Here is a 64291-nt window from a genome sequence, read left to right on the forward strand (position 1 = left end):
AAGTTGAAAATGTTGAATGGTTTTATTTTGTCTAGATGTGGAGATTTGTTTGGGATATGGAGAGGTGTGCATCTCGAAACGGTTGATTCATATGTTTATTGTGTAGAAAATTAAAAGGCTAAATTGTAGGTGGTTTTATAGTTGATTGATATAAAGATTTAAGTAAAATTGAAGGTGCTACGATGGGGTTATTACAGGCCCGTCTCCGATAATGATGAAAAAAATTTAGGTCCAGTGCGAGATAAAATTCGGGCCTCCTTCTTAGGTTAATACCCGTCCCAATAGGGTATCGACGGGTTTGAGATTACCTTTGATTTTTTTCATGAATTTGAGATAGGTATGTGATTTGTAGTATCTGATTACGTGCCCCAATTACCCGATAAAATACCCAATTGTAACCTGCCATAATATTTTTTTAATATGTTTTATATATGTTAATATACATAAATTATAATATACACTATTATATTCAATATATACTATAAAGACTAAAAATGTTAAGATTCATTCAATTATATCTTGATTTAATATTTTAAATTTTGGTTATATCAGTTGGTTCCATCATCACATTATTAAATAATAATCAACTGCGTTTTTTATTTTACTAAATATTTTTTTAATTGATTTTTGTTTGTGTTGAAACTGAATTTAATATAATTTAAAATGTGTTGAAACTGAATTTCATTATCGATCTTCTTCTAAATTTGAGATTGGGCCTCAAATAGTATATGTTAAAAAAAAATCTGTTGGGCCCTTTTGACTTTTTGGGCCTCGTGCCCTTGCACATAGAGGTGCACAAATCGAGTTTTTTGTAATACCCAGGTTCGGGTATGGACCTGTTTCGGGTATGACCGGGTATTGGAAAATCGGGTATTGGGAGAAATCAGGTAGGGTTCGGGTAGGGTATTGGGGAGAAAAACTCAACCCTATGCACCCGGGTAGGGTATGATCGGGTTTGGGTATAACCGGGTATTGGAACCGGGTATGTGTCCGGGTACGACCGAGTATTAATACCCGGTTTTGAATTTGTAATTTTTTTTTATTCATTTTAAATTTGTTTAAAATTTAAATCTGCTTTGTAATTTATAAAAATAATTAAACTATATTACAAAAACCATAAATCCACTTAAGTACAAATATTACTTAATAATATGCATTTTCAAAAAACTTAAACATAAAAGTTATGAAGTAAATATATAAAATTACTATAAAAACTCATGTATTATTTCGGGTATTAGAAAATTGGTATCGGGTATCGGGTATAACCGGGTATGGGTACTGGGTATGACCGGTTCCGGGTATAAATCGGGTACGGTTCCGGGTACAGGTATTGAGCTCAAAAAGCATACCCTATCCATACCCTACGGGTAGGGTCGGTTCCGGTTTCGGGTATTGAATACCCGGGTATAAAAAGACCGGTTTCAGGTATTTTTTCGGGTCCGGATCTAAGTACGGGCTTTTTGTGCACCTCTACTTGCACATGTTGCACTGCCCCAAAGGTTATTAAATATTAAGGAGCCCGAGCCCACGTACTGTGAATAAAGAAAAGGGAGACAATAAATGGAAAATATCAATATACTTATTTATGTTAGTATTTTTTTGCTTTTATTTTAACAGTTATTTGGTTTATTGATGGGTGATTAGTTTACTCAATAAGTGTTGAGCGTTAGGCTGGCATGTCCCCTAAAGAAAGTTTGTGCATCTGTTTGTCCCACCAAATTCGACTTGGAGACCATCCTTAAGAAAATACTCATTACATGAAGAAAGCATAATGGTTCAACTTGAAACCCCTATATTCTATTTATTTTTCTTTATCACAAATGAGACTTTTTATCAATACTTGCTTTTAGATGAAAGTTTTTTGTTGTCTTCCCTGAGACTTAGTCACTTACATAATTGGTATTGTTATAAATACCCGGGTTCGGGTATAGAACCGGGTTCGGGTATGACCGGGTATTGGTAATAATCGGGTAGGGTATTGTCTCTAAAATCATACCCTATGCATCGGGTTCGGGTCGGGTATAGAACCGGGTATTCTAAAACCGGGTATTTGAATACCCTATTATCGGGTATTGAAAAAACTCTAGTTACGGGTTTTTTCGGGGTTTTTTCCGGTATTTTTTTTATATAGATTGGATTTTTTTAAAAGTTTACACTTTTTAGGGGTATTTTTAAGGTATTTTTCGGGTATACATCAGGTATTTATTTGAAATACCTGGTTTCGGGTATTGGAAAACCTCGGTTCCGGGTTCGGGTATAAATCGGGTTTTCGGGTATTACCTGGTACAAATCGGGTCCGGTTCGGGTTCGGGTTCGGGTTTTAGTGCCAAAATGCATACCTTATCCGTACCCTACGGGTAGGGTCGGGTTCGGGTTCAGGTATTAAAAACCCGGGTATTAGAAAAACCGGTTCCGGGTATTTATTTCGGGTCCGGTTCCGGGTTCGGGTTTTTTGTGCACCTCTACTTAAACTTGTATATTATTTACTATATTATTTACTAGCTTATATCCCGTGTGATACACGGGTTGGAAAAAATATTTTTTTAAACATATTAACAAATATGATCTTTGAATTTTTAAAATCAATATACACCTCTTCTATTTGTTGGTTTCTATATTGAACCGCTCAACATCAAAATCTAAAAAAAGTAAATGAAAACCAACATGAGCTTTCTTATATAAAGTTTGTTAAGAGATCAAAAATTATGATAGCAGTATTTACCACATATTGTAATATGGCTGCAAGTAGTTTTCAATTCCATTTTCATGAAAAACAGAAAATTACGGGTCGGGTTATAAACCGGTTTGATTCTCTAAAGTGCGAACCGGTATACGAACCAACGGGTTTGGGAGGTTTGGTAACCGCTTTGGCCCAAACTGGTTTTTGGGTCTTATTGCTGGATTCGAACAATTCGAAATTCAACTTGAATATGATTTTCAAGATTCCAATTTGGTTTTAAAAATTTGGATTTGATTCGATTCAAATTTGAGTTCAGTAATAGAATTTAAAGCAAATATGAAATTATGACATCAAATTCAAGTCAAATATGAATTCAAGTAAAAAAAAAACAACGTTCGAAAAAATCGACTCGATTAATTCTGAAATTCATTATTTGATTCGTTGAACACCCTGGTTATCGGGTCGGTTTGTAAATTGGGTTACTAACCTGACCTGTTTTTTAACACCTCTGTCTACAGGTGGTAAATGACTAAATAGCACCTAATCCAATTAGCTGTTCTATCAGTTAAATGTTTTCATTGCTTACTTAAAACAATGTACCAAATCCAAAAGATTTACCTATCACCTAAAACAATTATTAAACATCAACCAAAAGGGTCAAAGGGTCAATTAGAAAAGGGTTTAAGGAACTTACAACATCATTAATTGTCTTAAATAAAAAGTATTACACGAACAATTAAAAAACTCATGTATTCATCATCCGCTAAAACCTCCATCTTCACCTTGAACATCATCAACCTCTTCCATGAACCTAAATTGATACTTTTTCCAGCAAATCAATCTCAATTCTTCAACTTAGTCATGTGATCATATAAACTCAAAACACATAAACACAAAAACAACATAACATTTAGAGTTACAGATGTTATATTACTTATGACAAGTTGATTTGTTGCAAGGGTGGAGTTGAAAATTAGATTGTGGCTATTGGTCCTACAGTAAAGGACTTAAAATTGATCATTTGAAACTCAAGTAGTCAAGTGCATTTCCATCAGTACACTAAAGCATAATGACTTTTGTTTCTTAACCGGTTCATGTCACTTTGAATATCTTCTATTTTCAAAGAAAACTACAGCCACTATAAGGTAATAAGAATAGGAAAACATTAACACTGTCATTATAGAGGGATCTAACCAAAAGAGAAACTTAAAAAAAACCTGACCCATCCATTAATAATTAACATAAAATCTAAGAATTCAAAAATAATAAAATTGCCTTAAGTTAAAAAAATACTACAATTTAAAATAATTCGTTTAGACCCGAACTCATTTTTGATCATAACCCTTTTTTAATCAAATCAATTTGATACCCTTATAAAAAAAACTTGTTTCGACCCATACTCATTCTGCCCGTAACTTGTGTCTACCCGAACTCGCTAAATATATAGATAATAATAATGGATGATAAATATTTGCAAGCCAACCCAACTCACCCTGTCCCACAAAAATGAGATGTTTAAACCTAGAGGCGAAGGATAATGAGGGCCAGGGGTGGCCCCGGCCCCCCCTGTTTTTTCGCGTGTTAGTGTAGATTTATCCGCTTTTTCGGCCGAAATAGTTTATACGTTGTGTAAATTTACCCGTTTTCGACCAAAAATTTAAGCCCGGCCCCCTCCTCGTTTATAACTTTTTTTAAATACATTTTGAGTCGGGGTTCACGTCCAAGCTTCGCCACTGTTTAAACCCATTTCACTAACCAACGTAATAAGTAATAACAGATGCAAAACTTTTACCTTGTGGTGAGATACAGTTGAATGCAAACAGTGTGAGAATAGAATCTACCTAAAGTGGTCCTCGGTCAACAAAGTCCCCACTAAAAATATACGGATTTTCTTATGAGAAGATACCTTTGGGCTCAAAGATAACTAAAAGACCAAATACTGCATCCACACAATGATCGATTATTAAGAAAATATTAATGATTAGGCAAATAAGTTTATGCTTTGAATTACCTGAGTGCACATCACCACAAACAGTGAAGTGGTTTCTATTTCGAACGTTCATTTCAACCATAGACGGTAACACCGTTAAATTTTTCTCTCGGCTGTACTATGTAGAACAATTTAAAAGGTTTATCTACAACATAATCACAATATTAATAACATAATAATGGTAACAATAAGAATATAAAAGTGTGAGATTAATAAAAAGAAACACTCAATTGAAAGCAATCAAATACAGACCTGTGTTCTGCAATCGTTGGGTACTTGGGTTACATACGCTGGTTCTTCAATTGAAATCTTTAATACAAAATCAGATATATATATATAGACCTAAGTTGTTCGATTAGGATTCTAAAATCGATTCCATGGCTTCTTCAATTGTTGGGTTAATCTGATCCAAAGCACCATGAAACCCTAGTAGTTGAAAGAAGGGTGACGTTTGTGATGAAAGGAACGAAGTAAAACAGATTACATACCAATGATGATGATTATTTATGCCAGAGAACGAATCTTCGATAGTACTTTGATGTCGATTGATGAATTGCTGATATGATTTTGCAGTATGAATTAGGGTTAGAATTTGTTTTGATCTGAATCAGGTCCAGATGTAGGGCGCGTGGGATGAGAAAAAAAAGATTATTTAATAGAGTATGAGAAATTTAACCTTTGAACGTCACGTGGCCTATAGGTTTTTAAAATTCATTCTTTATATAGTACAACCTTAAAAAGTTCAATTTTATTAGTGGATTCTCACAAATTCTACTTATCCATGATTTAATATACCGGATTCGTTTTTTACTGATTACAAAACTTTTTGGATCCAATGATCTAATATCTAATACTTGTAGAGAAAATGAAGGTTCAGTGAATGTGCGAGACATTACCATATATGGTCGTTTTCATAAACACTAATCCTCGTCACACTTTCGTCCCCGGAACGATAAGGACTTTACCTTGTTATCATTTATCATAATCTATAAGAGAACGCACATAGATACATGTTAGTGACACGCACCATGTGATACACCATTTGAAGTTTATAAAGAATACACGAAAAGCACAATGTTATTCATTCTTTATTATGTATATTTACTTCTTTTTAATCTAAAATGTTCATGATTTGCATACCAAGGGCTTTATATTACCCACATATACCCTTTTATCGGTTGTAAGTGTGTGTTTATTTGTTTTCAATGTTATTTCATTTATTTCCATGTATCGCACGAATACAAGGGTCGGGCTAAACGTACTCCCCTCTCTTGCTATCCATACACCCTCCTGAACTTTCATTTTCCTTTAACATTTGTAATTGACATATTAGTCCCCCTTATTTTATTTTCTAATTTTCTCAAATTACTAAATAAAAACTATTAAGTTTTTATTTTTGTTTTACAGTATTTTTATATATTTTTGTTATTGATTTTATTATTTTATTTCTGTAAGATCTTATTAAAATTTTGTTTATTCTTTTACGTGTATTAAAAAGTTTTGTATGTTTTCTCTAGCTAGGTTTTTATTTTTTTTTTGTATTCAAAACAATTTGACTTTTTTTGTTAGGTTTGAATACATGACATTAATGTTACATGAGAAAAAAGTCAATTTTTTTTATCAAGTTGTATGTTCTTTTTATTTATTAAAAAATAATATGTTTTTTATAAAAGAATGTAAACTATCCGTTAATTTAAAAAAAAACGCTCTCTAAAAAGATTAAAAAAAGTATAGGAAAAAAACTTTTTTTTATAAAAAGAAAAACAAAGTTTTTTAGATAAGAAAAAAAAACATTTTTCTAAGTAAGAAAAAACATGTTTTTAGTAAAGGCTTTTAAATATACATAAAAAGATAAATAAAAAAATTGTTAAATAATAAAAAAAAGCTTTTATAAAAATAATAATGATAATAAAATATAACAAAATGACAAAAGAAACAACAAAAAGGTCTAAACTGTATTAATGTAAAATTTGAGGGATGGGGTGTGTTTAGTAAAAATGGATGAGAGGGGGGTATGTTTAGTAGCACCCGAATACAACTAAGAGATTTCACAACAAATCTCCAAATACCGTCACAAACTTTCGCATTAACTTCACATCAGTTTCGCCTTAGATTCCAAACTATCTTCAGAAACCCAAGTTCTATTATATGACAACAAACTTCCACGCATTGTTATATGATCACCTACTTTTATAACTAAGTTTATATTTAAAGTAATTACTTAATTAATTATACTTTTATACTTCATACATATATAAATTATATAATATAATTTAGAAATTAAATAGAAAATTAAAAAATAAAATCTTAAATTAAAAACTAGCGTATGTGTTTTGGGTTTGGTTGGTTGTTTTATAAAGTTTACAATTCAAAAAAAAAAAATCTAGCGTAAGAATGTACTTAAAAATCACTTTTAAATTTTACAAAAATCATTGAATATTTATAAACGTCTATTTTTTATATTGATCTTGTAGGAAAGCATTGAATATTCGTCACTATTTTGGATAGTTTAGTGGTGCTTCTAATTTTATCTTTGGATGCCTACACGTTGAGTAAAAGTACATAGCAAATGAACAAGAAGACCTAAAGTAAGAGACCCCATTGTATAATGACGTTTGTAATTGACACAGTTCGTGTACTACGATGGATGACATAAGAATTGAACTTTCTTAAAAAACTATGGGTGAAGTTTAGTGGGTGTTAAGTCGCTAACACATTTATCATTATATTTTTTAAATTTATTCGTATCGTATTGACTACTTAAGGTTAACGTTATCCTTTTGTACTTTAATAACTTGATGTGTTTATTTACGTCATTTTTTTGAACGGCTAACAAAGCTTTTAAATGGCCTATTGGTAAAAATCACCATATTAGGGTGCACTCGCTTCCAGACCAAGGAAAACCCTCACCTAAGGCCAACGCTCATGAACACTTGCATGAAAGTACGACAATGCGGTGATATAAAACTCGTTCAGTCTATGATGTAATTACATAATTACTCTACTTGTATATATAATTACTCTACTTGATTATCACGTTTAAAACACATAAATTTAACACATTAAATTTATTCGTATCGTATTGACTACTTAAGGTTAACGTTATCCTTTTGTACTTTAATAACTTGATGTGTTTATTTACGTCATTTTTTTGAACGGCTAACAAAGCTTTTAAATGGCCTATTGGTAAAAATCACCATATTAGGGTGCACTCGCTTCCAGACCAAGGAAAACCCTCACCTAAGGCCAACGCTCATGAACACTTGCATGAAAGTACGACAATGCGGTGATATAAAACTCGTTCAGTCTATGATGTAATTACATAATTACTCTACTTGTATATATAATTACTCTACTTGATTATCACGTTTAACACATTAATTTCATTTGTACGTTAACTTTCCCCTATATGTGTGTGTGTGTGACCCGACTGAAACGCCTGAACCGGGCCCAAAGAACATTATATACCGATTTGACCCGACACGAACGACTGAACCGAAAACGAAGGTATCCAAGCAAAAAAATTCCGACCCTTGTGAGACAATTTCCTGGATCCGCCACTGGAGTTGGATATATATATATATATATATATATACACACACGTTAATCACAAATGCAACATTCATTGTAGGATTGGGCATAGGGTGAGTGATGGCATGGGGTCTCATGAATCATGATTGTAAAGGTTTGTTTGGGTTTCGAGTACTACTGTTTGTTGAGCATGAATCATGAGATCCTTTAGGTAATGTAATGTACCTATTTTCTTTGTGTTTAAATAACTAATAAAAAGATAGCTAAATGTATCTGTCCTTAATTTGTATCATACCATCTTAAAAGATCAAAAATAAAAAATTCCTCTTTATGTTAGCGTTGAAAAAGTTGAAAAGAGAGAATTATTATATCTCATGCGCATGTCACATGCTTGGATTTAACTGGGTTTTTAGATAATTGTTAGTGTAAATGACTAAAAACGAGATAATTTGTCATTTAAAGGACAAAAGTTGAAAATTAATTTTTCTAAAGGATCCGATCTGTAAATTAACTATTTTAAATAACAAAATTTGTATTTCTAATTTTCTATCATGCAACAGATTTAAAAGTGCTACAAATAAAATTAGAGGGCGGTTTAGTGTGGGACAGGTATTCAAAACAGAAACTACCATAATTTTACTTTTAAGATTAAAACATATTCTAAGAAAGAAAATATAATTTTACAACAAATGAAAACTAAGATAGTCCTAATATTAGAAACTAGGTTATTGTCCCGTGGGCGCCACGGGTGGAAATATAAAAATCGTCTAATAAACACATATAATTTCAAACGACAATATTTCCCGTCCTCGAACGTAAGTTAATAGAACTTGTCTAAATTCGAAGGATAGACAAAGTCTATTAAATCAGATATTGGATATAATGAATTGTTAATTCATTTGAACCCCCCCCCCTAATATTCCCTTCACCTATATCCAATAGTCAATTCGCAAATTATTTAATCTCTTCAACATGTAAGGATTGACATCTAACTGTGAGCCTCGTGTTTTTTTTTTGATAGTTTAAGTACCTTGTGCTTTTACAAGGTGTAGGAAGAACTACTAAAAGTGTCATTTAAAATAAACATGAAGAAAATATACAATTTAACTATTTATTTAACAAAAGTATCATAAATTTAGTATCCACAACTCCCTAAATACTTCCTTGTATACGGTTTATACTTTAATTTGTAATTAATCAATTTAAAGGTCAAAATTAAATTAACTACGCAATTGATGAATATAAAGTAAGAAATTACATTGTATTTAAATTCCACTGTCAACTCCTGATATGTAATTATAATAAAAAATATAGTTTACAAAGCTTTCGATAAATAAAGTAAAAAACCTTATACAACAAACACCAAATAAATTGAGGTTTTTACCTAACACCCGATTAGAGATTGAGAATGAGATGATAGTTTATATAGCCTTTTGATATCTAATTTTCCATTAGTAAGATACTAATAATGTATTCATTTTTTAATACATACAAAAGGTGAATAAAATAATTTTTAGTGGTTCTTAAATATTTAGTAGTAATTGAAGCTTACTATTGTATAATAGTATTATTCCTCCTAATCATTCTACCTCCACATGGGATATCATCATAAAACTGCCTCAAAAAAGCTTTTAATAATTCTTAAAAAAGTCAATGATAAAAATTTAAGTAAACATAATAAATAAATTAAATATGAAAATGTGTTATTAAACTTGGTACCAAATGTTGTGAAACTGAATATCTTAATTTCTTAAAAATAAAAAAAGTCAACACATTTTCCCATTTATACAGAGAATAATTAAAGATTTTAATTACAATTAATTCATAAACTGATGATTTTACATAATTATGGTAAATTGAATGATATGTGGTTTTGGTAATTGAATGTGATTTTAATCCGCTTATTCAAACGATTTTGAATTTTGGGATATTTAATGATATTAGAAAAGTTAGTCTCACCATTTTTATTATAGAAAGTAATTAATTTTGATAAATGACTATCATAAAGTAAATTAAGAAAAATATTAAATGATTTATCATAAAGTAAAGTATCCCCTATTTAGTAAACATCATTTAAATAAAGAACTATAGTATATACATGGGTTTAATTAATTGTATCATATCCCATATAATAAACATTATTTGAAGTTAGTTTATACATTTATTTTTAATTAGTTGACTCAATTAAAATTTTCAATTTAATATCCCGTCTCTAGTAAAAATTATTTTAATATATAGGCTTAATTAGTATACATTATTTTTTTATAAAGCTAAACAAAGTTATATTATAGGCTTAATTATTTATGTTATTTTTAACTGAGTCTAATTTTAGATGTGTGAGAATTGACAATACATACCAGTTACCAAAATTCGTTTAATTGATATGATTAATTATATTAATGGTAATAAATATCAATTACTAACTTATTATTGTACATTACTAATTTTATGCTCTAGCATGAAATATGGTGTAGATTTAAGCATATCAATTTTAATTATATTGCAATTAATCGTGTTTAAAACATTATATCACCTAACCTAACTAAAACATGTATTATAAGAATCTTTATAAAAACATAAACACATTAATTAATTAACAATAATAATTTATTGGTTACCTTAATTAAAACACGGTAATTAAAAAATTATAATAAAGACATATTAAATTGGTCAAATGTATTAAAGATTCTATAATGTACGTGAGCACCGGATTATTAACTATATAACCTATTTTTGTAACTGGTCAAAAATTCAAATTTCAAAATGGTTCAAATAAATAATTTTTATTATTCACTTAAGGAATTTAGTTGAAATTGACATTAAATTCACATAACTTGAAATATTTAGAAGAAACTCAATGTTTTTATTTAATGCATGAACACTGAATAATTATGAAATGAGTTTATATTTATAGATGGTATTCAAAAAAATAAAAAGGGTTGAAAAAAATTAGTCAAATTAGGAATGAGAATTATGTTTAAATATAAAGGTTTAAATATGTAAATTTTATTTAAACATATTCAATATAAATGGTCAAATTGAGTCAAATCGTTAATTTATTCAAATTGTTCTTATTTAAACCTATTCAATGTAATCAAATATGTAAATGTTATTTAAACTTATTCAATATAATTGGACTTTGACCAACAACAATATAAGATTGATTATCTTACTATTGATAATTTAATGTATTATAGAATAATCAACTAAATTTGATTTCGGGATTATATAATAATCAATTAAATTACATAAATTATGAAAAATAAATAAATACATGAATGCTAACATAAATATAAATAAACATTAAACAAAAATAAAAAGTATCTTGTCAAACAATTCTCAATCCATAAAATTAGTTATACCAAGTTGAGGACAATAACCTGAAATAATAAAATTAAATATTAGTATTAATATCACATAATAAATATATTACAAATTATGGAAGATTTGAATCATGTGAAAAAATGTAAAATTGATGTTATAACTTACAACCGGAAAATTTGAATCGCGTTACCGGAAAAACGAAATAGTGAAGATCTCCATTGAATCTTCGATTTTGATAGATAACCTAAAAATATTATAAGAAAAAATCATATAAATATTAATATAAATATACAAACAAAAACGGAAAATTATCAGTTTAATATTGGATTTTGATATAGAATCTAAAGATATTATAACAAGGTAATATAAAAATTAAAATAAATATAAAACCTTACCGGAAAACGTTACCAGAAAACCGTAATAACTTCAGCATATTAATTCAATCTTGGATTTTGATTTACAACCTAAAGAAATTATAAAAAAAAATTATATAGCAATTAAAATAAATATAAAACATTACCGGAAATCTTACCGGAAACAATAGAACCTTACTGGAAAAACGTATAACAAAATTGGCCATTACCGGAATATAGGAGACGGTTGAGGAATAAGCCGAGAGAGAGAGAGAGAAAGAGAGAGAGAGATAGAGAGATTAAAATGGTTAGTGATTTGTTAGTGTAAGAATTATCGTATGAATGTTAGGTATTTATACACGAATTTTCTATAGTAATTAGAAACAAAAAATTAGGAAACTCAATTAACTTAAAATAAGGACGAAAATTAAGGAATTAAGATTAATTATTTTTTAAAATTTCAATTACTAACATGTAATGTTCATAAATTAAATCTATACTATATTTAAATCTAGACTATATTTAAATACGGAATTAAACTTATTAATGTAGAAATATAAATTACTAATTCAAAAATTGAGATCTTCTTTATAGAGGTGAAAAATTAAAAAAAAACAAAAAATTTATTTAGGAACAATAACACTTTTAAACCAAAAAAAGAATACAAAAATGGACGATATAAAAACAATACAAAATAAAAACCTTAGACATAGCTAATGGTGTTGGCTAAAGAGAGTTTGAAGGTGTAAGAATTATCGTATGAAACTTAACTATTTATAAGGACTGAATTATGGTTGACTAAATTATAGAATGAAGGTAAATAGGAAATTGATTAGAAACAAATAATTAGGGAATTTCAAAAAATTTAAAAAAACTTAAATTAAGAACGATAATTAAGGAATTAGAATTAATGGATTCTCAAATTTTGAAGTTACTAAAATGTAATGTTCCAAATTTAGATTATTATAAATATAATATTTTTTAATTTAAATATAAATGTCGACTATATTTAAACAAACGGAAATAAACTTATTCATGTAATATATAAATTAGTAATTTATTTATTTACAAAAATATAATTAATAATCAATTATAACACCGTATATGTAATTTATAAAATAACAATGTCTATAATATATTAAATTACACTAAAGTTAAATTCATATTCTCTCTATATTGAATCCTATTGATGAAATATATATTAATTATCTAAATTATATATTATATATTATCTAAAAACCGTTAAACCTGCTGAGAAGAAACAAAGAGTGTGAATAAAATCAATCATCAATTAAAAATAATAACATATTTATACTTATAGTATAGATAATAAATAAACCGTAATTAATTATTAATTATAATTATTAAGTAGACACATAATTAAAAAAGATTCAAAATTCAAATTCAAAATTAAACATTAATTAAATAAAAGATGAAAGAGAATACTTTAAGAGAATTGATTAATCTTATTTTAATTTATTATTGATTTATTTAATTAAGATGAAAAATGGAGAAACTATTGATATACATGGAAACTCTAGTGAACAACCAATAGGAATGAGGGATTTTGACATAAAGCTTATTGCTTTAATAGCATAGTTAGATGGTTAGCATGCAGTTTGTTGGTTGGTTGCCTTCCGATTTGATGTAAAAATAATATTCAACGACACAAAAAAATAATATAGAGACTTAGATTTTAAATAGCATGTGCTCACTGTTTATCAACTACACGAACCCTTTTAAGCCATACAACTCAACGAATCGCCACTATTTTCTTTTCTAACAAGTTCCTTGATGATTACTCTATTTTTTTAAACTTAGTAATTAGTTAGTGGTTTCAACTCTAGAAATCAATTTGTCTAGAGACTTTATTTAGTTGCAGTGCCAATTAAGCAAACTTAGAAGTGAAGTGATTAAAACCATAAGGGCAAGATTAAAAGACGTAATTAACTTTTTATTCAGCTATTGATGCCATAATGAGTGTACCTTGCAATGATGAGAGTCTCCACTCTCCACTTGGGTCTGGCTTCAGTGGCGGAACTTGAACAATTACATTGGAGGGGGGGGGGGTCAAAAATTTTAGATTAATCATAAATTCATACATATCAACCTTTCTTTTGAAAAAAGAATAAATTGTTTTCTTCTTTCCCATATTTTTTTTATATCTACAAGAAGAAAAAAGTTAAACATTCAAATCAATAAACCCTAATTTAATTTGTCAATTGGTTCAGTAATCAAACATAAAAATATATAATTATATAAATCATCAAAACTGAAAATTTCACAACATCAAACATAAACCAATCGAAATAATAGATGAATGGTTTGGTACAAACCTTTTAGTAGAGAAAAGATAAATGACAAGTGATGATGAATTGATTATTCTCTATTTTGCCAATCGCCGGCTCCTGCTGTTTTATAATTATAATCGACCATAGTTTTTAGTTTTAAAATTCCACCAAGAAATCAAACAGCATTATGGGAGCTTCCCTAGTCCACCGTATTGATGTTTTCATTAATTTTTTGGGCTTTCAAATATATGGGCTTTGGTTTTGAGGGGGGGGGGGGGGTCAAATGGATAGACATGGACATACTTGTATATGCTAGGTTACATAATATAGTTCTAGGCCCAAAATTAGGAGGGGCCATAACTCCTCCCAGCCCTTAATATGGTCCGCCTTTGTCTGGCTTAAAATGCCCGAAAGTGAAGAAGAAATGAGTTCTTTGTTTTTCTATTGATAAGACGTAAAATGTAACTAAACAGTAATGTTATTTTATTATTTGTTTCCTTTCATTAAAATGGTAATTGTTTTACAGGGGAAGGTTAACGTACAAATGAAATTAACGTGCTAAACGTGAGAATCAAGTAGTGTAATTATATATACAAGTAGAGTATTTATGTAATTACATCATAGAGTAATTATCATAGAGTAACATAATTACTCTACTTGTATATATAAATACTCTATTTGATTATCACGTTTAGCACGTTAATTTTATTTGTATTTGATCCAAACCCTTGTTTTATAAATGTACATTATTTTTTGTTGCGTCTAATATATGTAAATATAGACTGCTTTATGTCACGTCTAATGTTTATGAGCTATAGAGTTTACGCTAAAGATAGTTATTGCAAAAAAAGAAAGAACAAAATGCATATTTTTTTTAATTCTAACTTTTTAATATTAAAATACAGAAAAATGATTAAGATACACTATTTATTCATCTCTTTTAACATTATAAACCTATACATATGTAGGTTATGTGTATCATATGTAAAAGTGAAAATACAGATATGAACAAACTCGCTTAGTGATTTCAAGTTACACGTGAGAAGATGACTTTCTCAAAACAAATAAATAACGTATATATAATCTAGATAAAAGAATCCTAAACAAGCATTATCGGTGATTTGAAAAGCGAATCAATCTATAAACCATCGTCGTTTCTAAATGATGATATGATTAGAAAAGTTGTCGTTTTTGTTGATAGAAAATGCATGCAATATCAGTGAAAAGAACGAAAGTGAGAGAAGACCTTGAGATTATTGTGTGTTAGATAATTTGCTCGTCAGATATAATAAAATTATAAAAGCATATGCTTGTTAAAATTTATTTATATGCTTTATAGATTTTTTTCCCATTTATCTCAGTTTATACTTAATAAACGTTGAAAGGACGCAAAGGATAAATATAATCTTGAATACATCATCCACCCAAGTGACTATCCATGCGTCATTTTAATTCCTTGGCTTATTATATATTTGTTTATTTTCTAATATCTTCAATGTCCCTTTGGACACCTCTAAAGGTCGGGATGACTTCCAATGGGTCGAGTCGAAATAAACACGGTTGCTTTTTGGCCATTATATAATGAACTAGCTTAAAAAGATGTAATAAATAAGAGAACGCGAAAATAAAAAAACTAAATATTAATTTAAATAACACGTGCATGATGTATAAAGAAATATATGGATGGTGTGTTGACATGTTACATGTTAGTACGTCACCCTAGTTCATGCATTTAAACAACGTAGTATCTCACAAGAAATCAATAAGCTTACAAAAGTCAAACGCAAACACACTAGAAATAAGTTTTTGTAAACCAAATCAATAAGTTTTCAATTGTCTTCAGGTTTATTAAAATGGTTTTTTTTAATATTTAATAAGTCTTATTGTTACCACATGGACATGATTATTATATGTGTTCATGTATAATGGATGCATGAATGGCTTAATGGAATTAAGAACACTAATGTTGTGTTTGTTTTTTATTATAAGGTCTGAAAGGAGCCTATGTCTGCGAGCGCAGATATAAGCTCTTAAAGATTGTTTGCTTTTAAAAAAAAAAATTCTGAAAACAGTTTTTATGGTTTTAAAAAATAAGCTAATATCATAATCTTCACACTTCTTAACATCATACCAACACCCAATGTCCAACACCACCACCACCCAACGTCCACCACCACCACCCACCATCCGCCGCCGCCACCACTGTCCACCGCCACCACCGCCCACCGTCCGCCGCCACCACCACCGTCAACCACTCGCCACCACCACCACCGTCAACCACCCACCATCACCACCACCACCCCCGTCGGCCACCACCACCGTCCACCACCAACCACCGTCTATCGCCACCACCATCCACTACCACCCACCGTCCGCTGCCGCCACCACCATCCACAACCACAAATAGCTTCACAAAAAAATATATAATAAAATCGATGAAGGGTGTAAGTATGGATGAACACGAATCATGATAGTGATTTTAGTCGAGATGAAATCGTAAGTCAGATTTAGGGTTCATACTATCGATGAACACAAATCAATTTAGTGTTTATACTTAATATGAAATAGAAATCGAAGATTTGGGAGGACAAATAACTAACCTTATCAGATCGAGCACTCAAAAATGGCTAGATGGTGATTCGATTTGTTTATTGAAAGTATATCTATGATGATTTCCCTAATTAATCGATCTGATTATATGTAAAAGGAAAGAAATGCTAGGTTGATGAGATTGGTATAAGAATCAAATACGAATAATGAATTAGTCAATTTGGATCTTAACGAATAGGAACCCTAAAAACGGAACTGTGAAAAACCCTGGCTGGAGAATAAGAACGATATGATTGTGATTTTGTGAATAAACCTGAGAAAAATGTTTGGGTGTGAAATAAATATGTAGGTGATTGAGAAGGTGCCAGCTGTCTAATATTTGATTCCTTTATTAGAAACGTTAGATTAGATTAGATTAGTTGCTAATATTTTGGGCTTTTAAAGAGATCCATGCAGGCCGAATTAGGCCTCAAAATGTTTTAATATTGTGGACCAGACTAGAGGTGCACATCAAACTCAAACCCGAAACCGGACACGAAACAAAAACACGAAACCGGTTTTTTTAATACCCGAATCCGTACCCGACCCTACCCATAGAGAGTACGGATAGGGTATGGCTTTCAGTACTAAAACCCGAACCGGACCCGATTTGTACCAGGTAATACCCGGAAACCCGAACCGGTTCCATAGCCGGAACCGGGTTTTTCCAATATCTGAACAAGGGTCTTTTCAAATACCTGATGTATACCCGAAAAATACCTTAAAATACCCGAAAATACCCCTAAAAAGTGAAACCTTTAAAAAAAATCCAATATATACCCCAAAAATAGTCCGAAAAAACCCACAAATAGGGTTTTTTCAATACCCGAAAGGCCAAAAATAGGGTATTCAAATATCCGGTTTTAAAATGCCCGGTTCTATACCCGGCTTGAACCTGATGCATAGGGTATGGTTTTTAGAGGCAATACCCAGACCCAAACCCGACCCGGTTTTAACCAATACCCGATTTTTCAATACCCGGTCATATACCCGAACCTGGTTCCATACTCAAACCGGGGTATTTGAAAAACCCGGTTTGTGCACCTCGAGACAAGACGAAGCTTTGCTTATTGGGTTTTAGTGGATTCTACACTTCTCTTGGTTGACTAACTAATAAATATGCCCTTTTGCTAATTTTAGTTATTGTTACAAAAAAAAATTATTTAAATTTGGGTTATTAGGGCCAGGTTAAATTTGTTAATTGAATTCAGTTCGGTTCGAATTTTCGTGCTTTTCAATTTTGATTTGAATAATGAACACCCAAACAAAGTGTCAATTTTAGGATGTAAATTGTCTTGATTTGAATTGGTAATTAGATCTAATGGATTAATCCGTGTTCTCACATGTATAAATTGAAATTTGTGGTATTATATTTTTTTTATTGTTTTTGTTTAATTATAATCTTTTGTCATACATAGGTTATAACTCACGGGAGTCATACATGATTATTAATTTTTGGTCTTGAATGACATTCATAAGTAGATAAGACCTGCATTGCTACTCACATTAAATTAATATGCAAGTGTAAATGAAACATTGTTAAATACTAGCAAAAGTGCTCGCGCGTTGATGCGGTTTTGCAAAACTTATCCTCTCATATTGGTTTGTAGCGTTTGTTGTGGTGTGCAATAGGTTACCAGTGCGAGCGTTCTACCGCATGTGTATATGGTTTGTTGGATGTTTTTTGTGAGGTGGTGCTTACTAAAATATTGACGTATGCATATATATATTAGATACATCGTGTTTTGTGAAATATTTGTTAATAAAGTAGGTTCATGTGTTTTGTGATTTTTAATCAACATAAATGATTGCATGTGTGTTAATTGATGAGTAGTTATAGTTGAAATTTAATCAGGGGATGAAAGAGTTGCTCAAATTAAAGTCACACAGTTGTCAGTCAACGAATTATAAAAGGGCATACATAAAGTGATTGATACTTAACTTACGATAACAAAAAGTTTTTATTTGGGGTGTTAAAAACTAACAAGTAGGAATGTGAAAATCATACGACAATGATAGACTTAAATAGATGGTGAGACAAGTCTTAGTGAATAATGCCACATTTTCATTGGTAAACTAATTCATGTGGTAGGCACGTCCTAATGGTTCGGTGACGATCGCAACCTCGTATAGGTTTTTTATAAACTGAAATAGGTAACTGATTTTGGCTAATTGGTCTTGATGAGTTTTATTAATATTGGTGTGTCCAAGGTTGCAAAAGTCACTAGACGGACCCTAGGCCACCGACTGGGGAGTTGGGGTACTCGGGGAGTACTCAGACATGGTAAATATAAAGAAAATTAATATTTGGATATCATATATAGATGTCAAATATCATAAGTTTATTAATATCTATAACATAATAGTTGAATATCAATATAAATAAAAGAAATACATTTTTAAATATAAAATATTATAAAAATTACTAATCATTAATTAAAAAAATGATATTTTTTCTTTATTATTATTGAAATAACAATTATGTTTTACCTTTTTGAGTCAAAATCGGCCCAAGTTAACTGATAATGTGATTCTGGCTGAGGTTGACCACATTTGACCGATTCTTAGTAACTAGGCGGATTTACAGAAACTCGCCTCAGCGACATACCCTGTAGTGAGTACTCGGAGAGTACTCAGCCTTGTAATCCTACTTTTACAACATTTGTGTCATGTTGCAACAACAAGTTAGCATTACTCATGTGATCTGAGCTATCATGTTAAGAGATAATCGAGCACCAAATTTGTTCTTTAGATCCAGTAGTCAGTACTCAACTTTATATTTTTCTGCAATTATGCAAAATCTAAATTACAAAAAATATAAGAATACACTAAATAATGACGGTGTCCAGATTATTGAGTCATGTTGCAACAAGAAGTTAACATTAGTTATAATAATAATAATAATAATAATAATAATAATAATAATAATTATTATTATTGTGTCATGTTGCAACAATGTCATAGCCCCCGACCCCTATACCTTGTGAGGGAAGCCGTGAACATTGATTGGTGGTATCGGTGTTTATTAAATTATTTTGCAGCGGAATGTTTCATCAGAATCGTAGTTAGGAAAAATGATCAGAGTTACAAAAACACCATGATATTTATTATAATAAACTGGGAATTTAATCCATTTTGATGCAAATATAATTTTTATAGGGTTAAACCCTAATTTACAAAACACGTTTCTTTATTCTTGTGACAAGCCACTTATTTAAGCCGGAAGCCCGCATGCATCATTCATTTGTCTCTAACAGGTCTCCTGAAACATGTTTAAAATATTTGATCAGCAAGAAATACTGGTGAGTACATTCATTTAGTAAATTACACCTTTTACATTTACAGCATTAAGATGTTTTTACATATGTCTGCTTACAAATTACCGAAAGGTACTTGTCACTCGACCGTATCTATGACTGTGGTCATATTACTTATTGGCTAACACTTGTCCAATAAGTAACGTGTAATAGCCCAGTAGGCAAGCCTTGTATACAAAACCCCATAATACCAGTAGTAACCATCCCGTAAGTCTACAGAGACTTAATCAATGTAATGTATTTAAAATACTTTAAAAATATATTTGAAAACATTTAGACTATCTGCCATGAGGTTTATAGGTTTTAAAATTATCATGACAGTGTCGGAAAAATAGTTGTCTCACGCAAATGTGAGTGGTACAAAAAAACTCGAATGTCTCACATTGCAAGTTTATAATAAAGAAAACGCCTCTTGGTATTAAGCACCTAGGATAAACACAATGTAGTATATCTAGATTAGTATAAAACCAATAATTATAATGATAATCACGAGAGTAGAAACTTTACACGATGGCACAATGTCTTACCTTTATAGGCAGAGCTTTTGGATTCACGTATGTAAGTTTCTTTCAATCGGATAGGATATCGTTACGACACTCGGGTAAGTTTCTTTCAATCGGATAGGATATCGTTACGACACTCGGGTATTATACTATACTCTTTTATATGTGTGTGTGAAAATTCGAAAGAAAAGTGAGATTTTGGACGAAGATGAATGTCCCATTGCCAATCTATTTATAGCCAATTCTGGAGCCCATCGCGATACGCGATGGCCATAAATAAACACACCGCGTATCGCGAATAATCTTGTAGCTTGCCAATCTATTTACGTGTCTCGTCTGCGTAACCTCCACGTTCATCGCGTATCGCTACGCCGCAAAGTTTATGGATAATGTTACACGTCATCGCACTACGCGACGAGGCTAACCTAAACCCTCTAAACCCGTCGCGTATCACGATCGAAGGATTATTAGAAATCTTAATTTTCCACAAAAACACTACGGCAACCCTTAAGCGGCGATGCGAAGTGCAAAGTGCGCCATCAAAGCGCCACATTGCGACCATCGCACTTCGCCCGAGCCTGTGCCCGTGCAGGTGCTTCGCACCCTACGCTAGGACCATTAGGTGTCATTTGTCTTATAAGAATATTAACATATGAGTTTTCTTTCTTATAAAGATCTCACTAGTTTTACTATATAGCGATGTGGGACAAGTACTTACACTCCTATTTATACTACGGTTGAAGCATTTCATTTTCTTTCCTCCATCAATGTGGGATGGAATTTTCTTCTTTTATTTTTTTTTTAACTTTTCCTTTAATTTGTTTTCTGGTTTGTTATAAACAAGAAGTTAACATTATTAGTTATGTTATCCGAGTTGTTGTGCTAAGAGGTATTGGAGCACCAAAGTAACCAACACATGTGGAACAAATCTTGGGTCTTTCATTAAATGTAGTTATATGATCAAATGTAAAGGCATGAGATATGTGGAAAAAATTGTGGATGAATGAGGGTTAGGTTGGCCGACGTGCAAACTGAGAACATTTTGTAGTCCTTTTATTTATTAATTCTATTAATTAATAATGTTTTAAATGTGATTTTAACAAAACATGTTTCTAACGACACAACTTTGGATATTACGTTTATACAACACAACTTATATTATAGTATGAAAAATAATGAACTATTTTATGTTTTTGGAAGGGTGTTGATGTATAATTCAGAATATACTAATTCTTATAGTATTGAAAATTTTGTTTTACATTTTTGTAGCAATATAATGTCATACGACATACAACACAAAAGGTTTCACATAATAAAACATCCCTTTATGATAAAAGGGAACAAAATCTAACAATTAAACTTTAATGTAAGAATCCAAATCACCTATGCATGATCCATTTAGGGCGTCAAGCATTTAACCCCACCAGTGTGACCCTCCAAAATTGCCATATCATTATGATGGATCCATGTGGACTTATGTCGACACATTTACATAGTTTCTTGGTATTAAAATCGTAATTTCCCGATTGCTAAATGTTGGGAGTGTGGCTAACTGTGTTAGCTATCAAAACTTCAATATCTTATACATGTCCTTCGTTAACATAAATTAAGTGAACGAAGTAATATAAAAATCATGTGAGAGGAATAACCAGTGAGAATCAGGTTAGAATTTAAAATGTTAATCAAAGTTTTAAAGTCTCTAGCTTACAAAGATCAATAATTCTTTTAAACTATTAAGACCAACAATTTTGTTTTGTTTTCGTCAATAGTTCTTGAAAACCAGAGGCTTACCCGATCCTGTTCGACTTCCAAGTCCATGTACTTCCACATTGAATAGTTATTATCATTCCATGTCATTGTAAATGATCTCCATTTTATGCCTATAAGCTTTAATTGAGGCTCCATATTTTGTTATAAGATATGAACGTATACTCAACACAACATATGAAGGCTCCTTCATATTGTGACTTCACGATATCATTAGTCCCAAGACACAAATCCAAACACCCCTAAAACAACTCACATATGATGCATTGAAAAGCCTATTAACTCAACAAACAAACTTGTGTCCAACATGTATTACATAAAGGCCATAAGCAACAAGGTTGATCTTACCAAGTAAATATGATTCAAAGCAAATCCCACAAGGCAACTTCAAAATATCTGACGATAAGAGCCTAGTTATAAACATGAGACATAGAACTGTAACAAGAGAAGCTACTATCCATAACCAAACATAAGAAACTGACACTTACCAAGTATTCTTGGTGACTTTAAAGACCGTCTTGGTTTAATATATATATATTTTTTTATAGAAATAACAGTGGCTGTAAAAAAAAGAATAAGCATATAATCAAAAGGCGATGGAACAATTATCGAATTGACACACACATTTGGATTCACAAAGTCGCACTTGACACGTTTTATCTCCGGTCGCAATTGTATGCTCCTTTGATTGTATGAAATTAAAATAACAATGTCAGATTTTAGACCGAAATGAAAGGGAATAATATGTTCAAATCGAATAAAAACAAGCTATTAACTCAAATTGATAAAAATTACCTCACTGATAATGTAAGAATTCAGAAACACTCCTTGCTAACAATGCACATTATAGAAGCAGCCATTACATATGGAAAAACCCTAGAAACCTTACATGCATATTAACATTTATTGTAACAATTAACAAATATAATCATCGATATCCATGGCTTATTCCTCGGCTCAACAAAAACATATAAAAATAATCAATAGCCATAATGGTCGCAATAGGTTAATTGGAAAAAAAAGGTCAATATCATACAACAAATCCTTCATGGCTTCATAACGTGCAGGATCTTAAATAATATGTCTAGCTACAGCGATGATAATTAACTCAGATTCAATGGGAGTAATCTGACGAGACACTCATTTAATGTCACCGTTTAAGTTCACCTCCATCATCGAGTATCAATATCAATATAACCCAATAAACCAACTATTAAAGATGGAAGGAAGAATTTCGGTTAAATGTGATCATACATCTGCAATTAAGTTGTCCAAAAATCCAGTCTTTCATGGTAAGTGTAAGCACATTGTGGTCCGGTATTGAAGAGGTAGGTCCCAGCAGAGCCCAGTTGGTCCCGCAAGACTCACCTTGAACAGGGACGTCTGCGCAAAGGCCATCTGCTTCCGCAAGACCCACCATGCTCAGAGAACCTTACGCGCAGTACGCAAGCTGTACACGCAGGGAAAGCCTCCCAATGGTGAAGTACCCCGCCTGTTCCCGCAGTTGCGGATACAAGCCATCAGGGAAGGCTACCCGCAGACAGCAGGGCTACACGCACAAGACAATAGATACTTCAGTAGTCACATGAAGGAATGAGCAAGACGGGAACAATCCCGCCAAAATGAGCCAGTCCGTATGATTCTGAAAGATCTTCTGTACTATACCTACCAAGGTATGGATAGGACAGACAATCTGACCAGAACAGCCCATGAGCCAATCACAGGGTGACAGCTCACCGACAACAGTACGAGGAGGAGCACCCTCTAGTACTGTTTGTCACTATTAGCCGCTGCCTACTCACCAACCCTTACTGCAGGGCATGCGCAGCCTACAGTTGGTGAAATAGTGTTACTGTGGGCCGTAACCTATTCACCAACCAGCATGGCCTGCGTATAATCCACAGTAGGTAGGACGTGCATAATCTACAGTTGGAGGAATAGTGCAGCCGACATAGTTACTGTTGGCCGTAACCTATCCACCAACCAGTATGGCCTGTGCATAGTCCACTGTTGGTAGAACAGGAATACTATTCAGCCGGCTATACCTTCTAACCTACCTTCGGCTATAAATACTCCAACATCTTGGAATGGTAAGATCATCTGCTATCCAGTTATCTAGCAATCTCTTAATATACACTTATATTCAGAGCAATCTAGTCTGATTCTCACGCCGGAGGGTGGTCACAAGGAGGAACCCCCCCCTTCTCAGTGACGAGCTTACGGTGTTTGTTTTGCAGGTCTCCTGAAGAACAGCCTTCTCAGTTAGATCTCATCCGTGGGAAACATTACTTAACCCCCAGATTATCTATAATCTGTCCAGATTATCTATAATATGTCCAGGGTTCACTTAGTGTTTCTTCATTGGCGCCATCCGTGCATAAAAGCTAGAACTATTTTAGTTTTTTCACAATTTCTGAAGAAATGGTTAACGTTACTCCGGTCCAAAGGCCAGTAACCGACCAAGAAACCCCGGTAACAACCCCAGCAACTGGGGGGAACACCGGCGGTTATACAATCCTTACGAACACTACTCCGACCACCAAGGCCGGAGCAAGTGCAGTAAATATTCCACTGGGGTTCACCGACACCCAGTTGGAAAAACGAACAAGGGCCCCTCGCCAAACACTAGATCAAGTGAAGGCGTGGGCCGAAGCACGGCAAAGAGAATTCCAAGCCGAATTGGATGAACGCTTGCGTTCAGCTCAACAGGCTGACGAATTCGGCAGTACTCGCCAACACCTCAATATGAGCAGTGACTGCGAGTACTCAGACGAGTTGGAGTCCGATACCGACGCGAACCCTCGCCATAAGGCGAAAGGGAAGCGTAAGGAAACGGACGTCCAACCAAAAAGGAATTTTGGGGAAGCTTTTAAACCAATCGCGGAGAGAAACCCGCGTGACTTCTCCAAAACCTTTAGACCAATTGCTACAAATGCAGGAAAATCAAAATTCGCAAGGGACATTGCGGAAGCAATCGCCCCGAGAAGTGCCAAACAGATGTCCAACATTGGCACTTATGATGGTCTATCCGACCCAGACGACCATTTGAACAGGTTCATTGCGGGGGCTACCGTCAGCAACTGGACGGAACCCACGTGGTGCTACATGTTCCAGATGACTCTGGTCGGAGCGGCCAGGGCATGGTTCGATCGTTTACCGATCCACCACATATATGACTGGGCGGACTTTCAGAACAAGTTCAGCCAGCACTTTAGCCAACAGAGGAAGTACACTGAAGAGCAGTGGACGATCCTCAACTGCATGAGAGAGGAGGATGAATCTTTACTAGACTTCATCACCCGCTTCAACTCCAAAAAGCTAAGTCTCGGCAACATAAGTGAGGATCTGGTTCGCGCCGCCTTCATCCAAGGCGCCGAAACCCAGAACTTATCCGCACATTGACGGGTAAGGATGGCATGCCATCAACTTGGGATGCCATCATGACAGCGGCAAAGCGCTTTGCCGAGACGGAAAAGCAACTAGGAAGGGATCTTCCCCAGAGTACACACCTCTACACGCAGAGGACAAGGGAGAACAACGTTAGGACCGCCCGGCAGAACAAAAAGAGGCGGCTAGGTATTTGGCAGTCAAGGGTAAACGAGGCGGCTAGGTATTTGGCAGTCAAGGGTAAACTTTGACACCTCATCCAGCTCTCGCCCTCTTGTTGGTGGAAGGGACAACACACACCCTTCAAACCGAAAAAAACCGGTGGACGCCACTCACCAAGAGCGTCACGGAGATATTTGCCACGGAAAAATTGCCATGGCCAAAAGCGCCATTGATCCGGCAGAAACCTAATGCGGATCAAAGCAAGTCCTGTGATTTCCACGGGACAAAGGGTCATGGTACTGAAGAGTGCACATCCTTGAAAGACATTGTTGAAGCATTTGTCAAGGATGGAAGACTTGCACATCTCGTGGCATCAATCAGGAAGGGAGGAAGGAGTGACAACCGGTACAGAGGTAACGGACGAAAGCCCGTCGACATCAGCATCAACATGGTTCATGGCAAGGTCGGAGGAAGAAAAAGACGAGCGACAGAACCATGCGCGTGGAAGGAAGCTGAGGTGCGCTTCCCGCGAGTGCCAGGAGGCCCCAGCAAAGAAGGCCCCATCGTCATCAAAAGCCAGCTGGGGCATTATATCACTTCCCGCACTCTTGTTGACAACGGCGCTTCGTCGACGGTGATGTACAGGCAGTTCTTTGACAAGCTGGATGATGAAGACAAAGAACGCCTGGAAACGGTCTACGCTTCAATGGAAGGGTTTGACGGCAGTACAGAAACCCCCCTGGGTATCCTATCTTTCCCCGTCACTCTTACAGATGGAAAACACTCCCGCACAGAGGATGTGGACTTTGTCGTGATGAGGAAGCCACACCACACGTACGACATCCTCTTCGGGAGAGACGGGATGGCAAGATTCAACGCCGTGGTATCTTCAGTCCACGGCATGATGGGATGGCCAACAGCTGAGGGTGTGGCGATGATCACTGGCATTCCCCAGGTATGCATCGCATCTGTCTCATCTAAACCCCAATCAAAGATGGCTAAACCAACCATCACCGAACCGGAAAAATGGGCCTTCAATGGCAAATACCCCGACCAGGCCGTTACCATTGGACCAACAATCGTTGATCCCACCCGCACCTTACTCAAACGCCTACTGCAGAAAAACGCTGACATCTTTGCGTGGACACCAGCTGACATGACTGGTGTACCCCGAAGTAAGGCGGAGCATAAGCTCAAGTGCGATCCGGCTGTTACGCCAGTCGTACAAAAGCGCAGAGTAATGGGGCCTGAACAAACTAACGCGTGTAGAACCCAAGTCAAGGAACTCCTTGACGCAGGCATCATACGCGTTAGTAGATATCAAACATGGGTTGCAAATCCCGTAATGGTACCGAAGAATGACAAACAATGGCGCATGTGCATAGATTTCAAAGATTTGAACAAAGCATGCCCCAAAGATTGTTATCCGTTACCAGAAATTGATCTTAAAGTGGATTCGTTGGCACCATTTCGCCTTAAATGCTTCTTGGATGCGTATAAGGGGTACCATCAAATCCACATGGCCGTAGATGACCAGGACAAAACCGCGTTTCGGACGCCCGATGGTACGTTTTGTTATAAAATGATGCCCTTCGGACTTAAGAATGCAGGGTCCACGTACCAACGCCTGATGGACAAAGAGTTTCATGCCCAAATCGGGAGAAACTTGGAAGTCTATATGGATGATTTGGTCATCAAAAGCCCCGAGCCAGAAGCGATGTTGAAAGACATTGAAGAAACTTTCAACACGCTCAGAAAGATAAACATGAAGCTCAACCCGAGCAAGTGTTCATTTGGGATGGAAGAAGGGAAGTTCTTGGGAGTCATTGTTACTAAAGATGGCTTCAGAGCGAACCCTGAAAAGGTCGAAGCCATTGTTAAAATGGAATCACCTACCACCATCAAACAGGCTCAGACACTGAATGGACGACTAGTCGCACTTAATCGCTTTTTGGCAAACCATGCAGATAAGTCGTTTCCTTTCGTGTCAACATTAAGAAACTGCTTAAAGAAAACGCACTTCCGCTGGACACCAGAAGCGGAAGCAGCTTTTCAGGAGATTCGGTCACGCCTGATCGAACTCCCAACACTTACAGCACCACAAGCGGGAGAGGAGTTAATCCTATACCTTTCCGCAACAGATAGAGCAACCGGGGCAGTACTGCTAACAGAACGAAAAGGCATCCAGATGCCAATCTATTATGTTAGCCGTGTACTAACAGACGTAGAAACCCGGTACTCTACCCTCGAAAAATTAGTCTTAGCACTTATACACGCTTCACGCAGGTTAAGACGATATTTCCAGGGCCACCCAATCACCATTCTCACCAACTTCAAACTCTCAAACGTTCTAGGCAAACCCGAATTATCGGGACGTCTAGCCAAATGGGCAATTGAATTGGGAGAATATGCAATTAAGTACAAGCCAAGACCAGCCATAAAAGGCCAGGTCCTGGCCGATTTTATTGCAGAAGTCCCCGCTACGCGGGAGAAAGAGTGCCAGGAGGAGGCTCAACCCTCCCCAGCACAGGACATCAACGATATCTGGCGACTCTATACTGATGGAGCAGCCAACAACGAGGGTTCAGGCGCAGGGTTAAAATTAACCAACCCAGCGGGCCAAGAATATACTTACGCTATTCGGTTGGATTTCCCAAGTACGAATACGAAGCATTCTTGGCCGGATTGAGAATTGCGCGTAAAATGGGAGTGAAAAACTTGGAAGCCCACGTGGATTCCATGCTGGTGGCCAACCAAATAAATGGGACGTACACGGCTGTGAACGACATAATGGCCCTGTACCTCGCCCAGGCAAAAACCCTTATGCGTGATTTTAATGATTGTAAAGTCATACACGTTAAGCGCAGCGAAAACAAATTTGCGGATGCGTTAAGCAAGCTTGCATCACTGGCCTTCACCCACTTGGGAAAGGACATCCGCATTGAACTCCTCGAAGCACCATCAGTCCCGCACAAGGAAATTTGTGTCATCCAAACCGGTACAGAAACGTGGATGACACCAATAATAAATTACCTTGCAGCAGGAACACTACCAGAATCAAAAACACAGGCAAGAAAACTACGCTGTAAAGCACTAAATTATCAACTCGTCAATGACAACCTTTACAGACGTAACTTTCTTGGCCCACTTTTAAGATGCGTAGACAACCAAGATGCTGACTACCTCTTAAGGGAAGTACACGAGGGCATCTGTGGAGTTCACGCAGGTCCCCGCGCTGTTGTGGCTAAGCTGAACAATGCGGGATACTTTTGGCCTGGGATGCATATGGATGCACTGGCATACACTAGAAAATGCAGGTCTTGCCAGCTTTACGCACCCAACACGCATCGCCCGAAGAACGAACTTGTTCCAGTCACTTCTTCGTGGCCATTTCAGAAGTGGGCCATCGATGTGACAGGCCCATTTCCCACAGCAGCAGGAAATGTTCAGTTCCTAGTGGTAGCCATCGATTACTTCACCAAGTGGATAGAAGCAAAACCTTTAGCCCAAACAACCGCAAAACATATTAAAAAATTTATTTGGGAATTTATTATCTGTCGTTTTGGACTTCCACAGAATCTGGTGAGCGATAACGGCACCAACTTTGCTGACAAGAAGCTACAGCAGTGGCTGAAAGAACTTCAAATCACCCACACCTTTACCTCAGTGGCACACCCGCAAGATAATGGTGAGGTGGAAAGAGCAAACAAGAGCATCGTCGATGGCATAAAGAAAAGACTCTTGAAACACAGATCCGGCTGGGTGGACGAGCTCCCGCACGTCCTTTGGGCAAACAGAACGCTGAAAAAGGCCAGTACGGGGGAAACCCCGTTCAGTCTCACTTATGGCACTGAAGCCATGATCCCAGTCGAAATTGGTTTACCCTCACCAAGGGTCTTGATCCAGCCAGAAGACAATGATGCGGAAAGACGGTTAGACCTTATGCTAACCGAGGAACGCAGAGACTTAGCCGCAGTGCGTGAAGAAAATTACAAATGACAAATGCAAAAGTACTACAACACGCGGGTAAAACTCTGCAACTTCAATGAAGGAGACTACATACTGCGTAACAACGAGGCTTCAAACCAAGAGCGCCCAGGAAAGCTGGCCCCGGTCTGGGAAGGGCCATACATTATCAAAGAAGTCCTGGGAAAAGGCGCATACCGGCTTGAAAGGCTCGATGGCACTCCTATCCCAAGAACATGGAATGGAGCTCAATTACGCAAATGTTATATGTAGATCAATTCCAAACTTGTAAAGAAAAGGCCTAGAGCCACTTCTAATGGAAATGATTCTCCTTACACAATGTGTTGATAGCCTAACCTTTAACTTATGAACTTCCCATGTGCCGGTATTCACCGCACCAATGCGTGAAGAAGTAAGTAATTGCGTGTGGAAGGCGGCAAAACCCGCATAAACACAACGCTAAAAATGTTAAAAAGTTCTAAGGAAAACCTACACGCAGGTCAGATGTAAGTAAAGTTTAGCCATCCTTGTAAGTGCAAGTGACGGTCTTACCCGCACAATCACAAACAAGGAAGCAAAACTTCAACCTATCATCTACCACGTTCAAAGGTTAACTTATTCTGAACACTTAGAAAATTTCAAGGAAAAGATAAGGAAAACTTCCACACAGGATAAATGTAAGTTTAGCCATCCTATTAAGTGCAAGTGACGGTCCCACCCGCACAATCATGAAAGAGGAAGCAAAAATAAACTTATAATTTACCATGTCAAAAAGTTAACTTATCTAAGTACTAAAGAAATTGCTAAGTGTAAACATGCGTAAAAAAAAACAAAGAAAAGGACAAACACATTCTTTATTTCATCAACTTGAATATTACAAACATTGCTGGGTATATACCCGCATACAAAAGAAGTACAAGAGCAAATATCTACGCTAGTGGCGGAAAGGGATCTTTTGGATCATGCTTCAGGACCACTCCCACTTGGACCCGCACCATCAGCAGAGGGTGACGGTTCAAGGAAAGCTCTAAGGACAGCAAGCCCATCATCAGCAGCAGCAATTTCATTTACCTTCTCCACCACCGGATGCGGGAAGGCAGCATACTGGTTCACTGCTTGGTCATAAATAGTTTCGGTATCCGCGTTATACAAAGGGAAGTTGGAAGGCGGGACGCCTTTCTCAGCAAACCCTAGACCAAGCAGGAAGCCGGTCCGTTCCCCATCCTCATGAGAAGCGTTGAGGGCTGCGCTCATAGCATCGTCGTAAGATGTCTCTGAAAAGACCCGATGCACAACCTACAAAAAATGTACAAGTATAAGAACTTCTATTCTACAAAGGAAAGCGTGACGACATAAAGCTAAAATACCTGAGGCAACGCTTCTCGAAGAAGCCATTCCTTGGCAGCCAGAGCTTGGGTGCAGGCGCGTTCAGCTTCGTTCTTATTAAGATTGGCGAGAAGCACATCCTTTGCAGCGGCCTCTTCAACGCCCTTAAGCTTCCGTTCGGTGTGCGCAAGCACACCCCTCTGGTCCAGGATCTCTTGAAGCTTCTTCGCATCCTCCATAGCCAAGGCATCATGAGCCTGTTGAAGAGCCTCTAACTTAGCTTTAAGTTCTTCATTCTCCAGGCGGAGAGGCTCAGCAACAGCTTCAGCCTTGGTGGCCCTCTCGGTCGCGTTCCTCGCAGTCTCCTTAGCTAGCCGAAGCTGTTCGTTAACAGCTTGGGCAGCCTTGGAGCGGGCCTCGAGTCGCGCTTGAACCTCAACCTCGAGGGCCTTGAAGGCCTTCTCCTTCTCCGCAGATACTGCGGTCAGTTTTTGGTTCTCCTCCCGGAGAGCACGCGCCTGAGATACTTCTTTAACGCGAGCTGCTTTCAACTTGTCGTTTTCACGACAAAGCAGCTCGACGCGTGGCTGCATCCGGGCCAGGAGAACCCGAAGCTCGTTGGTTAGCCTACCCTCCTGGTAGCTAACCATGGCTTCCCCCAACGCACCATGGGGAGCAGCGTGGCGAGCCCAGTCCACGCACTCCACAGGTGTGCGAAGGGTTGTTCCTCGGCGTATGTTCCATCTTGGAACATACACTTCATTGGAATCCGACACTGCAAAAGAAACAAAGCAGTTAGGAAAAGATGATAAAAATTACATAAAGGACAAAAGAACCCTACGCACCTGTAGGGTCGATCACAGGCCGATAGCCACCGAACCCATCACCTGAACCTAAGGGAAATCCATCCAAAAGGTCAGGCAGATGGGAAGGTAACAAAGATCGGCGAGAAGCCCCGGGCGTACCTGAAGGTCCAGCCGTCGAGGCCGATGGCGGAGGCGGCATGGTTTCCGCCGCAGTCGATGGCGGAGGCATGGTGTCCGCCGCGGACGCCGCCGAAGAGTCAGCAGCAACAGTAACCGCCGGCTCGGTGAACGATGCTGTAAAAATTGCACTCACCGCCGGCGGTGACGTCATCTCGGCTGGAACAGTTGGCTCAAAGGATTGAGCAACTGGACCAGCGGAAGCAGGCGGAGGTGCCTGGGTCGACGCCTCAGGTAGGCTGACCGAGCCTACCGTCATTGGCGGAGAGGTACTCCCCTGCGCTCCACCCTGGAATGCGTCAACATCCACGCCTGCAGAAAGAAGACAAGTGTTAATAAATTTATGAAGTATGATAAATCTACAAAAAGAAGAATGTTTATACTTACGGGTTTTCTTGAGCCTGAACGTACGGACGGGCGGGGATGAACCCGATGGAGCCGGTCTCTTGATGCCGGTCACCGTCGTCGTCGGTTCTCCGGAGGTAACAGTCGTAGCCTCCGGAGCAGTGGTCTTCTCACCACCGGGGTTCCCCGCCACCTCTTCATTATCCGACTCGGTGTCAGATAGAAGCACCGGATCAGCTGTGGAGGCCACCTTCTCCTTCCCTTTCCCGCCGGCAGCCTTCCTCTTCCGCACTAGCGGAGGACCATCTGCGGATTCCTCAGAAGAAGACAGGATGTAAGGAATTCCAGCAGCGGGTACAGCATTGAGGGGTTGAGGATAGAATATCGCCTTACCTGGCCGCCGGTGGCTCAGGATCTCTTGGCCCGGCGGATAGACCTCCACAAACCGATCCGCCATTTGTTCCAGGATGGGCAACTCGTTCTCGTCTAGAGCACGAGTACCCATCCGCGCGGGACCGTCAGCTTCCCGCGGGTACAGGAGCGACTCCAAGTTGTTCCCCTCTGAAAGAAAATAAACAGTTAGAAGATAAACTCGTATAAGCAAGGAGAAACGGAGCATACCGTAAGGGATAGAGTTCGAACCGTATTCGAGGACGATTGGAACCTTTTGCGCGTCAGCCTCTTTCCACACTCGGCTCATCCCCAACATCACCATCCCGGACTCCGGAAACCGGAAAACCGGAGATTGGACCCGGGATATCTTTGCAAACCATTCCGCCTCCTGGTAGTTTGTGGCGTGGTGGCTCGGAATGGCTTGGCCATTTTTAAACTTCATGGCAATGGGGACGGCGCGAGCAGAAATGTAGAAGAACTCCCGCTTCCACGATCGGAGACTGCGCTCTGTCGCGCAAATCTTCAAACCCTTGATTCGGGTTGTCAGGGTGTACCACCCCTGGATGCACCTCCAAGTATAGAAGGTCATCAGGCGGTCCACGTAGGGCTCAACACCCAATATCCGGCACACCCACTCAAAGTGGCGAATCTTCGCGATCGCCATTGGGTGCAGCTCGGTCAGATGAACACCATGCCTTTCGAGGACACGGTAAACAAACTTTGTCAATGGGAACCTAAGGTTCCCATAAACAAAGAATGCAGCATATACCCCGATCTTGCCACTGGGGGCATCGTACACGGTCTGATGGGGTTCAGGAAACTCAGGCTCGAGAGGATCGAGCATGAACTTCCTAACAACATACCGGTACTGATCGCCGGGCAGAGCACACTGGCACTCACCAGCAGTACTCTTGTCATCGGCCGAAGACTCAAGATCACGAGAAGACATTGTGCAGAAAAAAGAAAGCGATTTTGGGAAAATGCTAGCCTGAAAAGGGGAGTATTTGCCGGAAATCGCTAAAGAAGAAGAAGAGAAGGGTGAAAGTGTGGATTGCAAACAGCCCTCTCCCCCTTTATATACTAATCGCAATTAATGCGATGAATTTAATGCGGAGGAGAGAGAAATCGAAGGTGCAATGAAACTATGACACGTGGCATAAAGCAGGCTGGCAACAGCTGTTGACAGGACGTGTGCCAGCAATTTCGCGGCCACGCGCCCGAAAAATCGCGCCCACGCGCCTGAAAAAGAGACTGGAATGACCATATAATGTCACGTCACCATAACTTCCTGCACGTCCTGACACAGTCAGAAGAAACCGTCGCACGACGTTTCAGACGTTTGGACTGTTCCTATCTTTCTACCAACTCTTCGAATTTTGAAATTCAAAATTCAAAAAAGATTCAAAAGTAAGCGGGAAAACACCCCTTACCTTGGCAAACAAGTAACCATAAGCCGGGTGCGGGTACAGTGTTAAGGCAAAACCCTTCACATACCTAGCACCCGCAGGGAATTGAAGCCAAGAATACCTTGGCAACCAAGTAACTATAAGACAGGTGCGGGTACAGTGTTAAGGCAAAACCCTTCACATACCTAGCACCCGCAGGGAATTGAAGCCAAGAATACCTTGGCAACCAAGTAACTATAAGACAGGTGCGGGTACAGTGTTAAGGCAAAACCCTTCACATACCTAGCACCCGCAGAGAATTGAAACCAAGAAGGATCTTCTAGGCAATGCTTGCGGATAGAGGAATAACATCCCCGCATAACGGGAACGTCGAGAATTATATTGTTTGAAACTCCGTAATGGAATTGGTGGTCTTAGCATAATTGATCAATATGTTGAAAACCACCAGAACCTCATGGAGACTATATACAAGTGAGACTCAACGCTCCTGCCTTGCGAGAAGGTTACATACCTACCCGCATCATACCCAAAGATCAAGCAAAAAAATCGGGAATTTTTGCAAGTGACACTAGGAAACCCGCGGGAAGAATCCCCACGGAGAACCTTAAAACTAAAAAGCCTTTTCAAAACCCCTTGCTCAAAGTCCAAAAGTTCACCTCACTTTATTAAACATTCATGAGAAGAACATTGGACTGGGGGGACTTGAAGAGGTAGGTCCCAGCAGAGCCCAGTTGGTCCCGCAAGACTCACCTTGAACAGGGACGTCTGCGCAAAGGCCATCTGCTTCCGCAGGACCCACCATGCTCAGAGAACCTTACGCGCAGTACGCAAGCTGTACACGCAGGGAAAGCCTCCCAATGGTGAAGTACCCCGCCTGTTCCCGCAGTTGCGGATACAAGCCATCAGGGAAGGCTACCCGCAGACAGCAGGGCTACACGCACAAGACAATAGATACTTCAGTAGTCACATGAAGGAATGAGCAAGACGGGAACAATCCCGCCAAAATGAGCCAGTCCGTATGATTCTGAAAGATCTTCTGTACTATACCTACCAAGGTATGGATAGGACAGACAATCTGACCAGAACAGCCCATGAGCCAATCACAGGGTGACAGCTCACCGACAACAGTACGAGGAGGAGCACCCTCTAGTACTGTTTGTCACTATTAGCCGCTGCCTACTCACCAACCCTTACTGCAGGGCATGCGCAGCCTACAGTTGGTGAAATAGTGTTACTGTGGGCCGTAACCTATTCACCAACCAGCATGGCCTGCGTATAATCCACAGTAGGTAGGACGTGCATAATCTACAGTTGGAGGAATAGTGCAGCCGACATAGTTACTGTTGGCCGTAACCTATCCACCAACCAGTATGGCCTGTGCATAGTCCACTGTTGGTAGAACAGGAATACTATTCAGCCGGCTATACCTTCTAACCTACCTTCGGCTATAAATACTCCAACATCTTGGAATGGTAAGATCATCTGCTATCCAGTTATCTAGCAATCTCTTAATATACACTTATATTCAGAGCAATCTAGTCTGATTCTCACGCCGGAGGGTGGTCACAAGGAGGAACCCCCCCCTTCTCAGTGACGAGCTTACGGTGTTTGTTTTGCAGGTCTCCTGAAGAACAGCCTTCTCAGTTAGATCTCATCCGTGGGAAACATTACTTAACCCCCAGATTATCTATAATCTGTCCAGATTATCTATAATCTGTCCAGGGTTCACTTAGTGTTTCTTCAGGTATCATTGAGTTTTGTGGAACATATGATCAGTTTTGTGGAGTATGTTCTCTCAAGGGCAAACAAGTCATTGCTGGAAATGCCCTTTGCCCTTTCGAAGCGGTTAAGGTTCGTGTCCAAACAAATCCCGGATTTGGCACAGGTATATCAGAGAGCATCCTACAGTTCATTAACGCTGAAGTCACTGCTGGGTAATTTCAGATCAGATGCATATTTATTAATTATTATAGTATTATTATATTGTTACATTTTTCTGAATAAAATTGCTTATCTTTATACAGGGGCTAGGACCTCTATGGGGGCGACAGATTTCATGTAAGTTAAGATTATACTGTGCCAAAAGTCTTTGTATCATTCTTACATGAGGTTATGCATGTTGTCATTTTCATTAATTGTTTATTATGATGTACATGTCTTCAGACACAATGATGAAGTTTGCATGTTTTGAGACAATAGTGGAGATGATATACAAGCACGCCATCCCCATACCAGAAAGTTTGCAGCTTGGAGTTAGCTTTGCTGGCGGGTGTACCATGTGCTATTGTTTCTCACCCGGCTGATAATTTAGTTTCTTCCTCAATAACTCACAAGGGGCTACCGTCAGCAATGTGAGTCACATTCAAGCCTTTTTTCTGTATTATTTTAACCTTAATTTTTATATTTATAGAGTTTATTATTTTTGGTGCAGGCTGTTCAGACACTCGGTTTGTTGGGTTTGTTCACTCGCGGTCTTCCTCTTCGTATTTTAATGATTGGAACACTTACTGGAGCACAATGGGGGATTTATGATGCTTTTAAAGTAGCTGTTGGGCAGTAAGTTTCTTTCACTCTTCATATATTATAAAACAATATTTGTTGTCTCGAAAGAGGATGCTTAACAGTAATTTTTTTGTAGGCCTACTAGTGGCGGTGGGGCGATGACTTCAAAAAGGAAAAGTGATGACAAAGTTAAGTGATTTTTAAGGGCATTGAGAAAGTTTCTTTTATTCTTTTATACGAGTAAATAACATTAGGTTAACAATAGGGGTTTGGTCTTGGGTTTTTGGTGTCCAAGACTGTTACGCGAAACATTTTGTACAGTAGGGTTCATCTCCCTTCATTTTGGGCAATGACAAAGCTTTCTTTAGTGTCAACTTATTTTGCTTTCGAAACAAAACACTAGTCTCGTTGTAAAGATGATAAATGAGAAAATTCAACTCCTTTGATTGTTGAATAGAACACTGACCTAACCGAATATTCAAATTTAGGGTGCGCAAAAATGGATTTTTTTTTTCTTGAGACCCGTTTAGACCCGAACCAATAACTCATCTCTTGCAGACCCGGATCTGGAACCGACTAAAAGAAAATATGGTTCGTGTCTTAAGTAAAGGTGCAAACGAGCCGAGCTAAGCCCGGGCTCGGCTCGTTTAACTTACAAAGAGCTCGAGCTCGGCCCATTGCGATCTCTATTTCTAAAACTCGAGCTCGGCTCGTGAGTGTTGTTTCAAGTTCGTGCGGGCTCGGCTCGTTTACTATTTCTAAACTATTTTTATATTTTATAATTATTGTTTTTACAAGTATATAATTTTATATACAAGATAATATTTATAATTTAGTTATTTTTTCATAATATTAAATAGATTGATTAATAATTAATAAATATGTATTATAAAAATTATTTTAATGGCGATTTAGGCTCGCGAGCCAGCTCGGGCTCGATCGAGCATTTTCACGGGCAGCCCGGCTTGTTTGAACCCCTAACGGGCCTGGTTCTATGGTTCCAGCAAATTGAGACAAAATCTGTAGCATTGACTATCATCTGGTCAAGCTACCATTGATGTTAATAGTTCATGATGTGTGTTTTGAGCAGAACTTTCATTAACTATTGATAAATATTTGTACTTAACTTATTTTTTATTTGAATTATAATCGGGTTTCACGGGTCTACAAACTCACTTCTAGAATTTGATTTGACCCTGGACCCGATTTTATCTATATGCTAGACCGGGAACTATTAATGATAAGACCCGATTAAATCTCTTTATGCTAGACCCGGGAACCAATTAATGATACACATGTATCACGGGTCTTACCCATTTCCTGCTCACCCCTAAATTTCAAATATGTAAGTACAAAAATTCCCGCTCATAAATTACCTCCCACCATGATAAACAAAAGTAAATATTAAGAAGTTTAAAATAGCGAAATATAATGAAAAGATAATAATATTGTTAGTATAATTTCACTGCAATACAACTTGGCAGGGTTTTGTATACAAGCAAAATAACAAAAATACAATTTTCCAAAAAGACTCCTTACATCATTCTTTAAACTTAACCAAGGTCTAAGGGAAATACGGTATCGAATACAATCCTAGCAAACACATGTCGCACTTCCTGTATGATTCCAATCACCAGCATCTCATAATTAATTTTCCCGCCTTGCTTTGGCACAAATCTGGCTTCCTTACCTTGATTCACACATTCAGATATCTTCACTGCCTTATAATACACGTGTAGAGAAATGAACACCTACACAAATAACGTTTATCATGTACTAGAAAGGCGACTATGCGATGCAGCAACACACAAGCTTGTATGAATACGGATACGTGTACTTGGGAAAAAAATTCTCATTCCTGGTCGCATGACCTTTTTCGTCTACGCCCAATATGACAACTTACGACCTGTATGATATGGCGAACGATATAATTTTACAACACGTTTTTCATGCGTACGTAAGTACCGGTAAGTGTGACCACTCCTGAACCTTGTAAATCAAACAGGCTTATTAACCACCGATTCAAACCAGTAAAAGCTACCATGCGTGGGCCGTTTGCGTGTCTGAAACAAGAACAATAAAATTGAATTAAACGAATGAACAGGCTTTGGCCTATCCATAACTTGTTGGAAGGGTCAACCCAAAAATCCAAACCCAATTTGGGGAAAAGATTGAACCAAAAAAATATGCCAAAAGTAAACAAAAAAAAACAGTACGCCATTATCACAATTTTTCATCATTGTTTCATCCATGTCATTGACTTGTATTATTTACTGATAAATCAATTTAAAGGAACTTTCATTATACAAAAAAAATAAATAAATCAATTTAAAGGAACTTTCATTATACAAAAAAAAAAAAAAAAAAATCTGTATCCTGTCTAGAGGTGCACAAATCGGGTTCACCTTGAAAACCCGAACCGGTTCGGAACCGGTTTTTTTCACACCGGTAGAAAATGAAACCGGTTCCAGTCAAGAACCGGTTCGCTTCCCGACCCGAACCGATGCCCAGAAATGCAAACTTTTAGGAACCGGGTAGGGTTGGAACCGGACCGGTTATTACGTAAAAACCGGTTCCACCGGTTTTTTTTGAAATTCAAACAATATAGCCGTTAGAAACCGGTTCCAACGGCTATATAGCCGTTTTTGACCGTTGGAACCGGTTTTATTACTATATTTAGCCATTTTTCATTCTATAAATACCAATGTATGAGTGTGTACTTGTTAAATCACTTCCAAAACTATAAAACACACTCCAAAACACAATTAAGCTTAAACCGACAACAAATGGCAACTAATGACGACGTTGTTATGGTGATCGAAACAACAAGATGCCCCGATGTTTGGGTTCATTACGATTTGTGTCTAATGACCGACTCACATGAGATGGCACGTTGCAAATATTGCTCGAAGTTTCTTAAAGCAGCGTCCAACTCGACATTACGAAAACATACGAATAAGTATTGTCGAGAGAAAAGAAGTTTGGATACTAAAAAAGCGGAAGTGGGTGAATCGCCTGGCTCTACAACCCAAAAATAAGTATTCCCGAATTAAAACGACGGACTTTGTTTTTTAAGTTTTAGTTGTTATGTTTAGTATCGTTTATGTTTTAATAATGTTTGTAATAGTTATTGTTTAAATAAATAAAATGTTCGTCGTTATTAAAAAAGTACAAAAAATTAATCATGAGTAACAAAAGTAATTATAATTAAACAAATCAAAACTAAATATTGTTGTTTCGATCACCATAACAACGACGGAGTAGTATTTTAGTTTGTTTTTGAGTTTGGTGGTGAAACAAGTGGTGGAAAACAAGTTATATATAGGTTTCGGGCATCAAAAACCGGTTCCAACGGCTATATTACCGTTGGAACCGGTTACAACGGCTCTATTCTCTCTCAAAAACCGGTTCCAACGGCTATATTACCGTTGGAACCGGTTCCAACGACTATTTTGTGTCTCAAAAACCGGTTCCAACGGCTATATTACCGTTGGAACCGGTTCCAACGGCTAATTTGACCAATGTTTGACTAATAAAAAAAAACCCGCCGGAACCGGTTTTTTCGGGTAGGAACCGAACCGGTTACAATTAAGAACCGGGTAGGAACCGGGTTGGAACCGATGGGGACATACAAATAGGAGAACCGGGTACGATTTTCGGGTACAAAAATACCCAAACCGGGTATTGGGCCAACCGGGTAGGAACTGGAACCGGTTCCGGTTCGGTTCCACCAGTTAGGTTCCAAAACCGGTTTTTTTGTGCATCTCTAATCCTGTCCGTGTCCTTTAATTTTTTAAAGTTAATAAATTTAGGAAAATTGGTTTTAAATAATTCAAACTATGTCCTACTGGTAAATATCAGTCCAAACTTTACACTTGCCTGCTGGCAGTATCAACTATTTGTGTATTTGTTTTTAACGGGCCGCGACTAACGGATGTTAACTCCGTTAGTATTTGTCTGACGTGGCCATCCCAGCTGTCAAAAATCATCCTACGTGAAACAATACGTGGCGTCTGACTGTGTATTTAAGGTTTATGTATAAAATTAAATATAAATATTCTTTTCTCTCTCTCTCTCCATCACAACCGGTCACCACCAACACCACCCACCCTCACCATCGACTCATCACCATTCACAACACACAAAACACACTGCTGTCATACACCGCCGGCAACCGCCACCGTTACCACCGCCGGCGACGTCACAATGTCACTGAAACAACTCACTCATCTCTTATTCTTCTTCTTCTGTTTTACATGTTTAGTTGCAGCCGAAGATTCGAGAAGTTTAACCGAAGAGGTTAACGTAGTGATGTGACGGTTACATGATCGATTGTGATGTTTTAGTTTCTGCTAGGTTTAATTGATTAATTTTCACCCACCAAATCCATCCAATTTCACTCCAATTTCAATCAGTTCATCTTCAAATTCATCAAAATTAACACTCACCCAGAACCAATTCAAACCCCCTGATTCCAAAAACCCCAAAACCCCCAATTTTCACCCACCAAATCGATCCAGTTTATCCGATTTCAATGTATCAACAACCCGGAAACTGGAATCGATACGAAGACAAGCTGTTCGAAGAGGCGTTGGTGATGTACCTGGACGACGTCATCGGGTGGTGGCAGAAGTTCGCCGGAGCAGTTCCCGAAAAGACGCCGGAGCAAGTCAGAGCTCATTACGAGGTTTTTGTGCATGATTTGGTCCAGATTGATTCGGGTCAGGTTGAGTTACCAAGTTATGTCGATGTTGATGGGGATGTTGATGGGGATGGGGATGGTGATGAGTCGATGGTGAGGGGGGGTGGTGTTGGTGGTGGCCGGTTGTGATGGAGAGAGAGATAAAAGAATATTTATATTTAATTTTATACGTAAATCTTAAATACACAGTCAGCCGCCACGTATTGTTCCACGTAGGATGATTTTTGACAGCTGGGATGGCCACGTCAGACAAAGACTAACGGAGTTAACATCCGTTAGTCGCGGCCCGTTAAAAACAAATACACAAATAGTTGATACCGTCAGCAGGCAAGTGTAAAGTTGGGACTGATATTTACCAATAGGACATAGTTTGGATTATTTAAAACCAATTTTCCATAAATTTATGGAATGTATGAGAATTTTTTGAAACGAGACCATGTAAGTAAAATGAATATTTATAACTATATAACATGATTGCAATTGCAATTTTTTTGCCATTTCATTTTCTTTCTTTGTTATGTGCAATAGAGTGGTAAAATGTGGAGGTTTAAGCATCACACTTCACACACGTTTTGTTTCATATTAATTGTTCTGTTAAATGCAATAATATGCAAGGGCGGATCCAGTATACAAATGGGTGGTTCCCCGGAACCACCCGAGTTTCGAAATAATAGTGTATTGATATATAGAAATTATTATAGTGAACAAACTTATAAATTAGAAAGGAACCATCCAAAATACAAAAACGTGCGCTGGCTTTGTTGGTAAGTTCTAATCTTTGTAAATTGGAGGTTGCAGGTTCGATTTCGTGCACCTTACTAATTTTAGAACTTTTTGTTTTTTCTAATTCAGCCCTGTCTAGTGTTTTGCAATTATACCATTTCATTTAAGTAACAATACAGAAATCATTTAATGTTTTACAATTATACCCTTTCATTTAATTTTAATTTTAAATGAATGGCTTAGACTTTAGATTAATTATTGCAGTATTTGTGGTTCTCACGGGCTTTATTGTAGACCTACTCGGTTGTTGTCTTCCTATATGGTATGCTATTTGACATCATGAAAATAATCAATGACTGAAGCCTGTTAGCATGATAATCATGGAACCAAAAGACTCATGAAACTTCCCATTTAGTCTTTTCTAAGGTCTAAGGATCCCAATCAAACTGCATAGATATCAACGCATTCTATACTTGATTGTAGGCTTATGCAAATTTGGAGTTATTATTATCCTCTTATACATTTTTAACTCACACGAATTCTTCCTTAAAACAAAAAAGTTCTAAATATAACTTACAGGAAGAAGCAAAAAATAAATAAATAAACTAAAGAAGAAAACACCAACATAATGGACCTAAGACTTCATACTGTTAGCAGAAACCTTAATCAAACTGTTAATATTTACTGCAAACTTTCTAATCATAATCTTGATCTTTTTTATCTGGTTATTGTTCCATAAACACTAGACAATGGCAGTTTGCTTCTTTCTAATTTTTATATCAATTTTAGGGTTTTAGATTCATTTGTTAAATGTTAATTGTTTTTGATGTTGTTAATTGTTAAAATTTAGTTTTAATTTGTTAGATAGTTAGTTTTAATTTGTTAGATTGCTAGTTTTATCGCATTTTTATTATCTAATGAGCTTTGCTTGAACTATCGAATTGACCCAAATCTCGAACCGACCCGGAATTTTTTACATCCGAGTCTAAAAGTAGTGCACCACCTAAAAAAAATTTCTGGATCCGCCACTGATAATATGTGGTAAAGTATATTACTTAGTATTATTTTTATTCTATTGGACCATGCTAGAAATTAATAAAAGCCTGAAACCATTTTTTAAACTTTAGTAATCGAATATGTACCTAATTCTAAAATCAAAGTTGCATATATATCTTTTGTTACAATACATACATACGCACATACATATTTTAGCCCGCGTATCACGCAGGTTTATTAGGTTTTTATTTTTAATCATTTTACAGTTATATTTTTGTAATTAATTGTTTTAATTTAATTTATGTGGCATACTTTTCTACACAGGTAAAATATTAAAATATACTGTTTAATAAATATAAATAATACAATTTGACAATCAACTTATTATACAGCGCAAAGTGTTCATAAAGTATAAGTTAGGACAATTTTAAAATATAGAATTAGTTATACCATAATAAATCTGTTTTAATGCACTTTGGTAGTCAAACTTATAACATTTTGAATCTATATTTCACTATATATAAGATTGCATCATGAACGGTAGTTACTTTAGTCTTCACAAATTAATGCAGCCCTTGCATTCAAATGACCAAATTGCACATGGGTTTTAAAAAATGACCAAAATGAGTCGGCCTTTTTAAATCTGCACATACAAATTACAAATAGATATGCACAAAAGTTAAGTTCAGTTGCCTATTGTTGCATAAAAGTTCAAATTTTAATTGCCAAACGCATGTGTCAAAATGCATCTTAGAGTTCTATCCCTATTAAATAAAATTTGCAAATGAAAGCTGAGCAACAATACAATTGCCACATTGTCTTAACGGGTCAAACACCTTTCTAGTGTGTCATGCCTTTTCACGGGTAATTTAGTAAGTTACCAGAGCCGAATCACTATTATTATATACAGCTCATGTCTAAAATGGCTTATTTATTTTTGTTGCTACATGTTTAAAAATTTGGTCAACACTTGGCTTAATATTTGGGTGTATAACAGCAACAATCAGTTGCATCCAAATCCACTCACATTATTTATTTGATCAACATTGATTTAGTTTGAAACACTATTATATTTTGACCTTGACTAAACTTGTCAAACAAATTACTTTCAACTTTTTTTAAGAAGACTAAATTATATTTTGAATCTATATATTCGAGTTTGACATTTAAAGTAAAGAAAAAAGACCATTAATGTTACAAAATATACACACTTTAAACAACTTCGATGAAAAGTATATTTGTCAGTTTAGAGAAGGATAACATGCAGCATAACTATATCTTATAAATTTACCTGAATGTTGGCTCCTCTAAGATTGCACCTTTCTCTCGGATATCAACCACCTGAACGAATCAGAGCTCAGTTGTTATATATGTACATGACAAATAAACTCATTTTAACATGAACGAAAAATTGGAATACCAATTTCATGTACAAAGATGGAAAAAAGGAAAAACTGGGCAAAAAAATATAACTTTCTGAGTTTCTGTAATTAGTATAGTAAACTCACAAGTCACAGTATAAACTACAAAGTGAAACGTAGCGAATTTCGTTTCGGTTCATCACGAACCAATTCGCAATTTGCGGGTGTTCCGACGAATTCGGTAACTATGGACTCACAATGCATGCACTTATGAAGAAATTTGCAGCTGCCCTACTATTATCTAAATCAAATCCACTGTGACAAAGTTTTTAAGGAAGAAAAAAGAGTTGCAAGAGAGCAAGAAGAAATGTCCTTACAGAAAATGAAATTTGGGTTCTAGACTTATATTACTAAGGATCAATTTATCTTTGTGTTTGACTTCTTATTAAATCCTAACAGAACAAATTACCAATGAATGTTTGTTTGCAAACTCCTCTGTGTCCATATATGCATAGCGTAGGTATTGAACTGTAACCAAATGTATAGATAGCTAAATATATATATATGTATAATTTACTAAATATACATGTAAGTATAATTTGTAGTAGGTCGTGTTATTAGAATTAAAAAAAAGGAAAACACATTTACACGAAAAATAAAAGATTGACTATAATTAAACTTGTAAAAAAATAATTTTGGTCGAGGAAATGAAAAAAAACACCAAGAAAGAAAAGAAGTAAAAGATAACCGTCTAAAATGGGAGTCGAGTTTCAATGTATAGCACTATTGAAACTGATTTATTTCTTTTATAGATTCACTAGTTGGCAAATGTATAATTTGCCAAATTTACAAACATGTAGAATCAACATTATATACATATGATAGTTTTTATCCCCCAATATTACGACGCTGTTTTACATTATTCGTTTTTAATATTTATATACTTTTTTGGAGTCTAAATTTATTTATTGTAAGGAAATTTATAATATACTTAGAGTTTGATGATAAAATGGTTTCACAAATAACTAAGATATAACCCGCTTTAAAAGTTATCTGGGTTTGGTGAGACCCAAAAACAGCTTATTTTTTTCCTATAAAATTGTTTTTAAATTATAAATAATATTTTTTTTAAAAAAAAGTCATATAATAATTTTTAGTATATCCTAATTTATAGGATTTTCACATCAATAATTTGGTGAAAAAATTTTTTAATTCAATTAGATGTTATAACCAGTTTACGGAATATCTGGGTTTGGTAAGACCCATACATGTGAATTCGGGTCAAATGCATAAGAAGCCTCCATTTAAAAATCAAGCAAATCTGGTGACTCTTAAAAAATGGGGAGCAACCACATCGCAACACGAAGATTTTTATGCTTTCGTTTATATATATTATAGATATAGATGTATAATATGTATAACATACACAAATGTATAATTTGTATATACGTACCATAATATTCAAATCATAAACTAATAGTCATATTCAAAACAAATACTTAAAAACAAAAACAATTACAAACCAACTGTAATATTTAAGTTGAACATCATTGTAAAATATTAATTAACAAAGCAGTATAAACTAAAAAAACCATATTCTAAATAAAGCCCTTCACATATTCTTCAATATTGCCATATGTGTTTTCCCCTATTTGTTCATTTGTCCGTGACTCTCTTCCACGTATGTTTTGTCCTCATATGTAGTTTCTCATTTTCTTTCTCGAGTTCTTGGTGAGAAATATGTATTTCATCCACTTCCTTTCTCGAGATACAATATAACTCAAAAGCAGTTTATACTGTCAACATTGGTGTAGTAATGATACAAATATGTGCTTTTATGTCTTTGTACTTAACTAGTGGTTGACCCAGTGCATTGCGCCACACTTGGTTGTCTGGAGCTACTCTTGCGTCTATGATTTATAGATGATAAAGTACCATAATTTACATGAGTTAAAGTACCATTAAACAAACAACAAAGTATTAATGGCACGTTACATATATATATTCGCAACTTAACGGTCAGCTTGTAATGATTTTTGGTTAAAAAAGGTTCTATATTTTTGTATAATTTATCAAACGGGCTCGCTTATTATCAGTAATGAGCAAAGGCGAGGCATAAAGGTCAAATGGGCATGGTCATAAGTCAGCCTCTACAATTTGTCCTTTTACGTTTGGTTTAATACACGACTCGTATCATGTGTTACTGTAGCAGGAATTCTGAATAAGGGCCTGAGAGGAATATTTTGCTCATATCCACGCGGAAAGGTCTAACGGGCCCGCTTGGTTTAGTATATGTCATGTATCATGTGTTAACCTTACAAATATATATGTAAATTAGAGTTCTTTAGAAAACCGAAAACTGAATTTACTCAAATATGTTACGTACCTGTTAGGAGATCTTTGTTGTTGTGGGTACGCAGTAGTTCGTGTGGGAGGAAGTTAAAGTGATATGCAGGCATGAGGCATTTTGTCTTCTAATATTGAAGCTTGGTGTCACATAGCTATCCCTTTGGCTCATGATCAGGGCTTGCTGGTTTCGTCCTGCCTTGGACTCATCAGACGTGTGGAAACAGCTCGCAACCAGCGATGCGTTCGTCGTGCAAGCACGACTAGGCATGTACGCCTTCTTTTCCGCTAAGGGCTTGCCCGATGAAGTCCGGGACGAGCCAACAAACCCAAGCGTTACAACACAAATTAAGCATCTCGATCTTCAAATAATTGGTCCGTGACACTCTCCCACCACCATAACCATGCACGTCCTCGTGCGTGCACTTGTCGTCCCATACCGACGTGCAAGACTTAGACGTTGGTCTTCCCCTATGCCATGCATGTCTGAAGGGCAAGTTCGTCGTCCCATACCAGCTCACAAGCCGAAGCCATGCGTTTTTGAGAATGATTCACTCTGATAAATGGGACACCCGGTAGTTCAGCCAAAATGTGAGTTAGTCGTGTCGGTTAATTATGCCGTCGGATTATGTGACGCCGACGTTCGCCAAATTAGCAGACTTCAACCCAGATTACGGCTCTGCCACACCGTAAAACTTTTAACACGAGCACGGTGGCCTTCACTTCACTGGACTAGGGCGGAGCTCGCGACCCCATAATCGCGGCTTACAAAGACCATTCGATCTTCTCCCACCACCATTGCATAACTCATCCTCGACATTTTTAAGCTCTTTTTGGTTGAGTGTGCACGTTTCAACGTATTCGAGGTTCAACCTGATACCACTTGTCACGGAGCTATCCCTTTGACTCCGTGTGGCGCCCGAAGGCCAGCCAATCGGTCCGCTCATGATCAGGGCTTGTTGGTTTCGTCCTGCCTTGGACTCATCAGGCGAGCGGCAACAGCTCACAATCAGCGATGCGTTCGTCGTGCAAGCACGACTAAGCATGTACGCCTTCTTTTCCGCTGAGGCTGTGCCCGATGAAGTCCAGGACGAGCCAACAAACCCAAACGTTACAACACAAATTAAGCATCTCGATCTTCAAATATTTGGTCCATGACATTGGTGTATCTTGTTAGTATTATGGAAGCTTGGAGATCGACTGTTCACATCGTATATCACTTAGAAGTGCAGGCCCCACCTGACCCAAGACACAAAAAGTTCCATTATTCAAAAACAAAATCCTTTGCCCAAACAGAGAATCGAAGCAAACCAAAGCATAGAACTAGAACAACAATACGCGCCCCCACATTAACCATCCGACCAGAAAGAAAGTTTATATTCGAATTGGAAAACATCTAATAACACAACATATATATACAACATAAATTTCCAAAAGAAAATCTTGGTGCGCCAAACTCCTCTTCTATACTAATTAGATAATTACAATTTCTAAGTTGTATTAGTGCATATATTACATTAAAATATACGTATATCTACAAAATCTTATTATACGTATGCGAATAATTAGTGTTTAACCATACATATATACAAAAAAAAATTAATATACATATATGTACAATATTATTATACATCAGAATTCAATATCCTTTCTTGGGAAGCACGTGACCCTTCGGCCAATATAAAGAGGACAGCTAGCTAGGTTGTTACAACCATGCAAATGGTTAGGTTTATCTCGTCCTATCACAGAGGGACACGTGTCCAGGTTGTTACAACCATGCATATGGCCAGGTTTATCCCGTCCTATCACAGAGGGACACGTGTCCAGGTTGTTACAACCATGCACATGGGCCTTATAGCTCAACCTATCACATTAGGACACGTGTCTAGGCGGTTACGAGAGCAACTTCTAGAAAGGGACAGCTGAGCCAATTACATTCCCACATCCTTCGGCTATAAATACCCTTCACAGTCTTCATGAGGTATTCATTCACTCCCAATTATCTACTCGAAATACTTAAGTACTTTCTCTCTTTGCCAGAACTGTACTTATTCTCACGCCGGAGGGTGGTTACGGGAAGACCCCCCTCTTGTCCTTTCCGTAACGAGCTCATGGTGTTCGTTTTGCAGGTTTCTGTCATTGGACTTGGGAGTTTGGCTTATATCGTTAATTGTTAAGTAATCGTACTATACCCAGTGGACTCACTGGATCTAAGACCTGTAAAGGGATTAGGTTCGTGTTTCTTCAAATTTGAACATATACGATTGTTTTTCTGTATCTTATGGTTCTCTTCGAACTTTCAATTGTTGTCCCAATTGTGGGTAAATAATGCATGAACAGATTAAGCATCGTGATCCCCAAACACTTGAAGACAAAATTCCTTTTTTACCCTATAAATAAAGTTTTAAATCCCACATCTTGATAAAAAAATTAGTGGCTAAATAATGGTTCCTAAAGTTCTTAATTTTCAAAATGGTTCTCACATGATCTCAATCCTATATATATATAGAGAGAGAGAGAGCAATGTTATATTAAGAAGTAGATTTTTCCTAAAAAATGTAGAAAATGTGTTTTCATTATTAAATCTAATAAAACACATCGCACAATAAATACACCGCAACTAAAATTAAACACATCACACACAAAACACACTTTTCATATCCACCGTCAGATCAATATATATATATATATATATATATATATATATATATATATATATAGATCCTAATAGAACCATCTGAAAATTGAGAACTTTGAAAACCATTTTGAGCCACTAAAAAACATCTAAAAAATATTTGAAAAAATAATAAATAAAAAAAACAAATTTTTTAAAAAAGTGAAAAAACCAACACTAGTTAGATTTTGCTAAATAACCACAAACATGTCATTATACTTAAAATGACCAAAACACAAAACATGACATGAAACCCAACCAAAAGGTTACCTACAAGATCAAAGACGAGTAGAAAAACACTAAATGATTTCAAGATCAATCGACTTTCATACTTGGCACCAAACCGAGCACACTCAAAACTGTTTTAAAGTAAGGTTTAAACAACCCGGTCTAAGCTTGCCTTTTGTAATAAGGCGGGGGAGCTGAAGTCATTATACTTAAAATGACCAAAACACAAAACATGACATGAAACCCAACCAAAAGGTTACCTACAAGATCAAAGACGAGTTGAAAAACACTAAATGATTTCAAGATCAATCGACTTTCATACTTGGCACCAAACCGAGCACACTCAAAACTGTTTTAAAGTAAGGTTTAAACAACCCGGTCTAAGCTTGCCTTTTGTAATAAGGCGGGGGAGCTGAAGTCGGGAAGATTGTCCACACCCCATGAAAAATAAGCCTAGACCTGCCACCAAATATCAAAATATCACATGATTCCAACAATACGTTTTGTAACTTATCTTCATCTCAACTATGACCAAATAAGTACTCTGAAGCGTCACCGATGGAGAGCGAAACCACATGCAATCCTCTTCTGATACTGTATGGACTCTCATCGCGATCCTACAATACTAAAAAAAACACAAAAAACAATTTATGTTTTTAAATTTAACGTGCCAACAAGTTTACCTCAAACGACTAATTAACCTGGTGAAGACCGAGTCGACCAGTGACAGTGTACAAGTTGACGAAAGCAGTATCCGGGTACATTAAAGGAAGTTCATCGGGTGAGTTTAGATGGGATCGAGCATCTTGATATGAAGTTACAATCAATGAAACAAGTTCAGGTGGGACCAGTGGCGGTATAGAATAGTCACGATTGTAACGTTCTCTATACTTTGTTTCCATGTCCCAGTTTCTTCCAAAACACATCCTATGCAGTTGAAGTTTATGTCCAATGCTGTAACCAGGTCGTTGAAACCCACCAGGACCCACACCCAACTTATGACATATTCTTACTCTTTCAGCATATAAAGTTAGATCCAAGTCAATAAATTTTAGTTATATCAGTGTAAATGTAACTTAAAATTGGGGAAATGAGAAAATCCCTAAGTGTCCATTTTATCACTAGAAGTCAAAGAGTGTCCATTTGAAAAAAAAAAATAAAAAAATAAAAAAATCATTGAACGGGTCCATAAACAAAATTTGTCAAACATGACTGTTTAAAAATGGTTAATGGTTTTTATTTGTTTTTGTGCTATAAACTTTGTTTAGCCTTTATTTGATTTGAACATTTGATAATTATGTTGAGCTTATTTTTGTATGAGCTGCTTCTGTTTGATGTCTCTCCTTCAAATGAAAAAAAAAGAAGAAAAAAAGCTATTGGTTTTTATTTACTTTGGGCTATCAATTTTGTTTGGTCTTTATTTGATTTGAACTTTAAAATTGGTTGGACTTTAAACAAAAAGGGTAACGTAATATTTTTTTCAGGGGTAACGAAATATAGAAGCGACCCAAAATGAAAAAAAAATTTACACTATCGACGAAAAGTTGAGGGGTAACGAATGCTACCCCTAGTTATACTATACATCCGCCACTAACTTTAGATACAGCATGTAGATGAATGAATAGTACGCTATAAAGATTTGACAACTTTTTAAGCGAGCTTTTCGTAATAGCAAATTCATGTCTTGCAAGGTTTATTCATGCATACGCCTCTTGATTTTAAGATGCTTTTTGAAATATTTTTGTTTATCAGGCTTAATAAATGCCTATCTTTGTTACCTTGTTTCATCAAAACCCAACCTTGATTAAAATGTTAGATTTTTTTTTTATTTAGTTATATTAATTTATCGACATAGTCTGAGATAAGTCTAGATTTATTTTATAAGTGTTATGAGATAATTGTAATTGTTTGAGAATTATTATGAATTACAATTAGAGTAGGAAACATGTTTGTTTTAGTATAAAAAGATTGATAGGGTATAGTCATTTCTTGGTTCAAGTTTTTATTTGTGTAAACAATATTAAAAGAGTCATGAAGTACCACACAACCATTATGTTCGTTGTTACTCTAATTTCGTTAATTCCAACAAAATGAACTCTATAATGGTTCATTTAATCCACATTAATGTTGCTAGTAATTAGATCAATACTTACTTTGGGTTATCAAAATGTTAAATATTACTTTGTTTTTTTTCAAATAATAGTTCAAGTCTCGTCATTGGGGATTTGGGGATATTGATAAAACGCTTGAGATCTTATGGTCTCATGTTCAAAACATGACTCAAGAGGGTTTTCTCACAATGATGGTTTCCTCCTTGACTGTCTCTTCCTTGGTGAGTCAAGCATAGAGCGCAAAAGCAGTGTAGATGGTTGACATACTGTCTCTGAAAAATCAGCCGGGTATTGGGAGTAGTTCTAAACGCTGAAAAAATTGGTTCAAGTCTTGCGCTTGTCAAAAATGTGTGATATAGGAATATAGTGTGTGTGTGTGTGAATCACTAGCGAAAATATATATAACTCACGAAATTACATGTACGTGTGTGTGTGCGCGCGCGAAAAGAAGGTTAAATTAAAACAACTAATTTATTTTAAAGTTCATGAAAAATAGTTTTAAATAATATTTTTTTAATCTTTAATTTTTTATTTTTGTTATAAAGTATTAAATCTTTATAAAAAGTATAATATTAAAAGAATATAAATAGTTCATCTTAGATCATGCTTAGTCAACAGTTATTCCCACAAGCATTTTATTGTCATGTAACTTTTCAATTTTGTTGTAAAAATGGGGTGTAGTGGGAGAAAATGGTAACAAAAAGCCTCTCTCTTCTCCTTCCCTCTCTCACAAAACGCATACCCATGAAAATTGTGTACAAAAAGCCATGCCCAAAACTTTGGCCTAAAACACCGGGAGGGAAGGGGTGTGCCCCCTACGTTTTAACCCAAAACGCCTCCAAATATATACCACTACGGATGTTCTTACATACATGTACATCTTCTTGTATGAGATAAGAGTATGTATTTTAAATCAATAATTGGACCACAGTTTAGATCTAATTATTATATTTTAGTGAATAATTGTGTATCACACTCACTGCCCGAGTTTGGTAGCTAGTCCTAACGGATAATTAGCAAATAGAAAAAAAAAGGCTGAAGGCTTAAGTGGATTTCAACTGTGAGAATATTGCACCTATCAAATGGTCCAAGCCTTTCTTCACTTTATATGATTACATCACGCTTCCTATTTTCATCAATGTTTTATAAACTCAACGTAATAATATCGATTTGGAGGTGAATTCTTTTAGTCTAGGAAGTAGGAACCAATAAACGAACACACGATTAAAGAGTAAACTCACATTTTATTATATCAAGGAAAAATAACTCACAACTTTAATACAATAATAATTTGTGGATTTAGAAAATTCGTTACATAGCACACTCACCAGTAAACCAATAATCAATGAGATAACCTTGTTACAGCTCGTGGATACGTAAAATTCTTGTGTCGTATTTATCGTTTATATTTTCGTTTCCACGTGTATAATCGTGTGCACACGTTAATTTGTGTGTTGTTCCGTTGCACCGCTTTGTTTCTACTTTCTAACACAAACAACTTTTAGTGAATGTCCGGGACATACACAAACGTAAGACAGATGTTTGTGTTACGTTAAAAAAATTTACAAACTCTAATAATGTCTTGTATATTCATTACATAATTAAAAATCTGAATATTTAGGATGTTTGGGCCTTTATGGGGACATGATTGATTGTTTTCGCACAAAAGTAGTAAGATTTATTCTCAGGAAAAAAAATTATCGAAAGGTCATAAATTTTGGAACATAACATTTCACATGGAAGGGCCCATCATTAATCACTATTCACGAGTGGCGGTTTCACGTCAGGTTCAAAGATGGTAGGGTTGCAAATGAACCGAATGAATATGTACAAAGCTCTGTTCATGTTCGTTTGTTAAAGAAATAATGTGTTCAGAATACTTACCGAATGAGATTTTATGTTCGAGTTCGTTCATTAAGGAAATGAATATGTTCATGAACGGTTCACAGACACAAGTAAAATCAACAAAGCCTAGAGGTTGAGATCAATGAATTCATCAATGTGAATAACGGGAAAGGAAATATGAACAATGCAAACACAACGTGAGAATATAGTTTCCTATTTTATGTCAGAGATAACAAATAAAATAATATAAAATGTTTGAACAAATGTACAAAAAACTTTCATGAAGACATATGCAAACGAACATGAACGAACGTTCATGAACACATTAACGAACACAATTGAACGAACATGGGCTTTGTTTATGTTCGTTTGTTTTACTAATCGAACGAAATTTCTTGTATATGTTCGTTTATTTATTAAACAAACGAACATAAATGAACTTCCCGCCGAACTGTTTGCTAAATGTTTGATTCGTTTACAATCCTAAAAGCTGGTGTCATAAGAAAAAAAAAACATGTGAGTTTTAGGCATCCATAATGGGTTTATTTCAAACTGAAAAGTGTCTCGATACATTGTTGTCAGATCGACAATGAGCTTTCACTAATCAGAACCATTAAAGCATATAACGGTTTCACATAAAATATTTGTTATTAGTCGTAAACTTCTAATGTTTGTTAAAATTAATCAAATAAGTTTTACGTGTCTTTATGAAATATTAGCAAATTATTAGTGACAAGCATTTTTAGAACCTTATAAAAGATTTATTTGTATGCAAAAAACTCGAGCATCACGGGGTGTTTGGTTACATGTGAAATCAATTTAAGTAAATGAATTATCTAGAACATGTTTCCCTACATGACAAAATTAATTGACTGGCCATAAATTTTGAGTAGAAATAGATGAAAATTTGTGTAGCCACAAAAGCTAAACTAGTTCTCTATGATATAAACATTTCATACAAGGGTATCAATTTGTTATTTTGTTCCTAAGTGTTTAAAAATTATCGTTTGGCATTGTTGTTACTCACTTGTCAGTGTTGGCTTATAGTAGAGATGCATTTTAAAGTATAAGTTAATATTGAATTTAATTTTACTGTATTATTTTTATTTAAAAAAACAAATATAACTTCCATCCACAGCCATTTGCTAGTCAATATATATATATATATATATATATGATTGATTTCTTTTGAAAACCACTTTGACTTTTAAAAACATGAAAAACTCAACGTAACAATTTTTTTTTACATATTTTTTTACACATATGTAATATGTAAGTGTAAGTAACGTAAAAAAATTACAGTATTTTTATACACACCGAAATTGACTTATTACACATTTGTAACTAATATTTAAACTTGTGTAATCATCATAAGTATTTATTCACTTTCCAGATTTATTTCAAGCCACATATTCAATACCCATTTAATAGATTATGTGGTTTATACTGAGTTCTTAAAGTTCTTACAGCTAATCAAGTTCTCAAAAGATCATTATAGCGAGAAGTAACTTCTCGCAATAAGAAACACTTCTGAAATGAAATGAATCAAATCCTATATATATATATATACAGGGGTGAGTTATTGTACAATAATGACTTATCATACATTACGTACGCGACACTGCTGGTCATCGATTTCAATTTCACGCGGTGGCAGTTTGGTAAATAACCCAAACAATAGTTCGCGATCAAATTCATCGATTTAAAATCGATTCCGATCCAAATTAGAACTCTTTAATCTATCTCACAATTTCTAAACTCCAATCACAACTTACAGTATGAAATCTCAAAAGTCAAAACCCAAAATTGAAAAGAACGTCACTGAACATTAAAAATCTTCAAATTGATCAAAAATTGATGATTTAATCAATCGAATTGATGTGTAAGAGGCTTTAGAATCATCAATCGATTATGAAAATACAGATTAACACACTAATTGAGCTCTTATTAGGGTTCATGTTTAAACATTTTGCTCAAAAGTTTAAACGTTTTGACCAAAATAAACACCAAAATGAGGATTTAATCAATCGAATTGATGTGTAGAAGCATTTAGATTCATCAATCAATTATGGAATTGCAGAAATAACGCACTCAATCGAGCTCTGATTAGGGTTCAAAATATTATGTTTAAACGTTCTGAAACAAAACTGAATACCTTTAAACGTTCTGACCAAAAAAGAACATCTTTAAACGTTCTAATACATTCAAAGAAGCACTGGGTGTTAAAAAAAATGAACATCTTTAAACGTTCTAATACGTTCTAAGAAGTTCAGGTTGTTTAATAAAGTTTAGAAGTTCTGATAAAAGTTTAGAAGTTCTGGGTGTTCAAAAAAGTTTAAAAGTTATGATAAAAAGTTTGAAGTTTTAAGAAGTTCTGGCTCTTCAGAACTTCTAAAACTAACAAAAAAAAATTAAACACATGTAAACATGAAATTGAACACTGAAATCACTTCATATAATCTCATAATCATTAAACAATCATCAATCGACTGTTAATTTGATCATTGATTCGACCATATGAACAAAATATGGAACGTCTGCAACTGGTTTCTGCAAAACTCAAAATTGATTAATTGAAACTTCAAATTGATGATTAATTGGACCAATTTCAAAGTTTAATTGATCAATTAGTTCAACAATTTCAATTTCAATTGGGCAATTTTACCAACTGACATGTGAGCAACGATCGATGGTTGTGTCGGAAGAAGATGGTGGTCGCGAAGGTGGATGGTAGACGGAATCGTTGAACGGCGATGGCGAAGGTGGTCGGAATCGACGACGGAGGCCGGCTCGCGCATTTGTGATTTTAGGTTAGGATGGTATTTGAAGATGGACGTTTCAGAATGTCGCGTACCATTGTACGATAAAGGATTTTCGTATTCCATCATTTACCTCTATATATATATATATAGGATTGATTTCTTTTGAGAACCACCATGAGTTTTAAGAACTCGAAAGAACTCAATGTAACAAAAAAAAATTTTGAATTTTTTTTACATATGTGTAATACGTAAGTGTAAGTGATGTACAAAAAATTACGATATTTTTTTACACACCGAATCGACTTTTTACACATGTGTAACTAACGTTTAAACTTGTGTAATTATCAAAAATACTTATTCTCTCTCCTGCTTCATTTTTTAATTAAATTTAATCTCAGCCACATATTTCATATCATTTAATTAAATGTATGGTTAAAAATTGAGTTCTTAGAGTTCTTAAAACTCACCATGGTTCTTAAAATAACTTTCCCCTGTATCTACCATTATAATATATAAAAATGTAATTGTGCCACGTGGCACTTGATTGGACCCTTAAGGTGACAAATGGCACCCCTAATTAAAAAAATAACGCTGCCGGCCTCTCTTCCATATTACTGAAGCTGACATTAATGACCCATAACACACTTGCAATGTGTCGACTCCAAAGGGGCAGGGGTATGTCTTTAGCAGGTTAGGGTTTGCAATTCAGAAAGGGGTGGCGGCGCAGCTTGTTGCCCGCCTACATGCTATATTGATGTAATATCTATGTTTCATCAGTTGAAATAAAGACAATTGATTTATCATAAATTTTACTTTATAAAGAATACCGTAGATTGATTTTCTTTCTTTTTTTTTCGCTCTTAATCAACATGTACAATCAATTCCTGTTTTTGGATCGTCAAGACAAGTGTATGTGAGTGACTCTTTTGTACGGTGATGAATTCATGTTATGATATCAGAAAGTCAATTCGGGTGCTGCTCTTTTCAATTTTTCTCTTATTTCCCAGAGAAAAAAAAACCCTTCTAATTTCTTAGATTTCAAATTCACTAGGTATGTTATGATCATCTTTGTTATCAGTATTAGGGATTCAATTTTCATTTGATTATTTATGTTATCAATTATTTATTTCAATGGTAATCTGAAAAATTAGGCCATCTGTTTTTTTGTGTTTACCTTGGTTATTGCTATTATTTGATTCTTTGTTGATTATTCCTATTTATTTATTTTTTTGTGGTTGTTCATTGGTGATTATTAGCTCAGTTGAATGGTTTTTATGCTTATCTAATAAGTATATCTGAAGATTTGAATATCTATTTTCTAATTTCTTTTACATTCAATGTCTTTATTAAAGGAAACAACGTGGCAAATGATTTTTGATAGTGTCAATATTTGAATGGGAAGTATATATAAAGTGTAAAATTGTGTAGAAAATTTTTTTAAAAAAATGTGGTTTTGATGGATGTAAACAGTTTAGGCTCTTTTAGTGTGAAAAATCTGTAATGGTGCTCGGTTGGGGTTTACAAATTGTTACCCATTTGTTCTTTAGGAACAAAATAAGACGCAAAATTTTGGTTCAACATTTTGCGGGATTGGGCTTAATATATGAGTGGGTATAAAAGAAACTGAAGTTGGAAAAAGACTATTTGTCAAGGAGATGTTATACAAGGGCAATCTTGAAAGTTTTGGAAAGAGTAAAAATTGCTGACTATAAACAGTGCGTGATTTGAAGTGAATATCATAATTTGCTGGTCATTCTTTTAATTTTATTTTTTTGTCAAAGTGCAGCATGAATTGATAAGTTTTACAACTTAACAAGTTATAGAGCAGATTTAGCATATTTTGGAATTATTAATAGTTTGATTTTGAGACAAATTGAAAGTCGTGACATATTCTAACAAGTTGCAGGCTACATATTTAGATTGCAAGTTTATAAAAGTAAAGCTAAGGGTAATTTTGGTACATTCTAATTACTACTGCAGCTTGCAGCAGCTGCATGTATAGGTGTCAAGCATTGTAATTTGTAAACTGAGATTTAGTAAATTTATGATGTCAACAAATGGTTCAACAAACAAATAAATTTGTTTGTCAACAAACAAATTTGTAATTTGGTTTATTGATATTATGGGTCAAATAATAGTCAACAAACAAATTTGTTTGCATTAGATATTAGGTATTAGGGTGATATAATTTGTAAAGTACAAATAATATTTAATTGTTTTCTATTAGTATGCAAACAAACATAAAGAAACGTTCACGAACATAAATGGACGAATGAAACTTGTGTTCATGTTCGTATGTTAAATTAAATATAGAAAAATATTTGTTCATGTTTCTTCGTTTATTAAATAAACGAACTTCCTACCGAACGATTCACAAACAATTCACTGAATGTTCGGTTCATTAACTGGCCTAAAGTTTACCATGTTTTGTTTTTGTTGTCTTTGATTTTGCATCTAACGTTTTGTTGTCTCTTATTTTATATGTGATGATTATATGTGGTATTATTATTTTTTTGTGTGCCAATATTGTTTTCAATTTACAAATGTCTAATAGTTTGGCCAATTTTCTTTTATTTTCTGATTGATTAGATGGATCAATAGCAGAAGGTTGAGTAACCTATAGCAAATCAACTAATTTATGAAAATGTGACTCGTATTACTAGCCAGGGAAGGATGAGAAACTATATGCTATGATTTTGCTTTAGGTGAATCTTTTGCTTATTTAATTGTAACATATTTTGTTTGTATACGGATTTTTAATGTTAAATTATTAACGTCTTGCAGTATTGTTATGCGTATTTTCTTTTCAAACTGTATGTATGTATGTATGTATCTCTTGGTTCAACAATGTACTTTTATGAGCATACCTTTTATTTGGGCAGATTTTTTTTATCTACTGTGGATTGAAATATAAATTGTTTGTACATTTGATAAGGAGTTTGCTTAATAGTGTTGTGGTTATTATTTAAACCTTCCGGCCACTTCTTTCTTTTAATAATGGAATACCGGGTTCGCCGTACCAAATGTTGTTACCATATGATACCGTAAAGTGCTGGCTGTATACAAGAAATTATTTATAGACATGTGAAATGTAATTCTACGTTATTTATGTTAATACGAATTTTTTTGCGCATTTATTTGTTTTTTTATAATTATCCAACCCCGTATAATACACGGGTTTATAACCTAGTATATATATATAGTTACGTTCAAAAGGGAACTCCAAAAAAGTGAGAAACTGGGAAACTCTCTTTCCAACCATTGATCAAATTCTCCACATTCTTATGGTGCACACTCAATCACACACATCACATTATTTTTATAGTAGAGAAAAAAACCCTCTAAAAATATTTAAAAAAATTATAAAACAAAAACTTTTTAATAGTAAAAAAACCAAATTTTTATATTTCATTCCGGTTTCATAAAAAAAAACTTTATATTATACACAAATGTATAATTTCATTTAATATTTAGTTCCGTAATGTACACTATCGTTTACCTTGCATTGTACACATGTGTATAAAAAAACATGTACTGTATGTACATATATGTACATATCATATATATGAATCATGATCATGAGAGAAACTTTTTAAAATTGAGAACTATGAAAACCATTTTGGACCACAAAAAAACCCAAAAATAAAAAAATCATAAAATAAAAAAACACAAAAATGAAAAAAGTTAAAAAACCAAAAGTCTTATTTTAACATCCCGATTTCATAAAAAAAAAACCTCGGTTTAGCTAAATTATATACACATATGTATAATATATACATATGTGTAAATTGACATGTTTTTTATATACATATGTGTATAATTTAAGATAAATGATACTGTACATATGTGTATATTACGTAACTAAAGATTAAATAAAATTATACATATGTGTATAATACAACGTTTTTTTTTGTTTTTTTTATATTTTTTTTAATGAATCCGGAATGAAAAATAAGAATTTTGGTTTTTTTACTTTTTAAAATTTTTGTTATTTTTTGTTTTATGATTTTTTAAATATTTTTTTAAAAGTGTTTTTAGTTGTCCAAAATGGTTCTCAAAGTTCTTAATTTGCAAAGGATTCTCTTAGGATCCTTACCCTTATATATATATGTATATATATAACTATCTATATAATTGTCTACCATAAAATCTTATGTGTCGCTCTCATGTTATCCCCCCCCCCCCATTTTCTAGAGCCACCAGATTGTTTGATTTATAAATGGAGGCTTCTCATGCAATTGACCCAAATTCGTGGGTATGAGTCTCACCAAACCCCGTTAGTCTTTAAATGGGTTATAACATCTCATTTATTTGTAAAACTATTTCATAAGCAAACAATAATTTTTACGGGTCATGGGTCTCACCAAACCCGGATAACCCTTAAACGGGTTATAACATCTTATTTATTTGTGAAATAACCCCTTAATTATCAAACAATAATTTTCACGGGTTATGTGTCTTAACAAACTCTATAGCCCTCAAATGGTTATAAGATCTCATTTATTGATAAACACTTTCATTATCAAACCCTAATTTAATTTATTTGCTTTACATGTTATTCGTTGCTGGTCTGTCATCTCCATCGTCGGTTAACTTCCGATACTACCCACCATCGTCAACTACATCAACGCCTCTTTTTTCATTAGACAAATATTTGTGTTCATGTTTGTACATTTAAAAAAATCAACATGCGCGTGTTCGTTTATGTTTGTTCGTTAAAAATCTAAAAAACCTAAATATCTCAACTGATAAAACCCAAACGTTAAAAAAATATAATAACAAACTAATATATATCATAAAATAGCAAAACGATTTCAAACTAATATATATCATAAAATAGCCAAACGTTAAATTAAAACAAAACTATGTTAAAAAAAATAAAATAAATTATCATAAAATAGCAAAACGATTAAAAACAAAACTTTAAATAAACTCCCGTAACACATAAGGATCAAACTGGTGTGTGTGTTTAAAATCTAAACTAACAATTCATGAACATAAACGAAAATATTTAAACAAAGATAAACGAACATGAATGACATATATGTACATACATTAACGAACACAAACATACATAAACGAACATAAATGAACACACTTAAATAAACAAATATAAAACATATTAGGGTGATATAATTTCTAAATGCAAATAACGTTTAATAATTTTCTATTAATATGTAAACGAACACGAATGAACGTAAACAAACTTAAATGAACGATCATAAACGAACGTTCACGAACATAGATGAACGAGTGAAACATGTGTTCATATTCGTTTGTTTAATTAAATGAACACAACATAAATAAACTTTCCATCGAACGTTTCATGAACAATCAGAATAATTAACTTATTAACTTCTTTATAAAGCTTTCAATATTGCCTTAATACTTAATAGTGCTTATTTTATCTTTTCATCATTATTTTATAAAGTTAAGTATCACCACTAATCGGGTTATTCGGGTTAACCCGAAACCCGACTTTTTTTCAAAAATGAACCCGAAACCCGACCCTATTAACAATTCGGGTTATTCGGGGTAACCCGAATAACCCGATTAATAATTTTTGACCCTATTAACCTGACTCTAATTAGCTTATTCGGGTTCGGGTCGGGTTAATCGGGTTCAGGTATTTTGGACACTCCTAGTTGTAAAGTAAAAATTTAAGTGAGTTTTTAAGATTAATTAAGTGGGTTTTGAATATTAAGGTAGTAGACTAAAATACCCTCATTCCTAGCCTTCTTAGGAAAATTAAACTTCTTATTTGAACACAACTCATATTATAGATATCTTGACAAAAAAAAAATTAAGATTGTTAAAAGAAACAATTCAGTTTTACAAAATATAATGCATGAACCAATAGTATTTTATTTTAAATAAGCAAATACATGTAATAACTGTAATCTCTATTTTCTTTTCAATATGAAAGTTAACTATCGATTTATTTCAAAACCTAATGTAAAAATTGATAAGCTTACCTGGTAGAAATTTCGAAAATCTTTACAAAAGAATCACTAAATTTTAATATAATTAAACCACTCTTGTATGCATAATAACTAATAAGTAATAACATGTTACTTGGCCCATGAATAATTTTTCATAAACCAATTATATATTATATATCTAGTATAACTTAGAAGTTCGGTGTCACAAATTATTATTTTTTTGAATATTTTATTAGTTGTGTTTTATTTTCATGTAAATTATTTTGATGATTAATCAATAGTAATATCTTGGTGTGTTGGTTAACGTTAAATTTGTTAATAATGCTTGGTAATGAAAAAACTGCTCAAGTTCAAGACTCATATAAAGAAACATTTACCATTTCGTGATATTCATTTTTGTTAAGTGGATGGAGACTCCTGTGAATAGATTTTTTTTCAGTTTCTTCCTTTTATTTTTTTAATATATTATTTGTGTTTTTTTTATTTAAATATGTTAATATAAATAAAAGTTGTGGTATATAGTATCTCGATAGGCCACTTGGCGGAAGACATTTTTTTGTTATGATTTTGTTCAGATACCGTAATAAATGTGATGGAAACCGATCATAGTCGCGTAGAGTCACCGTGTTTTGTTTTTACCCCAAGTATTGTAACGTTCGTAGCCAAAACCGACCAAATGATGATTTTTTTTGTTCTAGTACCATAACAAACCTCGCAAAAACTGACCAAATTTGCGTAGACTCACTGCTTCAACGCACAGGATCCCAACACTTGAGTACCAACCGGCTCCACCTCATTGGTTCACACAAAATTTTTAGAATTTTTTTTTGTTTTATACTTGGTTTTAACTTCGGTATAATAACGCACGTAGTCAAAACCGATCGATTTCACGTCGACTTACCTCTTCTACTCTTAGGACCAACCGCTTGAGTTTACCAACCCACCACAGCGCCAGGTAAAACACCATTTACATATCACCGTAGTGGACTAATTATTATATATATGAATAATTTTAATATCTTTGATTTACCAAGAATCAGATTACGGCACAATAGGCCAATATTGTCCGACTCCCTTAGGTCCTAGTCTATGTGAAAAATTAATTAACATCGAAAACAGAACCGAGGTCCTTTAGCCTTTTGACTTTTGTCTACTATTATGAACAAAATTTTGATCCCTTCTTGCAAATAATATCCGGCACCACTCCTGTCAACTTATTATGCGCCACATTCAACTGCTCCACACTTCTCATTCCGACAATCGCCGCCGGCAACGGCCCTTGAAGCCCATTAAACATTAAAGCTGGCGTCAAAAACAATCTGCACTGGCAAGCAGCTCGACAAATTATCATTCATCAGACATAATCTCATTCAACGTTGCTCCCATTTTCCCAATACTTGCCGGAAGACATCCACCCAAATCATTATTAGCCAAAACCAGCACCGAAACCGGCGAGTTACCCAAATTCGCTGGAATGCCAAATTTAAACCGGTTATCGTTTAAGAAAACCGCATCAAGGTCCTTATCGAACAGCTTATTCGGAACAGACCCCTCGAATTCGTTAAACCCAAGGTCGAGAAACTTCAACACCGGTAAAGATAAAACCACCGTGGGAAAAGCTCCCACGAACCGGTTATTACTTTTTAAAAGTTTTCGGCACAATAATAGTTTATTAAAAACAGAAATAAACATAAATTACAAAGGAGTCTTGTTACCTAAATTATGAATGAAGAACTCGTTTAGCTGAGATGATTGCCCAACTCCTGGCAAGCTAACAACCACTAAC

At 35.4% G+C, this 64291-nt stretch overlaps 3 pseudogenes; 1 reads left to right on the plus strand and 2 right to left on the minus strand.

Annotated features, from left to right (window-relative positions):
* Window positions 1-3936, minus strand: part of LOC143530672 (F-box protein At5g50450 pseudogene) — a 6582-nt pseudogene extending 2646 nt beyond the window's left edge.
* A 19628-nt stretch (window positions 3937-23564) lies between these two features.
* Window positions 23565-37012, plus strand: LOC143530673 (mitochondrial phosphate carrier protein 3, mitochondrial-like; annotated as a pseudogene).
* A 13213-nt stretch (window positions 37013-50225) lies between these two features.
* Window positions 50226-50771, minus strand: LOC143530674 (DNA N(6)-methyladenine demethylase ALKBH1D pseudogene; annotated as a pseudogene).
* Between the last annotated feature and the right edge of the window lie 13520 nt (window positions 50772-64291).

This window comes from Bidens hawaiensis, unplaced genomic scaffold, assembly GCF_021521415.1.
Source record: "Bidens hawaiensis isolate Kalapana, Puna unplaced genomic scaffold, B.hawaiensis_p1.1 tig00008970_1, whole genome shotgun sequence".
In the NCBI taxonomy this organism is placed as follows: domain Eukaryota; kingdom Viridiplantae; phylum Streptophyta; class Magnoliopsida; order Asterales; family Asteraceae; genus Bidens; species Bidens hawaiensis.